At 46.9% G+C, this 70,517-nt stretch overlaps 9 protein-coding genes across 9 annotated transcripts; 6 read left to right on the plus strand and 3 right to left on the minus strand.

Annotated features, from left to right (window-relative positions):
• Nucleotides 1-19,390: 19,390 nt before the first annotated feature.
• BT62DRAFT_921521 (uncharacterized protein) lies at nt 19,391-20,648 on the plus strand (the record flags this gene model as incomplete). The annotated part of the gene is made up of 9 exons (XM_043184311.1): nt 19,391-19,499; nt 19,538-19,564; nt 19,655-19,676; nt 19,715-19,758; nt 19,831-19,956; nt 20,041-20,063; nt 20,113-20,243; nt 20,297-20,358; nt 20,527-20,648. The coding sequence occupies 9 exons, from the start codon at nt 19,391-19,393 to the stop codon at nt 20,646-20,648; spliced, it is 666 nt and encodes a 221-aa protein (XP_043037353.1).
• A 1,016-nt stretch (nt 20,649-21,664) lies between these two features.
• BT62DRAFT_971640 (uncharacterized protein) lies at nt 21,665-22,340 on the minus strand (the record flags this gene model as incomplete). Its single annotated transcript, XM_043189031.1, has 2 exons — nt 21,665-22,076; nt 22,132-22,340. The coding sequence occupies 2 exons, from the start codon at nt 22,338-22,340 to the stop codon at nt 21,665-21,667; spliced, it is 621 nt and encodes a 206-aa protein (XP_043037354.1).
• A 16,209-nt stretch (nt 22,341-38,549) lies between these two features.
• Nucleotides 38,550-39,173, plus strand: BT62DRAFT_934447 (uncharacterized protein). The gene is made up of 2 exons (XM_043186733.1): nt 38,550-38,808; nt 38,875-39,173. The coding sequence occupies exons 1-2, from the start codon at nt 38,696-38,698 to the stop codon at nt 39,077-39,079; spliced, it is 318 nt and encodes a 105-aa protein (XP_043037355.1). The 5' UTR covers nt 38,550-38,695; the 3' UTR covers nt 39,080-39,173.
• On the plus strand, nt 38,936-39,777 carry BT62DRAFT_302796 (uncharacterized protein). The gene has a single exon (XM_043180427.1). It carries the CDS (start codon nt 39,139-39,141, stop codon nt 39,598-39,600), a length of 462 nt encoding a protein of 153 aa, XP_043037356.1. The 5' UTR covers nt 38,936-39,138; the 3' UTR covers nt 39,601-39,777.
• BT62DRAFT_302812 (uncharacterized protein) lies at nt 39,778-41,851 on the plus strand. Its single transcript, XM_043180428.1, has 4 exons — nt 39,778-39,965; nt 40,019-41,218; nt 41,275-41,395; nt 41,451-41,851. The coding sequence occupies exons 1-4, from the start codon at nt 39,954-39,956 to the stop codon at nt 41,807-41,809; spliced, it is 1,692 nt and encodes a 563-aa protein (XP_043037357.1). The 5' UTR covers nt 39,778-39,953; the 3' UTR covers nt 41,810-41,851.
• Nucleotides 41,852-43,787: 1,936 nt separating this feature from the next.
• On the minus strand, nt 43,788-45,712 carry BT62DRAFT_934449 (Six-hairpin glycosidase). Its single transcript, XM_043186734.1, has 5 exons — nt 45,402-45,712; nt 44,943-45,338; nt 44,691-44,884; nt 44,502-44,641; nt 43,788-44,448 (listed from the first exon to the last, which is right to left on the minus strand). The coding sequence occupies exons 1-5, from the start codon at nt 45,524-45,526 to the stop codon at nt 43,960-43,962; spliced, it is 1,344 nt and encodes a 447-aa protein (XP_043037358.1). The 5' UTR covers nt 45,527-45,712; the 3' UTR covers nt 43,788-43,959.
• A 707-nt stretch (nt 45,713-46,419) lies between these two features.
• On the minus strand, nt 46,420-47,730 carry BT62DRAFT_921526 (uncharacterized protein; the record flags this gene model as incomplete). The annotated part of the gene is made up of 3 exons (XM_043184312.1): nt 46,420-46,472; nt 46,582-47,138; nt 47,195-47,730. The coding sequence occupies 3 exons, from the start codon at nt 47,728-47,730 to the stop codon at nt 46,420-46,422; spliced, it is 1,146 nt and encodes a 381-aa protein (XP_043037359.1).
• A 338-nt stretch (nt 47,731-48,068) lies between these two features.
• Nucleotides 48,069-48,886, plus strand: BT62DRAFT_921527 (uncharacterized protein; the record flags this gene model as incomplete). Its single annotated transcript, XM_043184313.1, has 6 exons — nt 48,069-48,164; nt 48,194-48,329; nt 48,447-48,520; nt 48,632-48,695; nt 48,720-48,755; nt 48,834-48,886. The coding sequence occupies 6 exons, from the start codon at nt 48,069-48,071 to the stop codon at nt 48,884-48,886; spliced, it is 459 nt and encodes a 152-aa protein (XP_043037360.1).
• A 941-nt stretch (nt 48,887-49,827) lies between these two features.
• On the plus strand, nt 49,828-51,348 carry BT62DRAFT_302905 (uncharacterized protein). Its single transcript, XM_043180429.1, has 3 exons — nt 49,828-50,165; nt 50,221-50,963; nt 51,021-51,348. The coding sequence occupies exons 1-3, from the start codon at nt 50,041-50,043 to the stop codon at nt 51,035-51,037; spliced, it is 885 nt and encodes a 294-aa protein (XP_043037361.1). The 5' UTR covers nt 49,828-50,040; the 3' UTR covers nt 51,038-51,348.
• The last annotated feature ends 19,169 nt before the right edge of the window (nt 51,349-70,517 follow it).

Genomic DNA, 70,517 nt, shown 5'->3' on the forward strand with positions numbered 1-70,517 from the left:
GGCAGGGGTCTCTCCTGGTTGGGAAAGGCAGGAGCGATATATGGTGAGAGCAGGGTTTTGTTGAAAATATCATGTATTTTCCAGCTGACTGGGAGGCAGAGTTTGTAGGTGCTATTTCCTACTTTTCATATAATGGAAAAGGGGCCAGTGCATTTGTCTGCCAGCTTCCTTTTTGGCTGCAGAAGGTGCAGGTTTGTTATGTCTAGCTACACTTTATTGTTAATGGAGTACATGTGTGCCGGTCAGCGATGTTTATCATATTGGGTCTTCATTGTCATTGCAGCTTTTTTGAGTGCAGTTTTGGTTTCAGCATGAATTTTTGCCATGTCAGCAGTGAAACTCAAAGAGGCAGGGGTTGTTGTTCAGAGGCATGAGGAGTGGGTGACATTGGGGTGTCACCCATAGTTGACAAAGAATGGGGTCTGACTGGTTGCTGAGTGAATGTGGTTGTTGTGTTGGAAGGCAGCTAGTGCCAACCACTCAGCCCAGTCATCTTGTTGATAGTTAATAAACAGGCACAAGTACTTTTCGACTTCTTGGTTTGCCCATTCTGTCTGCCTGTTGGTTTGTGGGTGGTATGCAGTAGATGCATTTCATTTGATATTTAGGAGTTGGTATAGATTGTCGAGGAATTTGGAGACAAATTGTGGTCCTCGGTTGGATATGACTACTTGAGGCATCCCATATTTGGTGTATACCTCATCTCATAGGATTCTTGCCCATTCTTCCAAGGTCAATTCTGTAGAGCATGCAATCAGGATGATCACTTTGGAGAATCGATTGACAATGATGAGGATGGCTGTTAAGCCCAAGCGTCACGTGGACTGATACACGTGATAAACAGATGTTCCTTCGCACTTTGAGGAATCACCTGAGTTCACTTATATGTATATCCAAACAGTGTGACTCAAGGTCAGAAGTAGACTCGAGATAGAATGGTGTGAATAAACTTTAGCTCGAAGCTGGGGTATACCAGTGAGAGCTGCAGTCCTTAAATACTGTACAGTCGTCTGCTAATTATACTACTGCTTATTATGTGTGTCTGTATCCATTGTGCTCGTTGTCCTTGAGCGTCACTATCGTACATAAAAGGCTGATTGTGTCGTCGAGCGCGACCGTCATGGTGTCTCGATGGAAGACTTTTAGTTGTGCTGACTAAGCCTCTCATGGTCTTGTGCCTTCTGACTCAGCATAAATAGGGGTAAAAAGGAAAAGAAAGGAAATAAATCGTAACATTACCCCCCGCTTAAGACCATCGTCCCGATGGTTTAATTAAGGGATAGTTCGTAGTCCCGTATTGCTTGGTCTGCAGACATGTGCTTCTCGTTGACCCATTGATTTGATTCTGGCCCGTAGCCCTTCCAACTGATGAGGTAATCCACGGTGGTCGTCATGCCACCTCCCTTTGCTTTGACTTTTCATAATTTATGGTTGAGTACTTGGTCAACTTCATAATGTTCCTCGTCGTTGACAAGTATAGGAGGTGGTGGTGATGGTTTTTGTTGGTTAGGGAATGCGGGTGCAATGAAGGGTGTCAGGAGGATCTCGTTGAACACATCGTGGATTTTCCATGAATTTGGAAGTTTCAGTTTGTATGCAGAGGCGCCGACTTTGGCAAGGATCAGGAAGGGACCGGTGCGTTTGTCGGCGAGCTTTTGTTTGGGTCGCGGGAGGTGGAGGTTGGTTGTGTCGAGCCATACAAGGTCACTGACGTTGTATGTGTGTGACGGTCTCTTGTGTTTGTCATATTGTTTTTTCATAGTGTTGGCCGCCTTTTCGAGGGCCGCTTTCGTTTTGGAGTGTATTGTTTGCATCGTATTGGCAAAGTCTTTGGAGGCTGGGGTTGAGGATTGGAGTTGTGTTTTCTGGGAAAGATGGGGGTGGCGCCCGTGGTTGATGAAGAAAGGGGTCCTCCCTGTTGCTGAGTGGATGCGATTGTTGTGTTGGAACGCGGCAAGCGCAAGCCACTCGGTCCAGTCATCCTGTCGGTAGTTGATAAAAAGCCGTAGGTATTTCTCGACTTCCTGATTGACCTGTTCTGTCTGTCCATCGGTCTGGGGGTGGTATGCCGTAGACGCGTTTTGGCGGATATTAAGAAGTCGATAGAGGTCGGTCATGAATTTTGAGACGAACTGTGGGCCTCGGTCCGAAATGACAACCTGCGGCATACCATGTTTTGCGTATACCTCGTCACGTAAGATCTTGGCCCATCCTTCTGACGTAAGTTCCGTGGAGCAGGCAATGGGTATGATGGCTTTTGAAAAGCGATCGACAATAACGATGATGGCGTCATACCCCTGACTTTCCGGTAATCCGGTGATCATATCCACTGATATGTGAGTCCACGGGGCACTGGGAACTTCGTTTGGATATAGGGGCGCGGCTCGGGGTTGGTTTGACGACTTTCCCCTTTGGCAGGTTTCGCACGCCTTGACGTAACTGGTGATGTCCTTGTCGAGTTTTGGCCACCAGTACTCCCGCAGTACCAACTCCTTTGTTTTTGTTACCCCTGGATGTCCCGCTGTTGCGTGATCGTGGAACTGTCCGATGATTTCTCCCCGGAGACTGTGTTCTCGAGGTATGTAAATTCGTCCGTCATATCGGATCATCCCTTCCTCCATTACTAGTCCTCGTTCATGGTTTAGGGATGGAGCGATTCGCTGATCCCATTTGTGAGGGTTGCGGGTCGCACTTTTGATCTGCTCATGGATCTCAGCTTCCGTGGGCATGATCATGGCACGGAAGTGCTCTGGTCGAAGGATCAGGACTCCCTCGTTGTCCCCTGCTCCTTGATCATGATCGGCCCTTCAGCTCAGCAGATCTGCCTTTTTATTGGCTACGCCTGGTTTGTGGTGTAGGGTATATTGGTATTGGGTTAACTCCGTAACCCATCGGGCCTGTCGCCGGTTCAATTTCTGTGGTTGGCGGAAATATCGCAGGTTTTGATGATCTGTCCAGATCTCGAAAGTTTCTACAGCCCCGATTAGGTAGTGCCGCCATTCTTCGAGGGCCAGCATGATAGCGAGTAGTTCTTTGTCATAGATTTCATAGTTCCTCTCTGTGACTGATAGCGCTTTGGAGAGGAATGCGACTGGTCGCCATTTTCCTTCTTGTTCCTGAGACAGGACGGCTCCAATGGCTCCCTTGCTGGAGTCCGCCTCTACCTTGAACTTTCCGTCGGTTGTCGGTATCGCGAGTACCACGTCCTCAGCTAGCCGCCGCTTGAGGTCTTCGAAGGTGTTTTGCTGGGACATCCCCCAAGACCAGGGGGCATTGCCGGTTAACTGCGTCATAGGTCGGACTACCTTGCTGTAATCCCATATGAAGCGTCAGTAAAAGTTGGTGAAGCCGAGGAAGGATTGGAGCTCCTTCTTCTTGGTTGGCTCTGGCCATTCTGTTACCCCCCTGACCTTTACAGGGTCCATTCGAATGTTTCCTTCTGCGATGATTACCCCTAGGTATTCGGTTTCTGTTGTTTCGAACTCGCATTTCTCGGCTTTAAGGAAGAGTTTGTGTCGCCTCATTAGCTCGAGTACCCTTCGGACTAGGGCCCGGTGTTCCTCCCTCGTTTTTGACATAATTAGGATGTCGTCGAGATATATAGTGACCTTTCCGGTGGCGATGAGGTCTTTAAATATATCATTCATCATCCATTGGAAGGTTGCGGGGGAGTTAGTGAGGCCAAAGAACATTACCGTGGGCTCGAAGAGTCCGCGATTAGTCCTGAAAGCCGCCTTCCATTCATCTCCTTCCTTGATGCGAACGTTGTTATATCCCCATCGCACGTCCAGTTTGGTGTAGTACTTAGCTCCCCGAAGTTTGTCCATCAACTCAGAGATTAAGGGAAGGGGATAACGATTTTTAATGGTCATTTCGTTGAGCTTTCGGTAGTCCTGGACAGGTCTGAGTTTCCCGTCCTTCTTTTTAACAAAGAAGAACGGTGACGCCATAGGAGATTTGGACGCTCGGATCCGCCCACTGGAGAGGTTCTCGTCGAGAAACTTGTCTAGTTCCTGCTGTTCGGTGTTGCTGAGCGGGTAGGTTTTGCAGTCGAGGTTGGCGTTTGCGTTAGGGATTAGTTCGATGGCATGATCCCATGGCTTTGATTCGGGTAGTTCGTCAAAGTTTTCTTTGGCAAACAGATCTTTGTAGTCCCACGCCCACGGGGGAACCATTTCTTCAAATGTCCTTTCCTCCTTCAACTGATTGGCCCGCGCGGCCAAATCGTTGGCGTGATGCATAGCCCGCAGGTGTACTTCTTGTTGCATGTCCACCGCCAGGATAGTCTCCCCATCCTCCATCTCTTCATCCCAGCGATCGTGGGGATCTTCGTCTGGAAGCTCAAATGGGATTTTTCGGCACCTACACCTGGCGAATGTGATCCGTCCGGTCTTCCAGTTGATAAGTGGGTTGTGCCTTATCAACCAGTCGTGTCCAAGGAAGACTTCTTTGGATCCGAGGTCGGTGACCGCGAGATCAATTCGTTCGGCATGGTCTCCGATGGTCAGCCGGAGTTCGACAAATTCGGTGATGGACCCGGCTTGGTTCTTCGTTCCATCCGCATTAAAGACTGGGATCGGAGCGGCTGTAGCGCGGGTTGGAATGTGGTTCTTTTCTACGAAGGCTCGATTGATCGAGCTTCCGGTGCATCCGCTGTCTACGAGCATGGTTACTTCATGCGAGGTTCGGTTGGTTAGCGTTTCGATCCTGGCTTTAACGATGAGGTCCTGTCCTGAGGTTTTCGTTCGTCGGATGAATCGTCGGGGTCCCCAGAGTTCGTCGAGCCATTCCAAGGCTCGACACCTTTCTGCCTTCCTTATCCCCTCAATTACTTCGTCCACTACTTCTTCGGCTCTGGTCCGATGTATCCAGTTTCTAAGCGCAGCTTTCGCCGTCGCTTCGTCTTTGGCTTCCTTGATGGCCCTCCAGGTCCATTCAGTATCGAACGGTTTGAGCCATGTTTTAGGGCTCGCTGCCCCTGTTCGGCCCATGGGCGTTTGAGTCTGTTCTTGCAATTCTTTGGTGTGCTTGTCAACTGTGGGTATATTCGAATGCGCTTTGTACATAGGAGTAACTACAGAAGTACTATCAGTCCGGCTAGCAGCTGGAATTGGCACACCGTGAACTTGTGCGGCCGACCTAGTGGAATTGCACACTAGTCGGCCCGCTCTTTTACCTCTTCTATCTTGGTTTCCTTGCTGAGTTCTTCATCCTCTTTCTGCAACTCGGCGATTTGCGCTCGTATGTCTTCACGGGTTCGCTTCTTCTTTGGGCAATCTTTGGCCATGTGGCCCTTTAGCCCGCAGTTAAAGCACTTCCCTTCTTTCTTCATGCGATCAATGTCCATTGGCTTCCCGGCACCGGTATAAGTGGTCCCCGTCCCAGTCTTTTGGGTACCGTAGTTCGCGGTCGTGGGAGTTCCTGATGGTTTCCCGACAGTTTGCCCCGACTTGTTCAGGGTTGGCGGTGTCGACTTCTTGCCGTATTCCTGCAAGGTCGATGCCTCCGCTTTCTGCCTTTGCCTCTCCTTGTACATCTCGATGATCCTCTCCTTCCATTCGTCGTAGCCCACAGGCATTAGCATTTTGATGCCCATGGCTGAGATCATCGTAAGGTACGAGGATGGAACTCCCCGCTTGAGGGCTTCTACCATTCTCCCATCGTTCGCGACATCTTCCCTGATCCCCGCGAGTTTGGCGAGCCGTTCCAGCTCGTCGAAGTAATCGGTAGCCGCCTTATCTCCCATCTTGTACTCCTTGATCTTTTGTTTGTGTACTTCTTGAATGGCAGGATCAATAAATTTGTCGTTCAGCATGCGTTTAAAGACCGGCCACGAGGGATATCGGTAGTGGTCCCTGGTGGTGGATCGGAAATTCGGAGAAATAAGGATCCACCATGTTTTGGCCTTGTCTTCTAGATAGGAGGTGGCGAAGGCGACTTTGTTCATGTCGGTTCCGATGTATCCGATGTAGACTTCGAAGTATTGTTCGCAATCTACCAGGAACCGGTCGATGTCGTCAGAGACCTCTTTAAAGGGGCGCGGCTTTCGGAGGAGGTCGGGGTGGCATTGTAAGACGTTGGCATTGTGCGGGAGTGCCCCCATCGGGTTGGGCCACCCGTCGAACGGTGGTTGTTTCCACTCCGCGGGTGGTCCGGGGAAGGAATGCAGGGAATCGTCGTCTGCGATTGGGCTCCCTTTCGGGTCGGTGACCCGAATGATTACCCCGTCTCGTACTGTAAATCCGAGGTGGACCGCCTCGGGGTCGTCCCGAATGGGATCCTTCCCACTTGGTTCTGCCTGATCCGGGGGAGGTTGTCCGCCGAGGAGCCGGCTTCCTCTGCCGGTCCAGGGGTTTCGGCTTTGAGCGGCTTGCCATGCCGGTCGATTCCTTGTTCGGGTGAGTCGTGAAGCCGTGCTTCGGATCGACAGACTGTCGTCGGCCCGACTCCAGATAGGAGGGGCGACGTAGATAGCTCGTCTTGGTGGTACGGGGGGAGTGCGCGGCATTGGTGCCGGCGCTCTTGGTTCGTTGTCGGGCCGATACGGGGGTATTGGCATGAGGGGGTCTTCCGGGTGCCGTCGCCCGTATTCCCTCCATGCATATTCCATCGCAGCATACTGTAAAATTCTCTCTTTTTCAGTGCCTGCTGCATACCTGTACTCAAGTCCTAAGGACGTCACTTGCCAGCGCACGTCCTGCCATAAGTAATTCCTGCCCTGCTCGTACAACTCCTGATATTCCTTGCTCCTGGCTCTCTCAATCTCTTCCCGCAGTGCTTCTTCGTCTGTATCTTCTCCTGCCCGTTCTAGCCGTTGCTGATATGGATCATCACTGTCCTCGTCGTCCTCCTCGTCGCCCTCATCCCCGCTGTCCCCTTCCTCGAGGAGGGAACTGACGGGCTGGTCGTAAATGGACGGTACGGGAGGACGAAGGGTCATCGGGGACCCTCCCGTTGACTTGGGTGCTAGGCCCATCGTCCCCTCGGTCGCTGGTCCTAGCGATGGGGGGGCTCCTGAGTCGACTGTAGCGCGTTCCTCCGCACGCTCTCGTCTCCTCCAGTTCTCGGCTATAGCGGCCGAAGAGTCGCTGGAACTCGGGATTGAGAAATTGTCGAGCGACCCTGCTACCCAGGAATCGCTGGAGAGCCCTGTCGGAGACGTGGGCATTGTCGGGTACTCGGAGCCCGTAGGCTCCGAGGACGGAGTCGGCGTCGGATGAGATGGTATCGGTGCGGGCGGGGTAATCGAGGTCGATGGTCTGGGGTTCTCCTGTTCTTCCTCGTCTGATGGCTTCGTCCCAGCTGACGATACTGGCAGGTCCCGTCCATGGATCGTCCTCTGAGTCGGGCTCCCTGAAAGGGGACCCGGAATCGGTATGGAGCTCATACTCCCTAGGGGAGGCTGAGCCCATTCTCTCGACCTCTTCTCTCCTTCTCTGTGCTCGTCCTTGTCGGTCGTACTCTGCGGCTTCATACCGCTCTTGGGCTTCTTCTCGGACGTAGTCGGCGAGCTCCTCCTGAGTTCGCCTAATTGCCTCTTCTCGCTCTTGGTTCTGCTGCTGCTGCCTGACGGCTTCATCGTAGTCGAAGGGGACGTTGAGGTCCCACTCCGGGAATATCCTCTGTATAATTCTTCTCGTAGCGGCTCTTCCCCTTTCGCTGGCGGTTCCGGTCTCGGGCTCACTTCCCATGTGGAGGTGTCGATACGGATCCCCTGCTGCGGAGATGGCGATGTCTGCGTTGTCGTAGTCGGGATGAATGTCTCTCCCTCACGGATTGTCGACCCCCAGCCTGCTGACGGACAGGCTGGAACCGGAGTTGGGCTCGGTGGGGGTCTCGGGGGGGTTCTGGGCGGGGTCGGGACTTTTGTGGGGTCCCGCAGCCATCCGAGCGGCATTAAGGGAGTCCCGAGCACGGTTTCCAATCCCTGAGGGAATTGGGGAGGCGAGATGCTCGGGGGAGCCGGCTGGAGTGGCGTAGTTGGAGACCTCGGCGGGCTCCTGAGCGACGTTTGTCGTCCACGGGTTCTGGAACCCTGTGAGAGCAGGGTGGCGGTCTCCGATGTGTCGTCGGGGGTGTTCGGGTCCTTCCTCCTCGTGAAGGCTCCTCTGATCCGGGTCGCTATTCCCGGCTTCTGGTACGGGTCCCCCTTGCGGGAAGAAGGACGTTCTGGCGGAGGGGGGGATGTCATGGAAGGGGAGATCGGGGGTTACGTTGCGTAGGATTCGCTGGATGTGTTGAAACGCCTGATAGTGCCTGACTATCCAAGCTGCTACTGACTGTCGTCCACAGCAAAGGGTAATGATGGCTAAGAGACCGAGTAATGTTCCGATAATGGAAGCTATTAACTCGAAGAAGTCGTGATTGAGGTCTGCGGTTGTTACTGGCGGCATTCGGTTTCTCAGCACAATTGGGCTTGAGAAAGGGAAGGTGAAAGCTTCGAGCTAATTGTTAAGCCCAAGCATCACGTGGACTGATACACGTGATAAACAGATGTTCCTTCGCACTTCGAGGAATCACCTGAGTTCACTTATATGTATATCCGAACGGTGTGACTCAAGGTCAGAAGTAGACTCGAGATAGAATGGTGTGAATAAACTTTAGCTCGAAGCTGGGGTATACCAGCGAGAGCTGCAGTCCTTAAATACTGTACAGTCGTCTGCTAATTATACTACTGCTTATTATGTGTGTCTGTATCCATTGTGCTCATTGTCCTTGAGCGTCGCTATCGTACATAAAAGGCTGATTGTGTCGTCGAGCGCGACCGTCATGGTGTCTCAATGGAAGACTTTTAGTTGTGCTGACTAAGCCTCTCATGGTCTTGTGCCTTCTGACTCAGCATAAATAGGGGTAAAAAGGAAAAGAAAGGAAATAAATCGTAACAATGGCATCATATCTGTTACAATCAGGCAGTCCAGTGATCATATCGACTGAGATATGAGTCCATAGGGTTGATGGAATTTCATTTGGATGTAGGGGGGCCATGCATGGTTGCATCGAAGCCTTCCCCCTTTGACAGGTCTCACATGCCTTGATATATGCTGTGATGTCATTTCTCATTTTGGGCCACCAATATTCCTGCAGGATGAGTTCCTTCATTTTAGTGATACCAGGGTGTCCTGCAGTCATGTGGTCATGACAGGTGGTGATGATTTCTCCTTGTAGATCTTGGTCCCTGGGGATGTAGATCCTTCCATTGTAGTGGATCATCCCATCCTTCTTTGTCATTCCCCTTTCATGATTAAGCGATGGGGTGACCCTTTGATCCCACTTGTGGCTGTCCTGGGTTGTGCTTTTGATCCACTCATGAATCTCTTCCTCGGTCAGCATTATCATGGCCCAAAAGTGCTCAGGTCGTAGAAGGGTAATACCCTCATTGTCACTTTCTCTCTGATCATGATCCACATGGTGAGACAGGAGATCAGCCTTCTTGTTTACTGTCCCCACCTTATGATGGAGGGTGTATTGATATTGGGTAAGCTCCGTGACCCATCGTGCCTGCCAGCAGTTCAGTTTCTGGGGTTGTCAGAAGTATCTGAGGTTCTGGTGGTCGGTCCAGATTTCGAAGGTTTGGAAGGCCCTGATCAGGTAATGTCACCATTCCTCTAAGGCAAGCATTATTGCAAGTAATTCCTTGTTGTAAATTTCATAATTTTGTTCTGTTATCGACAGGGCCTTTGAAAGAAATGCGACCAGATGCCACTTCCCATCCTGTTCTTGGGACAACACTGCTCCAATTGCTTCTTTGCTGGAGTCGGCCTCTACTCAGAATTTCCCTTCTTGAGAAGGGATAGCAAGAATGACATCCTCAGCCAGTCATCTCTTTAGGTCGGAGAATGCAATCCACTGGGAATTTCTCCATCCCTATGGAGCATTACCAGTGAGCTGGGTCATCGGCTGAATGACCTTGCTGTAGTCTTGTATGAATCACCAGTAGAAATTGGTGAACCCGAGGAAGGATTGCAGCTCTTTTTTCTTGGTCGGTTCCAGCCATTCAACTACCCCTGCTACCTTGATTGGGTCCATCCAAATACTTTCTTTGCTGATAATTACCCCAAGATATTCTGTTTCCAATACCTCAAACTCGCATTTCTCAGCTTTGAGAAATAATTTGTGCTTCCTCATAAGGGTGAGTACCTGCTGTACCAGGCTCTGATACTCCTCTTTTGTCTGTGACATGATTAAGATGTTGTCAAGGTAGATTGTGATCTTTCCCATGGCGATGAGATCTTTGAATATATCATTCATCATCCACTGGAACATGGCAGGGGAGTTGGTTAACCTGAAAAACATGATGGTGGGTTCAAACAGGCCCCAATTGGTCCAGAAGGTGGCTTTCCATTTGTCTCCTTCCTTAATTTGTATGTTGTTATATCCCCAGCAGATGTCGAGTTTGGTATAGTACTTGGCACCCTGGAGTTTATCCATTAACTCTGAGATCAGTGGCAGGGGATATCGATTCTTGATTGTCATTTCGTTTAGTTTTCAATAGTCCTGAACCAGTCAGAGTTTGCCATTCTTCTTTTTTACAAAGAAGAATGGTGATGCTATTGGGGATTTTGATGGTCGGATCCATCCACTGGACAGATTCTCATCAAGGAACTTGTCAAGTTCCTGTTGCTCCTGATTACCAAGAGGGTAGGTCTTGCAATCTAGGTTGGTGTTGGCATTGGGGAGTAGTTCAATGGTGTGGTCCCAGGGTTTCAGGTCTGGGAGTTCGTCGAAACTCTCTTTTTCAAAGAGGTCTCGATAATCTTGTGCCCATTCCAGGACTAACTCTTTGAATGTTTTTTCTGCCTTCCCCTCATTGGCTTTCGCAGCCAGATTATTGGTGTGGTGAATGGCTTGGATGTGGATCTCCCTCTGTAGGTCTATGGCTAAGATGGTTTCACCATCCTCCATCTCTTCATCCCATCTGTCCTCTGGGTCCTCATCAGGTAACTCGAATGGTATCTTTCGGCAGTGGCATTGGGCAAAGGTGATTCATCCGGTTTTCCAATTGATAAGTGGATTGTGATGTATGAGCCAGTCATGCCTGAGGAATAGTTCTTTTGTTCTGAGATCAGTGACAGCTAGGTCGATTCGTTTGGAATGATCTCCAATTGTAAGTCGGACTTTGATGAACTCGGTGATGGACCCAGCCTGGTTCTTTGTCCCATCAGTGTTATAAACAGGAATAGGGGCTGCAGTCACTCATATGGGAAGTTTGTGTTTGTCAACAAAGGTTTGGTTTATGGAGCTTCCCATACAGCCACTGTTAACTAGGGCTGCTATGGAATATAGGGTCTGTGATGTTAGGGTCTTGATCTGGGCCTTAATTGCTAAGTCCTGCCTGGGGGTTTTGGTGTGATGGATGAACTTTCATGGTCTGTGTAACTCATCAAGCCACTCAAGGGCCTGATGTCATTCAGCTCACCCTATTCCTCCCACTACCTCATCGGTTGCCTCCCTGGTCTGGGTTTGGTGTACCCAGCCTCGTAGTATGGCTACCGCTGCTTCTTTGGTTTTGGCCTCTTTAATGGCCCTCCAAGTCCATTCGGTGTCAAATAGTTTGAGCCAAGTTATGAGGCTCGCTGCTCCTGTTTGGCCCATGGGCGCTTGAGGTTCTTTTTGCAATTCATTGGTGTGTGTGTCAACTGGTCATGGTATATTTGAATGCATATATAGTGGTGACATAGATGTTACTACAGGGATAGTATCAGTCTGACTAGCAGCTGGGGTTGGCACACCATAGAGTCCTTCAGCTGATTCAGTAGAATCACTCACTGATCAGCCCCATCTTTTACTTCCTCAATCTTGGTCTCCTTGCTGAGTTCTTCATCTTCCTTTTGTAGCTCGGCAATCTGCACCCATATGTCTTCACAGGTGCGCTTCTTCTTTGGGCAATCCTTAGCCATGTGTCCTTTCTGTCCACAGTTGAAACACTTGCCTTCCTTCTTCATCCAGTCTATGTCCATTGGTTTTTCTGTACTGGTGTACATAGTCCTGGTGCCTGTCTTCTGACTGCCATAAGTTGTTGCTGTCAAGGATCCCGGTGATTTTCCAGCAGTTTGCCCAGGCTTGTTCTGGGTTGGCAGGGTCGGCTTTTTAGTGTAGTCTTGCAGTGTTGATGATTCCACTTTCTGCCTTTGTCATTCCTTGTACATCTTGATGATTCGCTCTTTCCACTGATCATAGCCAACGGGCATCAAGAGTTTGACACCCATGGCAGAAATCATCATGAGGTATAAAGGGGGAACTCCTCTCTTGAGGGCTTCGACCATTTGGCCATCATTCTCTATGTCATCCCTGATTCCAGCTAGTTTGGCAAGCCTTTCCAGCTCATCGAAGTAATCTGTAGCTGCCTTGTCTCTCATCTTGTATTCCTTGATCTTCTGCTTATGTACTTCTTGTACTGCAGGATCAATGAATTTGTCATTCAGCATTTGCTTGAATACTGGCCATGAGGGATATCGATAGTGTCCCCTTGTGGTTGAGCGGAAATTTGGGGAGATAAGAATCCACCATGTCTTTGCCTTCTCTTCTAAGTAAGAGGTGGCAAAGGTGACCCTGTTCATGTTGGTTCCTAGGTAGCCAATGTAGACTTTGAAATATTGCTTGCAGTCCACCAGGAATCTGTCAATGTCGTCGGATGCCCCTTTGAAGGGGCGGGGTTTACAGAGAAGATCGGGTCAGCATTGGAGGACATTGGCATTTTCTGGTAGGGGGCCCATCGGGTTGGGCCACCTGTCGAATGGCAGTTGCCACCATTCTTCAGGCGGTCCTGGAAATGAATGAAGCGAGTTGTTGTCTGCTACTGGACTGCCCTTTGATTCTTCGATGTGGACAATGACCCCATCCCAGACCATAAACCTGAGGCAGGTGGCTTCAGGATCATTCCATATGGGTTCCTTTCCAGCTCCACTGGTTCTGGCCTGATCAGGAGGTGGTTGACCACCCAATAACCAGCTCCCCTTGCCAAGCCAAGGGTTGTTATACTCTGCCCTCAGCTGTGTTTGGGTGCAGGCTAGTCAGGTTGCTGTTGGTAAGAAGAGTTGGTTGGAGTTTGAAAATGTACTGCAGACCGAGGGGGCCCAGTATACGGCTCTTTGTAGTGTGACAGAGGGGGACCTCAGCATTGGTTGTATGGTGGGCATTATCAGATAAGCCAGTGGTCAGCTTATAGGGTACTCCAGGTGCCATTGGGTATATTGCTGAGCGGTATAGTCTGTTGCTGCCCATCTCAGAATTTCTGTTTATTTATTAGTTTCTGAATGCAAATATAATTGTCCAACTTGCGACACTACCCAAGTAGCATCGTGCCATAGGAAATTTACTCCTTGCAGGTAATACTCCTGGTATTCCCACTCCCTTTCTTCCTGTGCTAACTTCCGTACTTCTTCTTCATCTGTTTCTTCCTGTGAGTCATATGGTGGTCCCTGAGGTGGTTCACTGCTTTCAGTTTCCTCTTCTTCTGCCTCATCCTTGTCATCCTCTTTGAGGAGGGAACTGATAGGCTGGTTGTAAATACTCCCCATGGCCTCTTGCAGTATCATCATCTCGCTCCTCTGGCTGAGTGCTCGGGCCAGTGACTGGGGGGTTTTCGTAGGCAGAGGCTGGTTGACTTCTGATGTCAGAATGATATCTGTTTCCTCCTGTTGCTCATGCCACCTCCACTCACTCATGATAGAGGTGGACATTGTTCCTGTAGTCATTGTTAATAAGCTGCCCAACAACTTGACTTCCGAGAAATCCTCGGAGGGTGCAGGCAGGGATGTGAGCATTCCCAGAGACTCATAGCCCATAATGTCTGAGGACAGACTCATCACTCCCAAAAGCGGAGTCTGCACTGGGGGTTCACGAGGAGGGGGGGTATTCAGAGGTTGGAGGTCTTGGGTATTGTCTGGTCTGGGTGCCGTCTGCCCAGTACTCCAGGAATCCACTGCTCGGGGTGCTGAGCTCTCTGAAGATGGGGGAAGGATGCAGAGGGTCGGCTTGTATGGGTGTGAGGACACTGGTGATCTTGGGATGTAGCCTGTACCAGTTGCCGGCATTGATGGCTGTGAGTCAGGCCCTCTCCACTTCTCGCTGCTTGTTTCTATGTTGCTCATCATACTGCATGGCCTCCTGCCTCTGCTGCTCTTCTGACTCATGATATACTGGCTGTGGCTCATCCCACCACCTATGCTCCTCTTGTCGAATGGCATCATCATAGTTGAAGGGGGCAGTGAGGTCCCAAGTTGGGAAGTACTGGTGAACAGTTTCCTCCCATACTCATCGTCGCTGTTCTTCATCACCTGGGGGAGCCCTCCCCACCCTCGAGCTGGTTTGGGAGGTAAGGCAGGGGCTGTGAGACTGGCTGTGAGGAGGTCAGGAGTCAGATTGTTGAGCTATCCAAGGGGCATCGAGAGAGTCCCTGGCATAGTTAGCAATCCCAGGGGTTGGGGGGGCGGAATTGGGGGAGGGGGACTGATGGAAGAAGTCTTCCAGGATGTCCTTGTCTTCGTGGTTGAGGGGTGGTCCTGGTATGAGTATACCATGCCTTCTTGGGATGCTAGCATCTGTGTTTCTGAGTCAGAGGGAATGTTGTCCTCCCTCTTCTTCTTCACCATCCCTCTGATGCATGCTGCTAGACCCGGCTTCTGGAGGCTGGTAGGTCATTCGTCTGGATTCAGGGATGTCATGTAGGGGGAGATTGGGGGTTACATTTCATAGGATTTCATGAATGCATAGGAACTCATTGTAATGTCTTAGGGTCCAGGCAGTGATAGAATGGCATCCCCAGCACAGCTGGATGATCACCAAAAGTCCTATCAGTGTTCCGATGATGGAGGAAAGGAGTTTGAAGAACTTGTGTTCAAAATTTGGGTTGGTAGAGGTTATAGGGGGCATTCGGTTTCTCAGCACAATTGGGCTTGAGAAAGGGAAGATGAAGCTTCAAGCTAATTGTTAGACCCAAGCATCTCATGACTAGATACATGTGATAAACAAGCATCCCTTCACACTTCGAGGGATCATCTGAGTTCACTTTATTGCATATCTGGATCGGTGGGACTCAAGGTCAGATATAGACTCGAGGTAGAATGGTGAATATAAACTTTAGCTCAAAGCTGGGGTATACCAGCGAGAGCTGTGGGTCTTAAATACTGTACAGATGATGCTAATAATACTACTACTAATTGTGTCTGCCTGTATCTATTGTGCCCATTGTCCTTGAGCATCATTACCACACATAAAAGGTTGTCTGTGCATCATCGAGCATCATTGTTTATGTTAAATGATGGGCAGGCTAATTGTGATGACTAAGCCTTTCCACATCCTTGTGCATTCTGACTAAGCATAAATAGGGGTAAAACTAGGAAAAGAAAGGAAAAATCATAACAGATAAGAGTAGCAATCATATCTTCAAGAATGCACTATATGCAAATAGCAATAGTGCATATATACAATTGAGATCTCTCTAAGTCTCAAAGCTTTTATGTAACAAGAGAGGTGACAAGTGTCACTGGGCCTCAAGGCAATAGTACTGTTTCACAATGCAATACTTCAAAACACTCTCACAAAACCCTCAAAAAGTCCCAAGAACTGCTTAGACCAAACTCAAAAACTTTAATACCTACAAAATATGACTTAAAGCTTTGTGCTCTAAGCAGAAACACTTCAGAAATATTTCCATAAGAGCCACAGGGTTTGAACCTACATGCTCAAGCTTCCAAACCAATTATAGACCCACAGAGTTTAAATCTATTCAATCCAGAGACACAAAACACAATAAAACCCCCATCCACATATTCAAAAGATTTCAACCTCTACCAATCTGTGGAAATAACCAAGAAGTGAGTACTAATCAAGCCAAAGGATTCAAACCTCTGCCATCTGTAGTGCCTCACATCACAAATACCTCAAAAACTCAAAAGAGTGCCCTCCAGACATTACTCTCTTATTCTCAGGCTAAAGCACAATTTAAAACCATTTATTTAATCAGACTAGAGTCTTGCAGGAGCTTTTGACATCTTGTGCAATACTCAAATCACTCATGATGATATCAATATCTGATCTATTCTCTCACCTAAAGTTACAAACTAGTCTCAGAAGCTGGAGTGCAAGACTTTCATGCTTTTACACCACACTAGTGAGGTGAGAAACTTGTATACTACTTGTTATATCATGGTATTTAACTATTCTACATCCACATACTTTAATACAATCTAATATAGTATTATTAATAGGCAGAACTCCTACTCAGAATCCCATGGTATTCATTTCCACTTGAAACTATGCACATGTTCTGCTCTGACTCAGGACTAGGCCCACTGTTTCCAAGTGATCTGACACCAGCTAGCTCAGCTAGTCTGTCTGCTTGCTTCATAACTAGCACCTGTGTGAGAACTGTTTTAAACTGCCAGAATTATCTCTCCTGACCACTATTTTGGTTTAGCCTTATATCTTTCAGCTGATTGTCACAATATTTGGGTTTATATTACTATGCATCATATCTCTGGTCCAGAGTGTGTCTTTAGTTTGCCACATATCTATGCATCATTGATCACTATGGCACAAAGTGCTGATCTTAGCTCTGATCATCATCCTAATCATGTTCTTTCTATTTTTAGTGTGCATCTCCATGCTGACATCAGTGCATTCAGTGCTAAGTGCTGGAACTTCATGCACAGTAGGACCACACTGGTATCACTCTGCTACTAAGTCATACACTCCACCAATTATCACTCAAGCCAGGTATACTGCTGAGTCTCATTTCATTTTGTACTAGTCATAATAGCCTTTGTGCACAAGTCATAGCAGCCTTTGCACACATCATAGACTGGAATACACTTAATGTATTCTCAGATTTTGCAAAATTACATTCATGAATACTTTGATGGCATGTCCCTGGCTATTCCAGAGGTATAGGGTTTGGTTGCAGAGCTCTTCAAGATTTCAGGTGAGTCACAGAAATGTATATATTTTCCACTATTTTATTGATATTTCTCTTGTAGCCTGATGATTCTCTATTGTGTTAAGCCCAAGTGACACATGACCAATAACACATGATAAACAAGTGCTGTATTGAGTTCATACAGTCATGCCTGAGTCCACTATATATGTATAGCAGTCATTATATCTTAAGGCCAATACAAGTTGACTTGAGATAGAATGGTGAAGATAAACTTTAGCTCAAAGCTGGAGGTATACAGCAAGAGCTACACTACTTATATACTGTTTGTCCATAAGATAAATATATTCCTACTAATTGTGTGTCTCTAGGTTATGGTGCTCATTGTCTTTGAGCATTATGACTACCTACAAAAGAGTATTGTCCATCATCAAGGGGTCTCATCATCATTGGAGAACAATAGCAGACTTGGCCTATTATGGTGGCTAAGCCTGTCCCATGATTCTAAGTGCTGGTTTAGATGCTCTGACTAAGCATAAATAGGGGTTAATTGAGAAAGAAAAAAGGAAAAATCATAACACATTGTCATCAGTTAGTGCTCCATATAATGAAGGTCATAATTGGCATTGAAGAGGAATCAATATTCCTTGGTGCAGTGACTAAATTGATGTGAGTGAGTCTTGTTGTTCTCAGAGCTCTTTGACAATGCAGATATGTTCTTCCAAACAGATAAACAAAATATGCCAGACTAAAGTTTCTTACCAAGTATTCAGTGATTGTATTTCTGAGTACACCCAGTTTTATGGACTCTTCAACAATCCATTCTTTGCCAAACATTTTCTATTCTGTCTTTCATTAGAGGCACTATTTTTGCTTCATGTTCAATTGAAAGTCTACCTCAACTTCAACATGAGTCTTCATCCCACCATAAGAAGATGGCTCAGGAAGGCACTGCTGTTGAGCATCAAGAAACCCATGTCTCACCCACCACTTATTTAGTGTTCTCTTGTTTTCTAGTAACTCTTTATATAAGCCAATTGTTGTTGCCCTGATCTTGTACAATTGAGGTTACAATTAACCTAGAAGATGTGGGAGCCATGGTGCAGGGATGGCATGGTTTCTCCAGGCAGATCTGAGAATGGTAAGCTCTTGTGATTTTCAGATACATCCCTTGTATGTGCTTAGCCACTGAAGAAGGCTTATTTCTCAGACTACATAAAAGCTATATCTGGTATTCAGGTTAGTTAGTCCTGTATTCCAGATCATTATACATATCAAGTCTGGTTCATAGAATAGCATACCTTGAGGAATTTATCAAGGGCAATGCAAAAGAAATTGAAGAGGGTTTCAGTCATAAACAATAGTTTTCACTGTGTATTTGCACCAATTTGATTTGTGGGGATTCCAATGCCCAGGCAGATGGCAGAAGCTTCATATCCATCTGAGCTAGAGTCACATCAGCATGACATAATATGCATGCAACAATTTTCCTGCTTTCTTACCATCTACTTGCTGCCATCATTGTCATCATAAAGTGTTCTATATTGTGGCCATTGCAGTGATACAGTGCAAGGCCAATGAGTGCTTTTCTGTGGTCATATAGTACACCAATGGCAATATTACAATTGCTTATCTGAACTTGTTTCTGCTTGGTACATTGTGTCATACACTCCATTTTCAGCTACTCATGTCTTGGTATATTAGATTCAGGAATTAGGATATTTCTGTTGACCAGTGAACCATCAGTAAGTAGGTTGTCTTCAGTGGCCAAAAATGTGTTAGATTTGGAAAGGACATAGACCATGGGGCAGAAACCTTTTGCTAAGGTCATGGTAAATGACTCTGACATGTATTTTCCACAACTCAACCTTTGCCTGAGTCATTGTACAGGAGTACAGCTGTTGCTTTCACGGACTGAAGTTACTGATGTATACCTGTTCATAATTTACTCCAGCATGTAGGTTCGCTCTTTGATTACTCCAATCTATCTTTGATCCACTGGAATCTAGTGTGCTTCTTCAGAGTTTAGGTCTGATAGGCTGATAGCGATGCAAAACCCGTTCCGCTCCTCGGACGCGTCAGGTCATTTCGCATACAATCTGAATAGCCTCCTTCCCTCTTTTCAAAACCCATAACTCAGTTAAATGCTCCGGACTTTTTTTGCACCGTCTTGAACTCTTTTGGATAGCGGCTGCCATTGTGTATGGGTACACTGGTGGCAAGATCGCTGAATGAGATCGTATGCGTCTTAATGCAGCCTCGGACCCGATAGGAAATGATTGTGCGTCGTCGAAGGCGGGTGATTCTTCATATCAGTACCAAACGGGTACCGATTACAGCGACCACACGAAATGATGACCGTTTATATCGACCTGCTTCAAGAAATGTTATTTTGGTTCAGAGACGTGGTGCCATGTTGAAGGTTTCCGTATCTGATGTTAGTTACTTTTCCATTTCTGGGCCTTCCCATGCTGAAATCGACTCGTATTGCAGTCCACTACCCACATTCAACGCCTCATGTGTATCGAGAATGCATTGATGGATGTTGTGTATTCATCACATCAGATTCCTTTTGAGGTTGTCCATGTGGATGCGCGGTGTCAGGGCTACGCCGATCTCTGTCATTGTACTTAACGTGACATTATCTTAATGCCTTCATGCTAGATAGTTATCAATTCTTGATGCAAAACTGTACGTCCCTGTTCGTCTTTAGCATCGAGTTGGTACCAATAACATCGTAGATCATACTGATGAATCACATATGCATCTTTGGTTTCTCAGGTGGGGCGTACACTGCCCGGAGGTATGGAGCATCGATCACTGTTTCGTGTCACAGACCAGGTTTTTGATGCCATGGCCAGTTTCTCACCGGGATGACTCACAAAGTACGTTTACTGCCACCGGATAATTGTAAAACTTCAGTTCAAGACATTGACGATCTATGTCCCCACTTAAAGACCAGGCAGACGAGCACAAGAAAACCGTGTACGTCAGAATCCTCGTGGCTGGTTGGAACGTGACCATCATCCAGGGTGACGATAATGCAGGACATCCGTTCTCCGCTCAATTTTCTAGCCCATATGGTTGAGAATAACCGGGAAAAATAGGATAATTCTCTGACGATCTTGGAACTTCTGATCGGGACTCGAACCCAAATCCTGCAGCAGGTGAATACCATGATACTACCAAGGTAAGCAAGAGTTATCAACTTACCACAAACAATTGGGACCAAAGAACAGGAAGAACTTCAGGATGCATTGTCGGTCATATACGATCAGCTCAAATGTTCGAAATCATGGTGGATTCTTGAGATCATTCCAATGGCATTCCGACAGCAGAAGGAGAATGAGGAGTGGGTGTCCTGGTTTGGGTATGTTCAGGGATTTTATCGCCTACCATTCTGACTGAAAAATGAATTTCTAGGGCGAAATTCGGACCTCGAAAGATTCCGATGCGATCCAGAGTCAAGGTCCATCGCATTGTTCGTATGTCCATGGAGGCATTCTATGAGCATGTCTACCAAAAAAAAGTATAAACCGAAGGCTCATTTCGAAAAGCCAATATGGATAGATGATGATGTATGTACCTTCGCAAGTTGAACAGAAGAACTGAAGTCAACTATTCTTTTCGCTGTGTTGTACTTTCAATCACAGGCCAGTCGCTCATTCCGTTTCAACACAATCATAATGAGACAACTAATGCGTTGCTTGGCTCGGTCATGGTAGTTATCCGGATGGTGGATAAATTGGTCCTAGTAGGGAGGGCGGCGAAGTGAATCGGTTCCTCTTTGAGGCTGGCGCTTCGTTACTATTCGTGGGTAGAATGGAGGATTTTTGTATCGTTATTACTTAATATAACATGGTTCGCTGAATGCTGTAGTTAGGATTGCTGTATTACGATTCTATTAGTACCTAAAATTTACGACTTACTGTAAAGACTTCTCGATCACGAGTCAGACGAGAGTTCATTGTAACAGATAGTGGTTTAAATTTTAAGTTTTCAAATCACAGGGATATGTGCACCGCTTATAGCGACCGTAATTCCAACAACGTTACTATATCCAGAACCAATGATAAGCTCACCTAAGAATCAGTATGATCTGCGGAACTCCCATTTCTACATCCATTACCCTGTTGTAGGAGCATGTCCTCTCACACTTGTAGTAGCCGGAGACTAAAACTGCGAGAGAATTGAACCCGACTGTACGTGTAATTGTAATGCTGTGTTGTGCTTACCTGTGTTTGCGGAGGAGGCGCCTATAGGTGCGCTGCCTGGGATTTACCAGGACGCTGATGGAAGAGAGGGCGATGAGATACTTTGCAGACAATGGATTAGTGTTGACCTTACCCCGAGAAATTCCGGGAAATAAAATCCCACACTTGCGATGGGTTTCTGACCGCATCATTACTAGTCAGGACATTCTATTTTTTCGTGAAGGACAGTACGACTTACCTGGTCAGGTTACTGTTTTGGCTTTAATCTCAAATTGAGTAAAGTAAGATACCAGGCGGGCAGGTGCTTGCTTCTATGAAGAAGACAATTGCAGTTGCTTGATTGCTATAGACAGCCTTAACCCTCAGGGTTGGTTGACTATTGATCTCCAAGCCGATTACGGACAAAGGCGTGGTAATCTCAATGCACATTTCTGCGCATCAGTGGTGCGACATTCGTAAGCCATTCTCCCGATAATTCTAGTACAAAGGAAGACTCAATTTGTGATCCGATAATCGTCTACATCATATTGTGCACAGAAATCACATGCTTGCAGTACATCGTTTCAACGAGTGGTACTTATGCTTCCATCCACACCTTTAACGCATCCGCCTGCGCTTGAAAAGACTCGGCTATATCAGTTCCGAGCAAGTCCTTCACTATGCTTGCCAGCGGCCCGTCGAATGTCTCCCTCGACTCGTAATACGACTTCTCTACTCCATCCTTGTCGATCACCGTGCTCACAGCACTCCACCGAATCGTACTCAATATCTGTTGAGGAGAGACGAGAATCCACGCCACTCGGTAGTTCTCGGCATCAATCACTGTAATTTCTTCGATAGTGATGTGCTGCGTCAGTATATCCGGTGGGGTGGAAGCGTCCACTGCCTGCGGGAGGGGAGGGATCTGGCTCGTTATGATGATTTTGGCCCCTACGAAAGCGGTTTGGTTGTCAAGTGGTATAGCGAATTCGTCCGCTACGATTTGAGAGCTATGAATCATGAGATTTAGAGAGGGGTGGGTGATGACTTTGTTGATAGACTGACCGAACGAAGGGGTTCCAGTCCGGATATGATGAGAAGTTGAGTACCGTATTCCAAACGGCATTCTTTGGCGCATGTATGAGGCTGCTTCCACCAATGTTGACCTTCCCTGTCGTCTCCGGGAGATGGCTAGGAATTGTACAGGTCTGAGATGCCGCAAACAATGAAAGAAGAGAACAGATTAGGAGAGCGAGGAGAGGTGGTGTGAGCATCTTCTTTAGGGGAACATACAACCGACTCATGTCGCATAGATTATATAAATCTCGACAGTTGGGCACTATGGTAATCCATCGCGCGCAAATGATATAACTAATTGGTTTTCAATGGACGCCGCTCTGACCATGCCAACGATGCTTTTTTGGGAATCTTTGATCCCTTGAACAAAGGGCATTCGAACCTTTCATGTAGCTCAAGAGATGGTGAGAATACCCGAGGCGTATCAGATTCGACTCGAAGGAGGAGAGTAAGGAACCGAATAGTGCTGGAGAGAATTATTCTAGTGGCCAATACCTCGACACGTATCCCTATGATTCCTTCAATACAAAGCATCAGCCTCAGAGGCTGTATATACTGGTATTCTTCGGTATAAACGTTTTCTAAGTTCAAACCAAGGCCGTTCAGGCAGAGTAGCTCTTGTTCGTTACAAAGACAATGTAGCCGGTTATGCCTCGTGAGCAAAAGTCAATGGAACGAAGACAGAATGTTCTAAGAGAGGATACATTTGGGAAACTCACGAGACGGCACAAAGTCTGGGCCAAACAAAGACGCAACAGGCGGGAACACGAAAGGTTGCCGCCTGTTACCAGAGATCAGGCGATTACAAGATATATACGCACGATGTGTCATTGAGGAGCCCGTTTGACTAGCGTTTTAGAAAGGAAGCAAAAACAAAAGATCGTAAGACTGAGCACGTGTGGTGAATGGTAAGAAAAGGGTACAGCAAGCGGATGTTCCCGACGATTCCCACGGCCACCATCGAGCAGTAACTCCAGGCTATAATACGCTCTTCACCTGTGGTAAAGCCGTCAATGATCCAGGTGCGCAGGACATTTCCGAGAGCGGATATTGGGAGAGAAAGAAAGAGATGAAAAGTTGCATGCCTTTTTTTGTATTAAACAGACGTTCGACGACGAATATAACACCCAGGGAAAGCAATCACTGCTCGGGAACTGCCTCCTATCACGAAGGATGAAGCCATCAGCAACAGCTTCATCCAGCCATCCATGTGGTCCGGGTTGTTATGGCGCACGGCAGGCATCTGACCGACCAATGGTCCCAGTCCCAGCTGAACTTCTTTCAGCCTCTTCTACGTAACACTCGAAGCGGTACGGCCCATCGTACCCAACGAGAAGATGACGATCTAGTACATCGACACTAGTCAGGAGATCCTAAATTTATGGATTGTACGTGTGTATATTGCTTGTTTATAGAGTAGCTCACGGAAGACGCAGCCCATTCGAATCATTACTCGAGTCATTATTGATATTCATCTGCAGTTCTCATGGATTCGCACACCTTCAATCCGTCTCTGAAAGCAGTTCTCTGTTGACAAGACGGTTATCAAACCCTTAACATATGTTTCGCCGATATTACTAGTGGTATCCTTGGTGACGAACGTGTCGTTTCTCTGTCATGCCGTAATCAATTTAACAGCAAGCGAGTTACGCATATCAATTGGCGCTTCTTTCCCGTGCGGTTTCTGTTTTATTCGGTCTGTGTGGAATGGACTGCAGGCACGCATCTTCTTTCGTTGTCCCATAGATATTCTCTATTTTTCTTGACTTTCACGGCCATGTCGCGTCTTGAGACCGTCGTACATCAGCCGAGGCCCATGCCGATCAGGTCAAATCTATACTCGATATCATGTACGGTTGATGAAAATAACGTTACGGATAATTTTATCGCGGCAAAAAGACGCCTTCTATAGGCAGCTATGAAAAGAACTGATGAACGCAAGAAGAGCCAAAACAATTTCAGGCGACAATCGGCCAAATGAGACATGTGTTCCATCACTGTTTAATTGCATTCCAGAACAAGTATGAGTAGGTACCAAGCTCAATTTTTTTGGATATAAAGACTAAGCTTTCTGCTGGAGGATATCTTTATGTTATACCCTTATCTTACCTTTCAATCATCCCCTTTTTACTTATCATATATACATTACTCCTGTCCTTACTCAATCACCTATATAGACTGGCCATAGATATCTGGATACCTCAGTCATTTCACCTACACTGTGCCTTCCTGAGGTATGTATACTATTACTGTGTTACTACTATATTACTCATATTTGTTCTTAGATCCTCACTCATAGTCTTCTGTTAATAGATTATGTGGACCCATTGCCTATAACTCAGTCAAGAAGAATATGCAGCACTGGTGCACCTGCTGCATGCTTAGGCATGTAATTTTGCGAAGAATGGCAGTACATTGACTGTATCACAGTCTACTATGCACACAATAAAGAATATGGCTGGAGTGCAGTGAAATGGGACTTGTATGACAGCTGGCTTGAGTGACAATAGATGGAGGGCATGGCCTAGGAGTAAGATGATACCAGAGGGGGACATACTGTGCATGAGGTTCCAGCACTTGACACTAATTGCACTAATACAAGTATAGAAGGATCTGCTAAAAATAAGAGCACATGATCAAAATACAATTAGAGCTTTGCACATGACTTTGCATCACATTGATCAATGATGCATAGGCATTAAATTGCTGAGGGACATGTTCTAGAACAGAGCATTGGTGCACAATGAGATAAACCTGAATATCAGAGTGATTGGCTGCAAAATGAGAAGATCTGGTGAAAGAATGACCTGAAATGATCTCAGGAGTCTGGAATGACTCCTGTGCATGGATTAATTGCCCTAGAGAGATAATAAAGCAAAGAGACCTGTGTCTAGGACAGTAACAGAGCTGACAAGTATCAGGTTGCATAGAAACAGAAGGCAGTCCTGATCTGGAGCAGAATATGCATGTCAGACTGTGACATACATGTGAATGATATGCAAGAGACTCTGGGACAGAGTTCCATGTTTTGAAACTACTATATTTGGTGTCTCTTAGTAAGTACAGTAGTAGACTATTTAAGTATCACATTGTAAGAGTAGTAGGCAAGTTTCTGACACCCCACACTTGCAGTGTATTGGGCATGAAGGCTTTGCACTCCAGCTCTGGGTTTGTGTTTGTAACTTTGGGCAAGAGAATAAACCCACTGTTGATATCATTAAGAGAGATCTGAAAACTGTGTGAGGCATTGAAGCTTGCACAGGACTCTAATTTGATTTGATAAGAGGTTTTGAATTGTGCTCTAGTCTGAGAATAAGATAGCAGTGTCTGAAGGGCACTCTTTTGAGTTTTTGAGATGTTTGTGATGTGAGGCACTACAGATGGCAGAGGTTCAAACCATTTGAGTCTGTCAGATGGGGTTTTATTGCATTTTTGTGTCTCTGGATCACATAGGTTTGAATACTGTAGGTCTATGATCAGTTTAGAAACTTGTGCACAGAGGTTTCAACCCTTTGGCACTTGTGGACTTGTTTATAAAGTTTTTCTGCTTAGAGTGTGAAGCTTTGAGTCATGTAGTGTGTGTTTAATGATTGAGAATTGATCTGAGCTGTGCTTGGGACCTTTGAAAGTTTTGTGGCATTGTTTCAATGTATTGTATTGAGCTACAGTACTCTTTTGCCTTGAGGCCCAGCAACATTCATTGCTGCCTCTTGTTTTTATAAACAAAAGTCTTTAAGGCTTAGAGAGATCAGAGACAGTTATACCTGCACTATTGCTATTCATGTGCAGTGGAATCATTTGAGAAGAGAATTGTACTTGCTATAGCTATTCTATTGCATTATAATCCCTGCAATGAACTAAGAAGTATTATGTGTGTGTTGGTATAGGTGTAATCAGTAGATAACACTCTGCTGTATCCATTCTCACCTTGCATGCACACAAAACCTCATCAACATGCAGCAAGAACAAAGTTCCTGGTGTATCAGCAATATTAGTCATGGTGGCTTGGTTTGCACATTGAAGTCAGCTGAAATTAGAGGGAAATTGATCCTCCTTTTCACCACCAGGCCAATACAATACATTGAAACAATGCCACAAAACTTTCAAAGGTCCCAAGCACAGCTCAGATCAATTCTCAATCATTAAACACACACTACATGACTCAAAGCTTCACACTCTAAGCAGAAAAACTTTATAAACAAGTCCACAAGTGCCAAAGGGTTGAAACCTCTGTGCACAAGTTTCTAAACTGATCATAGACCTACAGTATTCAAACCTATGTGATCCAGAGACACAAAAATGCAATAAAACCCCATCTGACAGACTCAAATGGTTTGAACCTCTGCCATCTGTAGTGCCTCACATCACAAACATCTCAAAAACTCAAAAGAGTGCCCTTCAGACACTGCTATCTTATTCTCAGACTAGAGCACAATTCAAAACCTCTTATCAAATCAAATTAGAGTCCTGTGCAAGCTTCAATGCCTCACACAGTTTTCAGATCTCTCTTAATGATATCAACAGTGGGTTTATTCTCTTGCCCAAAGTTACAAACACAAACCCAGAGCTGGAGTGCAAAGCCTTCATGCCCAATACACTGCAAGTGTGGGGTGTCAGAAACTTGCCTACTACTCTTACAATGTGATACTTAAATAGTCTACTACTGTACTTACTAAGAGACACCAAATATAGTAGTTTCAATGTGCAGGATGAAGTGGAGGATGAAACAGATGATGAGATGGCACCCCTGAAGCAGGTTGACTCTGAAAAGGACAGGGATGAAGCCAAAGAGATAGAGCAGTTTATCTGTCAAGCAGACTCTGCTGGAACAGCCTTTGTGACCATCACATTTGAAGGATGTATCCCATCTGTATTGTTGATCTTCATGGAGTCTGGCACTAGTGATTACTTCTTTTGCAACCATGAAGACTTCATTGAATATACACTGGTGTTCCACATGGATTTATCTGCTGTTGAAGAGAAAGAGACCTGTGAGATACTTGGCCAAGAGAATGCAATAAAGATGTTCAGGCTTGATGGAAAGGATATCAAGCTAACCTTCAAGAATGTATTGCACTCACTATCATTGACAGGCAATCTCATCTCTGTGAGTGCCTTAGACAAGGTCAGGCTATCAAGCATGTTCTCTAAAGATCATGCTGTTGTCTCCAAAGGGTCCAGCAGAGAAATTTTTGCAGGATGAAACTCTGATAGCATGTACATTCTGGATGCTGCATCTACACCCCAAGCCATGTCTTCACAATTGTCTCCTACCACACTATGCAACTGGCATCATCATTTTGTTCATATGAGTCCTAAAAAAATTAAAGAGATGACATCCAAAAAACTTCTGGATGGATTAGAAATCACCTCTGGTCCTCTCTATAGCAGATATAAGGATTATGTCCTTACATGACATGCTCAGCATCCATATGATAAACCAACAAACCCTAACATTGACTCTCTAGAGCTGGTAGCATCAGACTTGTGAGAACTATCTCAAATTGCATCTCCTAGTGGAAAGACCTATATGATAATTTTGTGGATAGTGGAATGTCTTTCAAAGCAGGGGAGTTCCTGGTAGACAAAGCAGATGACATGACTGTGGCTGCATTTGATAGATACAGGCATATAGCTGAGACTCAGACTGAATGAAAAATCAAGCAATTATGAGTTGACTAGGCTTTTACAGAGGCAAAGTAGATCCACTACTGTGATGAGCATGGCATCTTGCTTGAATTGATGGCACCCTATTTCTCAGTGCAGAATAGGCTGGCTGAGTGTGCATTGCACACAAAAATGGAAGACACACAGGCCCTCCTGAGTGATTCTGGGCTTGTGGACCATTACAGGGCAGAGGCAGTCTCTATGTCCATCTTTATGTGGAATTTGGCTTCTTCAAGCTGTCACCCCAGAGTGGTACTGGTAGAGGCATTCTTGAAGTGTCATCAGGATATTTTATTTCTTCATGTATTTGAGTCAACCTGCTGAGCAACCCATATCTAGCAGCATTTTTGTGGATGGTAGAAGCAAATTGGATGATTGTTTGAAGAAATGCATATTTTTGGGCTATGCAAGGTCCAACTACTATGTGCTTGATCAATCAGACTGAGTGTTTGTGTCTTGTGATATCATTTTTGATGAGAGTCCTGCTCACTGAACTATAAGTGTGGGGAAGACAGAGGATGAACCTCCACTCAATATTTCAGCCACCTCATCTTTCTCATCTTCTATGACTATTCCACAAACTGAACCCATGCCTACCAACCCTATTGAGCCAACTCTCTGCTGATCAATATGCTTAACATGTCCTAGTGCTGATGTTACTGAATCCCTGTTGTCTGAACAATATGAAGCTAAGGCTCATGTGAGCAGAAATGACTAGGCAACAAACTGTTACAATTTTCCCATTTGATATCTCAAAAAACCCCTATTCAGGCTTAGTCAGAGCATCAAAACCAAGCACTTAAAGCTGTGAGAAGAGCTTAGTCATCATAAACAAGCCAACTTTGTCATAGTTATTTAATGCAACCAATGCCCAACAACAAGCACACAATCAACCTTTTATGTACAGTAGCGATGCTCAAGGACAATGAGCACTTGAGATAGAGAGACACACAATTAGTACAAGTATTAATAGCAAACCATGTACAGTATTTAAGGAGGACAGCTCTCACTGGAAAACCCCAGCTTCAAGCTAAAGTTTATAACTACTATTCTACCTTGAGTCCATCAGTGATCTTGTGACACACTGATATGAATACATGTCAGTGAACTCAGCTGATTCCTCAAAGTGCAAAGGGACACCTGTTTATCATGTGTATTAGTTCATGTGATGCTTAGGCCTAACAATTAGCTCGAAGCTTCCTTCTTCCCTTTCTCAAGCCCAATTGTGCTGAGAAACCGAATGCCCTCCTCTAGCAACAACAACTCTGACTTCAATCACGAGTTCTTTGAACTCCTCACCTTCATCATCAGAACATTGATTGGTTTATTGGTGATTATCCAGCTGTGCCAGGGACACCATTCCATCACTGCCTGGGCCCTCAGACATTATCAAGAATTTCAGAATATCCAGCATATACTATGAAATATAACCTCCAACCTCCCCCTTCATGACATCCCAGAATCCTGAAGAATGACCTACCAGCCCCCAGAAGCTGGGCCTAGCAGCATGCATCAGGAGGATGGTCAAGAAGAAGAGAGAGGACAGCACACCTCTCAACTCAGAAACTGAGACCCTAGCATCTCAAGAAGACAGAGAATCTTTGTACCTGATGCCACCCCTAACCACAAAGATGAGGATCTCCCAGAAGATTTCTTCCATCAGTCCCCCTCCCTCTCTTCCACCTCCCATGCCTGTGGGATTTCTGACCATGCCAGAGACTCTCTCATTGCTTCTCAGATGGCTCGATGATCCCACTCCCCAACTCCTCACAGCCAGCCTCACAGCCTCCAGCCCTCAACCAGAACCAGCTCCAGGATGGAGAGGATCCCCCAGAGTGATGAAGAATGATGATGACAGGTATGGAAAGAAACCATCCACCACTACTTCCCCATCTGGGACTTCACCATCCCTTTCAACTATGATGAAGCTGTCAGACAGGAGAAGCATAGACAGCACAGTGAGCTGCAGCCAGCACATGGTGAACCTGAGAGCTGATATGCAGAAGAGGAGTCACAAAGAAGGGCGGCCACCAAGTATGATGAGCAGAACTGAGACTGCCAGTGAGAGGTGGGAAGGGAGTGACTGGCCAGAGCCAACGTCTCCAACTGGTATGGACTCCATCCAGAGATCACCAGTGTACTCACACCCATACAAGCAAACCCCTCCCTCTCATCCCCCATCTTCAGAGAATCCAGTATGTCATGAAGTGGGACTTCCAAGTACTGGGCTGACAGAACCTGGACCAGGGGAACTCACCATCCCCCAACCCCTCAGTACCCCCCCCCTTGACAAACCCCTAGTGTGGATTCTGCTTTTGGAAGCAATGAGTCCATTCTCAGCCATTACAGACTTTGAACCCCTGGAAACACCCACATCCCCACCTGTGCGCTCCAAGGATTTCTCAGAAGTAGGGTCATCAGACAACTTATCAACAACAACTACTGACAAAACATCTGCCTCTATCATGAGTGAGTGGAAGCAGCATGAGCAACTGGCAGCAACCAGTACAATCCTGAGATCAGCAGTCAGCCCCCTGCCATCTACAACAATACACCAGGTCCTGCAACTGCTGGGCTGAGCACCGAGTCAGGGCAGCACAATGACAATACAGCTGAGAGAGATAGAGAGTTTTTATGATCTGCCTGCTGATTCCCTCCTTAAGGAGGAAGGGGACAATGAGGAAACAGAGGAGGAGGGAACTGAAAGCAGTGAACAGCTGCAACCAGAGGGAGTCCTCGGCTATGGACTACTCGAGTCAACAGATGAAAAAGAACTGGAACTGGAGATAAAGAAGGTGAGAACACAGGAATACCAGGAGTATTACCTGTGCAGGGTAAACTTTCTATGGCACAATGCTACTTGGGTAGCATTGCAGTTAGGATAATTATATCTGAAATCCACAACTGATGAAAGGACAGAAATCCTAAGGCATGCAGTGACTGACTATGCTGCAACCCAGTACAATAGCTGACATCCCAAAGACCAGGTCCAGAGACCACCGGCATACCAAATGCCAATACAGCCCATGCTGCCATTCTCAGCCATAGCCCCAAAGCAAGCCATATATATAGCCCCATCAGTCCAAAGCACTTTTTCATACTCCACCCCCTCATTTCAATCAACAGCAACCCAGCTATCCTGAACACAGCCATTGCTGAGAGAAAGGCCTGTTGGCTACTGAAACCTCTGGACCAGCAAAGGAAGTAGACTTCTTGGAGCACAGCCTCCATCTGATGAAGCCATGGGAAGCAATACTGGGAAGGAACTGATCCAAGATGATCCAGAGGCAGTACAGTTGGGATCCATGATTCAAGATGGGGTAATCGTCCAAAGGGACAAGCTATCTTGCAGGAGTCCTGTCGCCAATGACAACTCCCTCCACTCATTCCTGCAGCCACCATGTGAATGGAACCAACCCCTGTTCTCTGAGTGGCCCAATCTGATGGGCATGTTACTCCATGACACAGCCATCCTCCAATGCCGACCTGACCTCCTACAAAAACCCTGCCCCTTTAAAGGAGCCTCTGATGACATTGACTGCTTTCTTGTTGACTGCAAACAATACTTCGAAGTGTATATTGCATATTTGGGGACCAACATGAACAAAGTAGCCTTCACGGCCTCTTATCTAGAAGAGAAAGCAAAAACATGGTGGATTCTCATCTCCCCTAACTTTTGATCAACCATCCAACAGCATTACTGGTATCCCTCATGGCTGGTATTTAAACAAATGCTGAACAACAAATTTATTGATCCAGCGGTACAAGAAGTACACAAGCAGAAGATCAAGGAATACAAAATGGGAGACAAGGCAGCCACAGACTACTTTGACAAGTTAGAATGGCTTGCCAAACTAGCAGGGATCTGGGAGGACATGGCTAATGATGGCCAAATGGTTGAGGCCCTCAAACAAGGTGTCTCCTCCTCCTACATCATGATGATTTCTGCAATTGGTGTAAAAATGTTGATGCCAGTAGGGTATGACAAGTGGAAAGAAAGAATCATTGAGATGTACAAGGAGCAGCAAAGGCAGAAAGCAGAATCATTGACCTTACAGGATTATGTCAAGAAGTCGACCCCACCAATCCTGAATGAAGGCTCAGGGACAACTGCCAGAAAACCACAGGGAACCTCTACAGCCCCGAATTCCTACAAGACTGGGACAGGAACCACATATACTGGAGCAGGGAAGCCCATGGACATCGACCACATGAAGAAGGAAGGAAAATGTTTCAATTGCAGTCAGCAGAGCCACATGGCCAAGGACTGTCTGAAGAAGAAATGAACCAGAGAAGATATCTGGGCACAAATAGCCAAGCTACAAAAGGAGGATGAGGAACTTGGCAAGAATACGAAGGTAGAGGAGGTAAAAGAGAGGGCTGACCAGTGAGCAATTCCACTGAGCTGGCCAAGGACTTTTATGGTGTGCAATCAGTAGCCACTAGTCAAACTGATAAAGTCTCTGTAGTTACTCCTATGTCTAAGTATTCAAATATACCCCAGACTCTTAAAACACACACCAAAGAATCACCGAAAGAAACTCAAATGCCTTCAGGCTGAAGAAGGGTAGAGGACCCCAATGCTTGGCTCAAACCATTTGACACTGAATGGACATGGAGGGCAATCAAAGATGCCAAGAATGAGGCCATGGCAAAAGCTGTACTCAGGAACTGGGTCCATAAGACTTGAGCAGAAGAAGTGGTCAATGAAGTGATAGAAGGAATGAAAAAGGCTGAACGATTCTGAGCTCTGGAGTGGCTTGACGAGCCATGAGGACCATGAAAGTTCATCCAATGAACTAAGACCACAGGGTGGGACCTCATCACTAAAGCCCAGATTGAGACCCTTTCATCTCAAACAACTTATGCAGTAACCACCCTCATTGACAGCAGATGTACTGGAAGCTCCATTAACCATGCCTTCATCGACAAGCACAAACTTCCAACCCAAGCCACAGCCACCCCAATACCCATTTACAATGCTGATGGAACAAAAAACAAAGCCAGCTCGATAACCAAGTTCATAGAGCTACAGTTAACAATCAGAGATCATTCAGAGCAGATTGATCTAGTGGTCACTGATCTCAGAACAAAAGAAATCTTCCTAGGTCATGACTGGCTGATACATCATAATCCACTAATCAATTGGAAAAATAGACAAATCACATTCATGAGATGTCGATGCAGGAAAATCCCCTTCAAATTGCTGGATGAAGATCTGAGGGACAAGTGGGATGAGGAAATAGAGGATGGGGAGACCATATTGGCCATCAATCTCCAGCATGAAATAAATATCCATGTGATTCACCATGCCAATAACCTGGTGACTAAAGCCAATGAGCAGAAAGAGGAGAGAGCCTTCAAAGAAATGGTACCTGAGTGGGCACAGGACTTCAAAGATCTGTTCGAAAAGGAAAACTTTGATGAACTACCAGAGTCAAAACCATGGGACCATGCAATTGAGCTAATTCCAAACACCAACACCAACCTCAACTGCAAAATGTATCCACTTGGGAATAATGAACAACAAGAGCTCAACAAGTTCTTAGATGAAAACCTGTCCTCTGGATGAATCAGACCCTCCAAATCTCCAATAGCATTGCCATTCTTCTTTGTTAAAAAGAAAGATGGGAAACTTTGACCAGTCTAGGACTATTGAAAACTTAACAAGATGACCATCAAGAACCAGTACCCCCTTCCCCTAATCTCAGAACTGATGGATAAACTCCAGGGAGCCAGATTCTACACCAAACTAGATATCCACTGGGAGTACAACAACATCCACATCAAAGAAGGAGACAAATAGAAGGCAGCATTCAGAACCAATTGAGGGCTGTTTGAACCAACCATCATGTTTTTCAGGCTCACCAACTCCCCCACTACCTTCCAATAGATGATGAATGATGTATTCAAAGACCTCATTGTCACTGGGAAGATCACCATCTACCTGGACGATATCTTAATCATGTCCAAGATGAAGAAGGAGCACAGGGACCTAGTATGACAGGTACTAAGCCTCATGAGGAGGCACAAGTTATTCCTCAAAGCCAAGAAATGCAAATTTGAAGTACTTGAAACAGAGTACCTGGAAGTTATCATATCAGAGGGAAGCATTTGCATAGACTCCATAAAGGTCACTGGTGTCACTGAGTGGCCAGAACCAACCAAAAAGAAGGAACTCCAATCCTTCCTCAGCTTCACTAACTTCTACCAATGTTTATCTGAGACTATAGTAAAATAGTCTGCCCTATGACCCAACTAACCAGTAATGCCTCCTGGAATTGGGGTTCCTCCCAGCAAGCCACCTTCAATGACCTAAAACATCAGTTAGCCAAGAAAGTCATCCTCACCATTCCCATGCAGGAAGGGAAATTCTGAGTAGAAGCCAATTTGAGCGAGGGAGCCATCAGGGCTGTACTATCCCAGGAACAGGACAACAAGTGGAGACCAGTTGCATTTTTATCAAAGGCCCTCACCATCACCAAGTGAAACTATGAGATATATGACAAGGAACTGCTCACAATAATGCTTGCTCTAGAGGAATGGTGACATTACCTGATTGGAGCAGTCAAGACCTTCAAAATCTGGACTGACCATCAGAACCTTCAGTACTTCCAACAACCCCAAAAGCTGAATCGCCGACAGGTGAGATGGGTTACCGAATTAAGTCAGTACCAATACATGCTTCATCACAAGGCAGGGACTGCCAATAAAAAGGCCAACCTGCTTAGTCGAAGGGCAGACCATGATCAAGATGGGGCTGACAATGAAGGAGTAATGATACTATGCCCCAAACACTTCCAGGCCATGATAATGCCAATGGAAGAGAAAATACATGAACATATAAAAAGCACTACCCATGATAGTCATAAATGAGACCAGTGGATAGCACCATCATTGAACCATGAGATGAGGCTGATAAAGGAGGGAGGGTTAATCTGCTAAAATGGACAGATCTACATCCCCAGGGACCAAGGGCTCTGTGGTGAGATCATTGCAACATGCCATGATCATGCCACTGCAGGTCATCCAGGCATCACCAAAACAAAAGAATTAATCCTACAAGAATACTGGTGGCCCAAGATGGAAAATGACATTACCACATATGTCAAAGCATGCAAAACTTGTCAATAGGGAAAATCTTCCACACAACCCTGAACAGCCCCTCTACATCCCAATGAAATCCCATCCACACCATGGACACACATCTCAGTGAACATGATCACTGGACTGCCTGACTGTAATGGCTATGATGCCATTATCATTATAGTCGATCACTTCTCAAAGACAATCATTCCAATCACCTGCTCAACCGAACTCACTTCAGAAGGATGAGCAAAAATCCTATGAGATGAGGTCTACATGAAATATGGCATGCCACAAGTCATCATCTCAGACAGAGGGCCGCAATTTGTTTCCAAATTCCTGGACAACTTATATCGACTCCTCCACATCAAGTGAAACACATCCACTGCATATCACCCACAAACCAATGGGCAAACAGAACATGTTAACCAAGAGATCGAAAAATATCTCTGACTCTTCATTAACTACAGGCAAGATGATTGGACCGAATGGCTGGCCCTCACCACCTTTCAACACAATAACTGAGTACACTTGGCCACAGGAAGAACCCCCTTCTTCATTAATCATGGGTGACACCCAAATGTTACCCAGACCAAACACCACCAAACAACAACCCCTGCCTCTGCCAACTTCACCAACACAATGACCAAGATACATGCTGAAACTCAATCAGCACTAGAAAAAGTGGCCATGTCCATGAAAGTGCAATATGACAAACACCATCATTCTACACATGACTATTCAATCAATGACAAAGTGTGGCTTGATACCACCAATCTTCACCTGCCATGCCCAAAATGAAAACTCACTAACAAATGCACAGGACCCTTCACCGTCCTTAGAAAAGTCAGTGCAGGATTATACAAACTTCGCCTTCCAGTCACTTGGAAAATCCACAATGTCTTTAATAAGACACTATTGACACCTTACATTGCACCAGTGTTTCCTAACCAGAAATGACCTCTACCCCTGCCACCTGACCTGATCAATGATGAAGAACATTATGAAATTGATCAGGTAATAAATCACAAATTACACAAAATCAGGGCAAAAGGGGGTGGCATGATAATGACAGTGGACTACCTTGTTAGCTGGAAGGGATATGGTCTGGAATCAAACCAGTGGGTCAATGAAAAACATATGGATGCAGACAAAGCCATACATGACTATGAACTATCCCTAAATTAAGCCATCAGGATGATAGTCTTAAGAAGGGGGTAATGTTATGATTTTCTCATTCAATACCTCAAAAACCCCTATTCAGGCTTAGTCAGGGCATCAAAACCAAGCACTTAAAGCTGTGAGAAGAGCTTAGTCATCATAAACAAGCCAACTTTGTCATAGTTATTTAATGCAACCAATGCCCAACAACAAGCACACAATCAACCTTTTATATACAGTAGCGATGCTCAAGGACAATGAGCACTTGAGACAGAGAGACACACAATTAGTACAAGTATTAATAGCAAACCATGTACAGTATTTAAGGAGGACAGCTCTCACTGGAAAACCCCAGCTTCAAGCTAAAGTTTATAACTACTATTCTACCTTGAGTCCACCAGTGACCTTGTGACACACTGATATGAATACATGTCAGTGAACTCAGCTGATCCCTCAAAGTGCAAAGGGACACCTGTTTATCATGTGTATTAGTTCATGTGATGCTTGGGCCTAACACAAACAGTAAACAATCATGTGTATCTATGGCCTCTGACAACTTACCCAACTCATACATCTCATAAAACTACCAAAATCCACTACATGTTGATGAAGAACATTGGAAAACAGCAATGGACATAGAATATCAGATGCATATGATGAAACATATGTGGAATCTCATTGACAAGCCAGAGAGAGTTAATGTGATAGATTGCAAGTGAGTTTTTGGCATGAAGTGAGACAGTGATAGTAACTGACTCAGAGACAAGACAAGACTCATTAGAAAGAGGTATACTCAGCAATATGGCTTTGACTACAATGACACCTGGACCACAGTAACTCATCTTGAATCTGTCCAAATGTCTGCTGCTGTTGCTGCAAAGCTTGACCTCATTCTCTGGCAAGTGGATTTTGTCTCAGCTTATCTTAACAGTGAAACCAAGAAGGACATCCACATGCAGCAGCCTCCTGGATATGTTGTCAAGAGACAAGAGGAGAACATGTGCAAAATCATCTATACCATCTATAGAACTATGCAGGGAGGTCATTACTGGTTCAAAACACTTGGAAAAACATACAAGGACCTTGATTACCATGCCTCAAAGGCAGACCCTTATGTCAGGATCATTGACCAGCCTGGTGATGAGTACACTATCATGGATATCTACACTGACAATATATGGAGAGCATCATTGAGTGCACAAGAGGCTAGTCAACACAAGAAGGAACTGAAAGAGAAGTGGGAGCTTATGGATGTGGAGGAGAATCATTAGTTTTTAGGGATGAAGATTGACTAAGACCTCAAGGCTGACCCTATCACCTTCTTGCAGCACCTGTACTGGAAGAATGTCTTTTTGGATTTCAACCTTGGATACTTGCCACCATGATCCATGCCATTACCTATCAGCATAGCACTTAATACCTTGCAGTCACCAACAATGTAGGCAGAGAAAGATGAGATAGAGCATTACTCATATTGACAACTATTGGATTGCATCATATGGAGACAACTGACAATCAGCTAGACTTATGTTTCCCTGTGAACTTACTCATCTGCTTCTAGTCTAACCCTGGGTTAGAACATTGGAAGGCATTGCTACATGTCCTTGGATGTGTCAAGGAAACCATGGATCTCAGTATTGTTTTCTCACATAACCAACCCTTAACTCCTGTTGGATTTGTAGATGCAGACTATGGTGGTTGTCATGACACTGCTTGTTCAACCTTGAGTTACATGTTCACCATAGTGGGCAGACCAATTTGTTGGAGTTCCAAGCATCAAGCCACTGTTGCCCTGTCCACTGTTGAGGCTGAATATGTTTCACTCACTCATGTGGCACAACAGATGATGTTGATCCTGTCATGGATGGATGAAGTCAAGCTTTTCCAGCCCTGACCCAGTGTTTTGTATGGTGACAACCAAGGAGCTGTTGTGCTGACAACCAATATATGATCCCATCAAAAAGTCAAACACATCTGCATCCATGGGCATTTTATTTGGGAACTGGTCAAGGATGGGGAGCTTCAGGTCAATTTTATTCATGGAAATGTCAATCCTGCAGACATGTTCACCAAACCCCTACCTCATGATACCCATCAAGGCTACCTCAATATGCTGAGCATCATCCCAGTGGATTGATATGGATATGGGGAAGTGTTGGAGGATATCCATATGTTATACCCTTATCTTACCTTTCAATCATCCCCTTTTTACTTATCATATATACATTACTCCTGTCCTTACCCAATCACCTATATAGACTGGCTGTAGATATCCAGATACCTCAGTTGTTTCACCTATGCTGTGCCTGACTGAGATCCTCACTCATATTCTTCTGTCAATACTTTCCTCTTCCAAGTTAATGTTGAACCAATAGCAATACAAACTTTTGTTTTCAAGCCAGCTTGCTTGGCAGCCTCTTGTCCAACGTGGCTGTGGTCGGGCCGGAAACACTGAATCACCAGAACCGTTTTCCCGTTCCTGGCCTTGGCACCCACGATGCCAGATGTCTCTCCCAGCACCTGCCCTGACATCACGGCGAAAAAGAAAAAAAGATGGTGATAGAACGATCTCTTGGCCTTCACTGAGCAACACAGATCCTCTTTTCATATCTCTTTCCCATCTACCACCACCACCACCATGCGTTGGGCGTTCGTAGCAGCTACATTCTGGCGGGGAGTTTCGTGTGCCAGCCTCTCGACCGCAGAGGCCTCCGACGTCAAAGCACGCCTCGCAGAAGCCGCGCAGGAAAGGTGCATTGCTCCTATGACCAACGTGCACGGACAGAACTGATTGATTGATAACCATCAACCCGCCAGCTGGCAACTCGGGACACGCGAACAAACCCTCCTCGAGACAGATGCGACCGTCTACTCTGTCTTTTCGGACCAGTCCCTCCCTCCATCGTCGACGGTGCCTGATAATATGACAGACGCCCTCGCGCCTGTGCTCTCCATGGCCAAGGAGAGGATTGACAAATGTTGTAGTGTCATTGGACAGCAGGTAACATGCCGCTTGCTTTAATCTGGACTGGTCATCCTCATAGTCGATTTTCCGTCCCCTTCAAGCTCTGAATCTTTACTATGCAGAGCATATCGGCAGCTACCATACTAGCGTACAAAGGCTCTGTCATTATATTCCGCTATCCTCTGGGAGCATCGACGGTAGACCCACAATTTGCGGAAGATATGGAACACTCCAAGCCAGATCGCAATGCTAAGACGAATGGAAACCGCGAAGAAGCTGAAGAGCTGTGTGAGGTTGGATGTATTGTGGATGAAGAGGAAGACAAGCACAAAAATGTGACCAAAGCTTTGGAGCAGTGCATCATTGCCTTCCTCATTATACATGATGATGATGGCTTTTACTTATGTTCATTGTTAGGAAAGATGAAAGAGCGGATGCTCAACCCGCCCTTAATAATATCGGAAATGATATTTCAGGGCGCTTTCAGATCACGTCTTTCATCCGATCCACGATTATTTTCGAGGATCCGATTAGTTCTGGTTCCAGCTCTTTCCGATCCTTTCTCATTGATCGTATAGCGACATTGTCAAGCAGTATCCATCCATAACTACCAATCCTGTGTAGTATGTCCGACGCGGTTGGTTGCGGAGCAAGAGATGTTGCTTACATCATCCAACATGTGTCCTTCTTTCCCCATTTTCCCCATTGTCCTTCTTTCATTCCCTTTGTTCCCTTTCATCTCGTTGTTTCTTCTATTTTCATAATGTCCTAGCCACTCAGTTCCAATGTCGAGCTGTATAAAAGCTCAATTACTCAGTCCAAGTATCATCACTCTACTGCTTCTTGTCTCTACCTTTCTCGGTTCTATCTCCTAATTCAAAGCCTCGACTCTGAATCTCTATTACTGCTATATCATCGCTTGTACGTCGTCATGCAAAGAAAGGTATGGGGTCGCTATCTTTTCCTTCTATCGTGTTCGGCTTATTCCGTGGATAGAAACAAGCAATGAATGGCTCCGTCTCCGTTTTAGAAAAGATACCCGGCTCTCAGATCTTCCCGGGATACATCGAGGTCTTCGAACGACACCTTTCTCCTAACAAGGTCCCTTTGAATATTAGGAACTCGTTAACCAAACCTTCCACGATCATGGCTATGGCGTGTTTCCGTGCCATCTGCAGGGGTCTCGAATTTCGTCTAGAACCGGCCCGCAAATATCAATACAATCTCGGCGACATACTCAAATTATGGTCTGGGATACGGGCCTGGTGTCTTCACTTCATTTCTATATGCACCTCTAAGAGTCTTTTGGTCTCCAACTCGATGGCTGACTTTGATGTAACGGCTATGATGACTGCAACAGCCATTTGTCTCCGATGTCTCCCGGAAATCCAGACGTCGTACCACACGATCATCTGTACAGATAAATCTCTGCATCCGCCTGTTGTCGAATTATGGCGCGAATCATGCCGCTCCTCCTGCCATGTCGCTGTCCGCAATCTAAGTGACTTGTTGGTTACTGTTTTCGTTTCCCAGGATATGCAATCGGTCGTTATGTCCCAGTTGGAAGTGAACCCAGAGGAGACGGCGAGACTCTGCTTCAATGCAGTTTTGGAAGACGACGCCGGAGGTGCTGGGTATTCCGATCGGAAAAAACCCGACAGTGTTTGTCTGATCCTCATGCTCAGAGTATGTCAATCGCCGACTCTAGCGAACGCGATGATACATGAGCAGAGCGTAAGGTTTACGTGCACTGTTATGGGACGACTCGCTGCCAAAATCATGAAAACCTGTGACCTACCTCCGACCCATAATATTTGGAGCTATTTTATGGTCACAGTATCTTTCGTAAACACCTGTCTCTCACACTCGAATTTCCCTATAGTCTTGGCGTTGGTCGATACCCACGTCTTGGAGATACTTCTGCGTATCTGGCCTTTTATCCCGATTAAATATCTTTATCGTGTGGAGCCTGTCATCCTCGCCTTCATCGACACCATGAGACACTATACCGTTTACAGATCAATCACCCGCTGCGTCGTTCGCTCTCTCGCTTCTTTGGACAAGAAAGGTGTCATTGTCGACCCTGAACAGTATACAGTGGATATAGCTCAGTATTGCAAGCATCTAGTATTGCTTGCTCAATATCGTTCCTCCCTTAAGGAGGAATGTGATAAACTACCTGATGTCTGCTTTACGGCGAGTGTTATATTCCTTTGGGTATTAACAACTTGTTCTCATTGCATTATATCTAGTGCCGACGCACGTATATAGGGAGCATGCCATGCTGTTCCCAGTGTCAAAGCACGCAGTACTGCTCCAGGTCATGTCAACGGACACATTGGAAACAAGGGCACAAGGAACAATGTAAGAAATGTGAGTACGCCCCTTCCAGGTCTAGCACGATTCTAATTGTTGGTACTTATATCAGCCTGCGTCGGCATCCGGGACAGAAAATTCCTCGCATACCTTGGCCAGATCACAGTCATGAAACACGAAAGCCACCTTTCACCTCTGATTTCCATGTACATGAACGACTTCTCCATTAGAGATCGGGCTTCGCTGGTAATCGAAGTTGTCTTGAGCGGGAAAACAGGAGCGCCTCGGCCTGACATTTCGATCAAGAGCGTCGCTGACAATGAGAAGGAAGTGGGGGAGAAAAAACCGTGGTTTTCACACGATTGTGAACGAGGGGGTGGCATTTGTGGGGTGGTACGCGTTTTGGCGCCTGGTGGCATCGATCAGTCTCATGAATGTCCGGTTAGATGGAGTACTATAGGGCGAGGGTAATTGATAATATGTGTGTACATTATAACACAAGGAATATGTACCATTCTTTGGAGCGGGCCTCTCCAATACAAGAATCGATAATTAGGAAATCCGACTTATTTTCAGTGAAGAGAAAACCTTACGAAGGCACCACGGCCGGCTATTGCCTGTCCATCATCAAAACCTTGGTAATAGAATCCTGCGCGACGAGTCAAATTCATAGGTAGGGGTATTAGCGAGTGGATATCGAGCATGTCAAGTAGCACTGGCCTGATGGGTACAATTTCTTCGTATGAAATGCTTCATCGTATCATAATTCTCATAAAAAGGAGGACTAGCCGGAGCTGGTCGCAGGGCTCCATTGAAGTACAAACACATCAAGAATAACATACTTGCATTCCTGACAAATTATCAACATTGTGAATCAACGTGGCGTCCACATCGAAAGACTGGAGAAGAGGCTTAAGGGTACTCCTTGTGAAACCAGCTTGAATCTGGATACATTATGACCCAGGACAATATTTTTTTTCCCACTGAAGTTGATGAAGGGATTCCATTCTGTCGCCGCCGTAAAAGCTTTGCACGAGACTCTAAGAAGCTTAACCACTCGAAACTTTCCAGGATGAATCTCCTGGTGAAGCGTATGAGCTGCCGCGCACAAAACGAAAACTAGTTAGGTCAACAGAGGAAGATACATTGTCAAAGTTTGAGCAAATACAGGGCTTCGAGAACGACGAGACTCATCATGTTTCCCATGTCGACTCAGTCCCTGCACTAAGGGTTATCCATCTCGATGCCGACTGCGACCTCAGTCATAATAGAACCGAACCGAATGACAACGACGAAGAGTTAATAGAATAGAAGAGATGTGTCAATAAACTTATAGGCGATACGATACATACGTTTACGAGACTCACCAGAATGATTAATGAAGTCGCCCACCTCAGTTGCCCACTAAGCGTTATTGACGTCGAGCAAACTCTCTGATAATGAATCTACCTTTGAATATATCATTCCAAAATATGGGATACAGCTTAGACTGCTGCACAATGAATGAGAAAACCCGTTATTGATCCGAAGCGTGTCGACATACAGTTAGGCTCATAAAGTAAAGCTAGCATCCCCCTCTACGAATCGCACGGTCATGCATAATGACGAAGGCAATCATTAGATGTCCGAGCTTCTGACTTCATTCTTCTATTCTGGAGTAGACAGGAATCGAAAAAGGGAACAGTCCAATCGACAGGGTCCCTTTTTACCATAGGTATAGCAGTGATCAACTCGTTATACAAGTCCGAGAGAAAGAAACAGACATCTCCATCTCCGGTTGGTTCCTGCACATGTAGTCAGTTATTCAAAGATAACAGCACGCGGGGACGACATAGTTCAGAATCATCTGAAGCTGTGGATAAATCAATGCCCCATCTGCACTGGCACCCGATGGAAAGCTACAAGTAACATTGAACATGCTATTGTCGTCGCTCCGCAAGCCAAGCTGAAGATTCTGCGTTCGTCGATGGTCCACCGATCATCGGGAAAAGCCAGTTTCAAGACTTTATACTCGTTAGGGTACAAGACTTGAAACATGATGCATGATGTTAGAACGATAGCATTGCCGTCGTACAGGAACCCGGGATCTCGGACAGGTTCATGAAAAATGGTTAGTGGAACTGAACTGAGAGCACTGTGAGTATGCTTGAGGAGAAAACTATATGGTAAACATTCTGTAATGGACGGGCCCGTTCTACTTCCTTTTTCGTAACATAAACCCGGACTTTATTTGAACTATGCTTATCTATGCACTCCACTCTTATCTACGTATAAATACTTGGTCGTGCCTAGAACTACGCCAGTCTTTCTTACCTTTTCCCCCCGAATCGAGGTGTCTTCAACCCGGTCCTTGATTCGTCCTTGTGTGCCGCTACCGACTATCATCGCTAACGTCACACATTCAGAGCTTGAAGGACTATGAGGTCACATGACCGATCCGAATTAAGGGAGGCGACGTCCAAGGAAATACAACATCTATCAATCCCACTAAGTACAACGAAAGCACAATGATACAAAAAGTTATGGTAAGCGTCTAAAGATATGTAAAAGATCTCCATGAAAAATATCCTAAAAACTGGTAATAAGTATACTTCAAACCGGGAAAGGGGGTATCGTATCGTTCACAGCAGTCCCACCACCCCTGCCAGAAGAGCCAATAACACCCCCCAAACCGACACACGCAATTGCAAGGCTCCACTTCCCTGTGATCCGTCTGCAACCCATTCCTCGTACGCCGACTGCATCAACAACACGAATGCCTGAGCCTCCGCACTCTCTGATCCCTCTAGCCCGTACGAATGTGGGTTCACCACAGGCGTCAACCACCCATCTGAAGTGAAATGCTTGTATCCAGACGTCGAGGGCGAAGTCGAAGTCGATGCTGATGCTGACGCTGTACTCGTGGACGTGGAGCTCGCCGATAACGAATACGTCGACGTCACCCCGCTCGCGTACAGAGCCTGCCGACTACGCTCGGCCTGGCGGATATACGACGTATCCCCCGTGACAGTGTACAGCCGGTAGACCGTATACGCCATGAGAGCGGTCGAGGAGCAGTCATAGAACGTACTCTCATTGTCGGCGTAATTTCGGAAGATGTAGGTTTTGTCCTGGCAACAGTCAGCGTGGGCCATAAAAAAAGGAATGGGGAGAGGGGACATACCACAACGTTATACATTGCCTTCTGTATCTCGACAGCCCAAGACGCGAGATCCTGCAGCTCGCTCGAAAACGTGCTCTCGTACTGGGATTTCTGGATCGTCGCGTACACTCTGAGCATCCCTGCAGCGGCCCATCCATTGCCTGTACCAAGATCAGCTAGGGAAAAAAGAATGAGGCGGGCGATACATACCCGTCGACCAGTGCCCAGAATCCGTTCCAGAACCGCCGAGTACAACGTGCTGCCAGAGGTTATTTGCGTTAGTGTCCCGTAGGTTATCTCGATATAGTTTGATCTGGTTGTACGCCTCTGCGACTAGCGTCTCATTCTCAGTAAGCACACCGTAGTACGCAAGGAAGGGCGGGACCATATACACAAAATCGCTCCTAATGGGGGTATCATCAGCCATTTCGACAGAAAGAAAAACCAAAGAAGGATACGCACCACAACTGGGTCTGCGACACCCTATGCGAAATAGCACCATCGCTCGACCTCGACACGTTGTTCAGCAGAAAATCCAACTGGTCCGTCGCTGCACCCGTATAATTCAACCCATCCGCGTCCCCCTGGCCCGTCCACCCCGCAATGAGGACCGCAACGCCATTCGACGCCGGGTCCGCGGCGCTCCCGTCAGCCATCAACGGCTGGGCGCCAGATATATTATGATTGGAGGCACTCCTGTTCGCGACGATTTCCTGGGCCAAGGAGAGCACAGGCGCGAGGGCGTCTGTCATATTATCGGGTACAGTCGACGGTGGAGGGAGGGACTGGTCCGAAAAGACAGAGTAGACGGTCGCATCTGTCTCGAGGAGGGTTTGTTCGCGAGTTCCGAGTTCCCAGCTGGGGACGTTGATCATTATCAATTAGTCCTGTCCGTGCACGTTGGTCATGGGAGCAACGCACCTTTCCTGCGCGGCTTCTGCGAGGCGTGCTTTGACATTGGAGGCCTCTGCGGTCGAGAGGCTGGCACACAAAACTCCCCGCCAGAATGTAGCTGCTACCAACGCTACAAGCCAACTCCAACGCATGATGGTGGTCGTGTTGGTGGTAGTTGTAGATGGAAAGGAGATATAAAACCGCCGTCCAGACGTCGTTCGGTGAAACAGAGAACGAAAGGAGGATCTGTGCTGCTCAGTGAAGGCCAAGAGATCGTTCTATCACCATCTTTTTTTCTTTTTCGCCGTGATGTCAGGGCAGGTGCTGGGAGAGACATTCGGCATCGTGGCCAAGGTCAGGAACAGAAAAACGTTTCCGGTGATTCGGTCTTACCGGCCCGACCACAGCCACGTTGGACAAGAGGCTGCCAAGCAAGCTGGCTTCGAAACGAAAGTTCGTATATTGCTATGGGTTTAACGTTAACTTGGAAGAGGAAAGCTCAGTCTTTATATCCAAAAAAACTGGACTAGGCTTGGCACCTACTCGTACATGTTGCCGAACGCAATTAAATAGTGATGGAACACATGTCTCGTTTGGCCGATTGTCGCCTGAAATTGTTTTGGCTCTTCTCGCGTTCGTGAGTTCTTTTCATAGCTGCCTATAGGAGGCGCCCTTTTACCGCGATAAAATTATCCGTAACGTTATTTTGATCAACCGACCGTACCTGATGCCGAATTTAGATTTTGTCTGATCGACATGGTCCTCGGCTGCTGCACGACGGTCTCAAGACGCGACATGGCCGTGAAAGTCAAGAAAAATAGAGAATATCTATGGGACGACGAGAGAAAACGCGTGACTGCAGTCCATTCCACACAGACCGAATAAAACAGAAACCGCACGGGAAAGAAGCGCCAATTCATGTGCGTAACTCGCTTGATGTTAAATTGATTACGACATGATAGGTTAAAGAAACGACACGTTCATTGCCAAGGATACCACTAGTAATATCGGCGAAACATATGTTCAGGGTTTGATAACCGTCTTGTCAACGGAGAACAGCTTTCAGAGACGGATTGAAGGTGTGCGAATCCATGAGAACTGCAGATGAATATCAATAATGATTCGAAGGATTCTATGGACTGCATCTTCCCATAAAGAAGAAATATAATTAGATCCCTTGATGCATACCAACATCAAACACCCTCACCCCTCCTCCTCCATCCCCAAACAGGGAACACTCCCGGCTCCTCAATCCACCTATCCAAAACCGCACGCTCCCCGCCTCCCCCCACCCTCATCTCCCTCGCCTTCCCCCCCCACAACCTAAACATCTCCACATCCCCCAACGCCCCATAACACACCGCAATCGCATCCACATGCCTCCTCACCTCCAACATCTCCAGCCCCTCCCGTTCCCTGATCTCCAACGCCCGCCGATGCATCCTTATCAAATACCCATCCCACAGCGTCCCGCTCGCACACCACTCCTCAAACGTCACCGCACGCAGGTGCCCCATCAGGCGCGCGAGCTCCTCCCGCGCAAAATCACTCTGGCGCTGCTGCCGGTGGAGCGGGAGCGAGCACGCGGGGCACACACACTCGAAATTGAACCACATCCGGAGCTCCTCTCGGCGCTGCGCGCGGGAGCCGCACACGTCGATGTACTGGATCGTTATCTCTTCGTGGGGCGCGATGGGCCGGACCGCTTCGAGCGTCAGCGAGAACGACGCAGGGTCCCATGTCCAATGAGCGTTCGGCGAGCAGCTACACAACGAGCCACGATCAGTATCATGACGACGACGACAGAAGAGATTCCACACCTGTGATTACACCTACTAAGCTTCAGGAACACCCCCCGATACTCCTCCTCCGCCCCCCCGCCCATCTCAATCCCCACCAAACTATTCGTCCGCACAATCCCCCCCAGCTTCTCCTCCAGCGGAAACGCATTCGCCAAATTCATCAGCTCTGTCTTTCCCTTGGGGTCCACCATCTCCAAGAGGGACGCGATCGCGAACGAGCCACGACGATGCGGCATGACGAGGAGCGGGTGCTCGACGAGGACGGTGCCTCCGGCGGGTATACCTCCACCACTGCTGCGAGCGAACATCCCTAGGCCTGTGCCTTTGGGCCCAGTATGCCGGATTTCAAACGCGTGATATGTACAAGGCTGCTGGTGCTGCTGCTGGTTGAGCGTCGGCGGGAGGACGACATCCTCGCGCAGGAGCGTAGCGCACTTCGAGGTTCCAAACTGGAACGTCCGAGCCACATACCCAGGTTCGATGACGCCAACGTGGTTAGGTGGGAGGTAGAGTGTGTAAGAGGACGACGAACGTCGGTGATGGGTCTTCGCCATGCTTCGAGGTCAATAACGCTCTAGAGGTGCGAATAGATCATATATATATAACAGGTCGGTACAGTGGCATCAATAAAAAAACGCGACAATAGCGGGTGTACGTGCCACCGCAGCGCGCGTGTCCTGGGCCGAATCTTCAGCACAATGGCGTTCTGAGAACAAGAAATACACACATTTTTCGACCTGGACAAAGTTCTCGCACGAGGGAGGGGCGCCATACTCTTCCAAACAAAGGGTCACTCTGGGAGGATCACTGTCCCAGAGCCATTTGAAGCCAACAAGGCCAATTGCTATAGATGCTTCACAATACAAAGCCGCAGTGAGAGCATTGACTCGTCATGCACAAGGGCCATTGGCAGCAGACCTATATTAACACGGCCGGTCACCATATATCCTTCACAATGAGAGAGCGTCTTACACCAAGGAGGGTTGAGGTACGCAGCACAGAGTTCCTTTTTGGTAGGAAAAGAAGAAACTTTCAAAATCTGTGCATGTAATCAAATCACGAGCACCTCCGGCCCGGTGTCCGGGCCCAACCAACATCAACGCGGATGTTACAGCCAAGTGTAAACTCCCGACGGGCGCACCGGTGAATATGGGTCTGTCGCAAGATTCGACCTGCACCTGAACGCCCTGTTTCGTGCGAGAAAGAGCCTTCATGATGGCTGATAACGGTCGTGTCTTGGCCCCATTTACATCTACAATGCTTGCTTCAGTTGCAAGATCCACCCGAGGTGGCGCTGTCGACGATGATGGACGTAAATGCGGGAATCTTAGCTCCTTTTTTCAGGTTCGTCGTCAATCAGCACACGGTCCGAGTAATTCTTCCTAGAAAAAAAGATAAGAAACTAGTCAACGTCGTGGTCAGATGACTCCTGCTCACCCATATTACTCCTTGTAGTACGACGGCGCATTGAACGTGTCAATTGGCGACGAGGTCCATGAGGCAGTGGTAACCGTCAACAGTTAACAATTTCGCTCCTTTGCAGTCGATCACCAGAAGGACGATGGTAACCGTTCGCAAAGTATGCCCTTGTCTCTTCCTTGACTCTTTCAGGATCTCGTCAGTCCCCAGTTTGTTGACCTGTAAATTCTCTTTATAGATCCCGAGTTCAAGGATTGTTTAATCCTACATAAGTCAGATTTTCGGCTTTGATCGTGATCGCTCGTTATAAAGTTCTCGTTTGCAAGAGCTTTCCATCTAGCAATGATGAGTCGCATTTCGACGGAGTCTGTGCCATCATAAAAATGTGACGTGTCAACCTCCTCAAGTAAGTAGAGTGCTCCTCTGATGGGTCCTCGCACTTGAATCATAGGGAAGGTTAGTCGTAACTGTTACGCCTTGATATTATAGATGCAGCCAGGCTTCTCCATCGTTCACTTCAATTGCAAACAAGCCTGACTCATCGGCCATTTTCCCAGTGTCGACAAATGTCCTGTTGGGAGAATGTGGGAAAGACTATATATACATGCATACCGGACGATGATCAGTGACTGGAATGTAGTCCTGCAGAGTACTGGCTGCAGATCGACCATCTACCATCGGCAAGGCACGATGGGACGCGCAAGACGGTATCAGAAAATTTGGTCAAGAGTTCGTCTTCAGAGTTTAAATGTTTATGTTTAAGCTTTGATGACTAAGAAACCCAGAGAGGTTCAGGTGAGCACAGCAGCCATCAGATTCAGATTAAACCACAGACCATGCACACCGTATGAAATAGCACAAATCTACCGGTTACGGATGCGCCTCAGGACCCAAAGCGCTCTTTCATTTGGGAAAATGTACTGGTGAACTTGTTTGCCAGTCCAGTGTTTGATACATAGCGCGAGTGTTTCTATAGATCGATTTCGATCTTGACGTTCCGGAGTTCCGGCTCCGGATTCCCGCTCTGACCCAGCTTCTCCTTCCACGTTTCTGCGGTTAAATCCATCGGGTACCTTACCTCTCCGGTCGATATGTTTTCCTAACTAAGCCACGCCAGATCTTGTAACTGATCGTCTCTCCAGGACTTTTCCCAGCATACGCAGGAACTTTGCAGCGTATACGCTTCCCGGCCAAGACAAATGTCACTCGAACTGTTTAATTTCCTGATATTTCCAATTCAGGTCCGTATGGACCATTTCCGAAATCGATCCTCTGCATCTACCTCCACGGAGTCCGCGCAGAACGTCGCGTATCACTAACCGCACAAATATGATGTCAAATAACCATGACACAACCATACATGTTCCACGAATACTAATAGCAACCAAAACGGGTCTGGCGCTCCTTTACAGTACGCCAGCAAGCGCTTTCTGCGTAGAGCGGGGATGACGAGCACAGAGGAGCCAAAACTCCCACTGGACATCCTCCGGGAACTCTTCGAATACGCCGCTAGGGCAGACAGACACGTCGCGTTAAACCTAGCCCGGGTATCAACCTGGGCTCGAGAATGGTGAGTACCAACGAACAATCTATCCACAACACAACAGCTGACGCGACCCCTACAGGGTTGACCCAATCCTCTACCACGCCATCAGCCTCCACCGCGAAAGCACCATCCGCAACTTCCTCCGCACCACCAAAGAGAAGAAGCACGACTTCTTCCTCGACCACGTCAAGTCGCTCTACCTATCCGTCGACATCCACTCCGAGACGGACCGCATCGTCAAGATCCTGACCGCCTGCGCGCGCGTAACGCACCTAACGATATTCTTCGTGCCGACCTCCCAACACCAGTGCCATCCAAGCTGCCACTCGCCCGAACGGCTCGGGACAGCCGTCTCGAACCTCCGCCCCACGCACCTCTCCGTCTCGTTCCCCACCATCCTCCATGGGTTCTACCCCGAGCTCAAGCTGCCCTTCTATTCCCGGCTGACGCACCTTTCCGTCGTGAACGACTCGACGGACTGGACCGCCTGGTCGGGGTTCAACTCGCTCCGCACTCTCACGCATCTCGCACTGGACGTCCGGCAGCCCGTAGACGCGTCCAAGGCCGCGCGGATATGCACCTTCGTAGCGTCCATCCTACAACACTGCACGCAATTACGTATCTGCGTGCTATTACTCTTATTCACGGATGATCCCCGCGACACCCGGGAACAGTTGCTCACTGCGGCTGAGGACCGTCGGGTCGTCTTTCTGAGAGAGACAGAACCGTTCAGGGATCGTGACGCGAGAGAGGAGCGGGTTCTCTGGGAAAAGGCCGAGTGGACGATGGCTACTACGTGCGAAGAGGACGAGTCGAGATCTTGTGCGTTTCTGGAATTCCTTTGCGGTTTGATGGATCGATCGCTTACATGCGTTTGAGACCAGTGGCTATGGTAATCGATTTATAGATATCGTCTGCGGCAGGAGGGGGGGGGGGGTTAGTCCGCGGAGAACGAGGACTATGAGATCCCCGTTGCGTGCACTTGTGAAGATCAGCTTCCAGCGTTTGTCAGACCTTTAGATCCCGTCATAAACACGTTTATGAAATGTCAAAACAAAAAAGCGCGCGTTCTTTCTTTCCACTTCCCGCGGAGATAGTGAATTGGCTGACTTGGCAGTCTGAATCGGCACCGACCTTTTGGGATTGTTATAGGCATAACCTCTGGGAGCTTTATCGAACCAGGGGCGAGTTAAGAACAATAACAACAACAACCATCAACGATCCCATTCCTCCCCAGTCCTAAGACTCCACTCATATTTATAACCTCTATTCTCTAATCAACCACATCTACTCATGCCTATTGTTATCAAACAAACCAACCGAAAATCGACCATGGTCAATTCCGGCCCAACTTTACTCGCTAGGCTCAATCAAGCTCAACGACATTCAGCAGGGAATTACAGGGCGCTTCGCATCATTGAAGAGGGACCTACGCCAGGTGACGGACGGAACCTTTCGCCCAATTGAAACTGACTCTTCGAAACACACAGATGGCTTGCACCGAAGAGGGCATCTCGCCGACCTGAGGTCCTCACTCTACCGCTAGTATGACCGACCACCGCACCAACTGCTGGACGGAACGGCGGATTCAGATGAAGATGGTATGCTCGCGTAGCCGAATTGGATGAACCCAGTGAATAAGATTGATCAAGTCGACGAAACTGACACGACCACTACTGTCCTTTTATTGTTTGCTACTAGTCCCAAGTCTAGCGCCATAACCTATATATATCAGTTCAAAAGTCCCCCCCAGTTATCCATCACTTCATTAGGTCTGATGCTCTTACTATCTTACTATGTCCATGTCCGTTCGCTGCAATCACAGCACCGGTCTACCCTTCCTCTGCTCCGTCCATCTCCGCCCTCAATACAAACTGAACGCACCATGCTCTCAAGATTGTACACGTAAATAGTGCAATTACATATCGAAATCCCTCTATTTTCGTCATCTCCGAATTGAAATCATCATCTACGGTGACTGGCCTGGCTGAATCACAGCTGGAAACTACAACATCTTTGAGGAGCACTCACAGCCTACCACCAGACCATGGAAGTGTGGTGTCCTCCTAGGTATGAAAGGATACTCAGATTTGTTACGATTTTACCTTTTTCCTTTCTTTTTTCGCCTATGTATGCTTAGTCAGAGCCCAGAAAGGACGAACCATCAAGAGAGTGGGAAAGGCTTAGTCATCACAAGCCATCCACCCGCTCATTGCTCGATGACACACAATTACTTTTATGTATGGTCGTGATGACCAAGGACAAAGAGCACAACAGCCAGAGGAGTACACAATTAGCCAGCATTATTATTAGTTCAGTCTGTACAGTATTTAAGGAGCTCGCTCTCACTGGTTGCAACCCAGCTTTGAGCTAAAGTTTATACACACTCATCCTACTCTCAAGCTATATCTATAAAGCCTTGAAACACTACAGCTGCTACACAAGTGGACTCTGATGGAAGGCTCAAATACAAAGCCATGTTAGTTTATCATGTGCTAGCTAATCATGTGTTGCTTGAGCCTAACAATTAGCTCGAAGCTTCTAGCTTCCCTTTCTCAAGCCCAATTGTGCTAAGAAACTGAATGCCCCCTGCAACCTCTACTGACCTGAATTTTGACCATGAGTTCTTCAAACTCCTCTCCTCCATCATCAGAACATTGATAGGATTATTGGTGATCATCCAGCTGTGCCGGAGATGCCATTCAATCACTGCCTGAGCCCTCAGACATTACTATGAGTTTCAACACATCCAGACCATACTACAAAATGTAACCCCCAACCTCCCACTTCATGACATCCCCAAATCAAGAAGAACGACCCACCAGTCCCCAGAAGCTGGGCCTAGCAGCCCTTATCCAAGGGATGGTCAGGAAGAAACGAGAGGACAGCAATCCCCTCGACCTGGAAACCAGCATGCTAGCATCCCAGGAAGGCAGAGGATCTTTGTACCAGATGCTGTCCTTCACAGAGAAGACCAGGACCTGTCTGAGGACTTCTTCGAGCAGTCCTCTTCCCCTGACCCTTCTTCTGCCCTCCATACCCATGGGATTGCCAACCATGCCTGGGACTCTCTCAATGCCCCTAGGATGGCTCGAGGATCCCAACCCACAACACCTGCTGAGAAGCCTCACAGCACCCCTGCTTCCAGCCAGCACAGCAGCCAGATGGGAGGTAACCAAACTGAGGAAGACCAATGACGAGTGTGGGAGGAGACCGTCCACTGATACTTCCCCATCTGGGACTTCACTGTCCCTTTCAACTATGACACAGCCATCTGACAAGAAGAACGAAGGCAGTGGAATGAGCCGCAGCCAGTACATGGTGAGTGTGAGGACCTGCAGGCAGCAGAGGATTGACAGAGGAGGGAGGCTGCTGAGTATGATGAGCGAAACCAAGACCAGCAGTGAGAAACAGAGAGGAGGTGGTTGGCCTGTGCTGATGTCTCCAACTGGTATGGACTATGGCCCGAAGTCGCCAGCATACTCACCCTGGTACAAACCACTCCCTTCTGCTCATCCCCCATCTTCAGAGAACCAAGCTCTGGAATCAGTGTCTGGAGTGAGCGCTGCTACAGAGAGGAAACCTGCGCAGCTGAAGGAAGCACTGCAGAATCCTCCCCATGGCCCCCGACCCTCTAATATCCCCCTTCCTGAAGAACACCCAGTGCCGACACCAGGTTTGACAGTGATGAGTCCATCCTCAGACATTACAGGCTTCGAGTCTCTGGAAATGCCCATGTCCCCACTCAAGCACTCCAGAGATTCCTTAGGAGCAGAGTGGTCAGACAACTTGTCAACAACAATGACTACCAGTGAAACATCCACCTCTATCGTGAGCAAGTGGAGGCAGTGAGAGCAATGGGTGAGAACCGCTACAACTCCAATATCAGCAGCCAGCCAGCTCCCACCTACAACTATCCACCAGGTCCTCCAGCTGCTGGACCGAGCACCCAGCCAGGGCAGCATGATGACAGTATGGCAAGAAGAGGTCAAGAGTTCTTATGGCCAGCCCATTGGTTCCCCCCTTGAGGAGGTCAACAAGGATGAGGAAGAAGAAATGGAGAGCAGTGAGCCACCTAGGGGCCTGCCCTATGACTTGCAGGAAGACACTGATGAAGAAGAGGTGAACCAGTTGGCACAGGAAGAGCAGATGCAGGAATACCAGGAGTATTCCCTGCATGGGGTAAATTTCTTATAGTGAGATGCTGATTGGGTAGCATCACCAATGGGACAAATATATTTGCATTCAGCTACTAATGAACGAACAGAAGTTCTGAAATGGAAGGTGATGGAATACACCATCCAGCAATACAATCAACGACACTCTGAGTACCTGATCAGCTGGCTGCCAGCTTATCAGGCACCACTCATTGTATGACCAATGCTGCAGACTCCTCCCATTACACCAAGATGAGCCATATATCAGGCCCCATCGGTCTGAAGTACCCTTTCAAGCTCCAACTATTTGGTATAGACCACAGCAACCTGGCTAGTTCGCTTCCAAATCAGGCCAACAATACCCCCGAATCCTTGGACCAGCAGAGGAAGCCATCTTTTAGGGGGACAACCACCACTAGACCAGGCCAAAACAAGCGGAACAGGGAAGGAACCAATGTGGGATGATTCTGAGGCCATTCACCTCAGATTCACAGTACAAGATGGGGTAATCATCTGAGTCGAGGAACCAAAAGGGAGCCCAATTGCCAACGACCAATCTCTACACTCTTTCCCTGGACCACCAGAGGAATGGCATCAACCGCCATTTGATGGATGACCCAACCCAATGGGCACCCTACCTGACAATGCCAATGTCTTTCAGTGTCACCCCGACCTCCTCCAAAAGCCCTGTCCCTTCAAGGGAGCCTCAGATGACATTGACAGATTCCTGGTAGACTGTGAACAGTACTTCAAAGTCTACATCAGATACCTAGGAACTGACATGAACAAGGTCGCCTTCACTACCTTCTATTTAGAAGACAAGGCTAAAACATGGTGGATCCTTATCTCCCTGAACTTCCAATCAACCATGAGGAGCCACTACCATTATCCCTCTTGGCCAGTCTTTAAATGCATGCTAAACGACAAATTTATTGATCTGGTGGTACAAGAAGTATACAAGCAGAAGATCAAGGAGTATAAGATGGGAGATAAGATGGTGACAGATTACTTCAACGAGTTGGAAAGACTCGCCAAGTTGGCCAGAATACAGGATGATGTCGTGAATGATGGCAGGATGGTTGAGGCACTCAAACGAGGAGTCTCCTTCTCATACCTCATGATGATTTCAGTGATGGGTGTCAAACTCTTGATGCTGGTTGGATACGATGAATGGAAAGAACAAATCATTGAGATGTATAAGGAGCAACAAAGGCAGAAAGCGGAATTGTTGATGTTGCAGGATTACACCAAGAAATCGATCCCGCCAACCCCAAACAAGTCAGGGCAAACTGCTGGGAGATCATCAGGACCCTCTACCACCCCCGCCTATGGAAGCCAGAAGACAGGGACCGGAACAACATACACTGGAGCAGGAAAGCCAATGGACATTGACCGAATGAAGAAGGAGAGAAAGTGCTTCAACTGCAGACAAAAGGGACACATGGCCAAGGACTGCCTGAAGAAGAAGCACACCAGAGAGGACATCCACACCCAGATCACCGAGCTACAGAAGGAAGAAGAAGAGCTTGGCATGGAAATAAAGGTTGAGGAAGTAAAAGACTTGGCCAGTCAGTGAGCAATTCTGCTGAGCTGGCCAAAGGACCAATAGGTGTGCTCCCCATAGCAGCTAGTCGGACTTATGGTACCTCTGTAGTTACAAATATGACACCGATATGTATGCATTTGAATATACCCCACCTAGTTACTCCACACACCCATGAATCGCAAGAAAAGATTCAATTGCCTATGGGCCGAACAGGGGCAGAGAGCCCCACAACTTGGCTCAAACCCTTCAAAACCAAGTGGAACTGGAGAGCTATCAGAGAAGCCAGGACAAAGGAAGCTGCAAAGGCCATATTAAAAGCCTGGGTCCATCGGACCCAAACAGAGGAGGCAGACAATGAAGCAGTAGAAAGAATGAAAAGAGTAGAGTGACACCAAGCTCTGGAATGGCTCGATGAGTTACATGCACCCCAAAAATTCATCTGTCACTCCAAGACTCCTGGCCAGGATCTGACCACAAAAGCCCAAATTGAAACCCTAACATCATGGGCCCTATACTCAGTCAATGCCTTGATTGACAGCAGCTGCACTGAGAGCTCCATAAACTGAGCCTTTGTCAATAAACACCAGCTTCCAACTCAGGCAACCACAGCCCCCATTCCAGTATACAATGCCGATGGGACAAAGAACCAAGCAAGGTCGATCACTGAGTTCATCAAGATCCATCTCACTATTGGAGATCATTCCAAATGAATCGACCTAGCCATAACAGACCTGGGAACCAAGAAAGTCTTCCTAGGCCACGATTGGCTCATACAACATAACCCACTGGTAAACTGGAAGACCAGATGAATTACTTTTGCCTGGTGTTGATGCTGAAAGATCCCCTTCGAACTGCCTGATGAAGATCCAGAGGACTGCTGGGATGAGGAGATGGAGGATGGAGAGACAATTCTCGCAATCGACCTACAAAGAGAAATACACATTTGGACCATCCATCATGCCAATGACTTGGCAGCTAAAGCCAGGGAAGGAAAAGAGGAGAAAACCTTTGAAGAGATGGTACCAGAGTGGGCACAGGACTATCAAGATCTTTTTGAAAAGGAAAGATTTGATGAACTCCCTGCCCCAAAACCCTGGGATCATGCTATTGAGCTAATCCCAAATGCGAATGCCAACCTTGATTGCAAAACCTATCCCCTTGGCAATCAGGAACAACAAGAACTCGACCAGTTCTTGGACGAGAACCTTTCCAGTGGAAGGATATGGCCATCAAAATCCCTGATGGCATCACCATTCTTCTTTATCAAAAAGAAAGATGGGAAACTCTGACCAGTCCAGGACTACCAGAAGTTAAACAAAATGATGATCAAAAACCGGTATCCCCTTCCCCTGATCTCGGAGTTAATGGACAAGCTCTGAGGCACCAAGTACTACACCAAGTTGGACGTCTGCTGGGGGTACAATAACATTCGGATAAAGGAGGGGGATGAGTGGAAGGCTGCCTTCTGAACAAATCAGGGGTTGTTCAAACTGACCATAATGTTTTTTGGCCTCACCAACTCTCCTGCAACCTTCCAGTGGATGATGAACAACATATTCAAGGACCTCATTGCCACTGGGAAGGTTACAATTTACCTTGATGACATCCTCATCATGTCGCAAACAAAGGAGGAACACAGGAAGCTTATATGACAAGTGCTGGCCCTTATGAGAAAGCACAAACTATTCCTTAAGGCTGAGAAGTGCGAGTTTGAGGTACTAGAAACGGAGTACCTCAGGGTGATCATCAGTGAGGGAAGTATCAGAATGGATCTGATCAAAGTCACAGGAGTGGTTGAATGGCCCAAACCAACCAAGAAAAAGGAATTATAGTCCTTTTTGGGCTTCACCAACTTCTATCAAAGATTCATCCACAACTACAGTAAGGTCATATGACCTATGACCCAGCTCACTGGCAATGCCCCCTGGACTTGGGGGGTTTTCCAACAGTCCACCTTCACCGACCTGAAGAAATGATTAGCTGAGGATGTAGTCCTTGCTATTCCATCCCAGCATGGAAAATTCTGGGTAGAAGTGGACTCTAGTGAGGGAGCTATTGGTGTGGTACTATCCCAAGAGCAGGAAGGGAGGTGGCGACCAGTCACTTTCCTTTCCAAAGCCCTTACTGTCATGGAGCAAAATTATGAAATATACAACAAGGAATTGCTTGCTATAATGCTTGCCCTTGAAGAGTGGCAGCATTACCTGATTGGGGCAACCGAGGTCTTCGAGATCTGGACAGACCATCAGAATCTTTGGTACTTCTGACAACCACAAAAGCTAAACCAGCAACAAGCTTGATGGGTGATGGAACTCAGTCAATACCAATACACACTCCACCAGAAAGCAGATACCACCAACAAAAAAGCTGACCTCCTGAGTCGATGGGCAGACCACAACCAAGAAGGGTCTGACAACAAAGGAGTTGTACTGCTGCACCCTGAACATTTCAGGGCCATGATAATGCTGACAGAGGAAGAGATCCATGAATAGATCAAAAGTGCAACAAGGGACAGCCACAAGTGGGATCAGCAGATTGTGCTGTTGCTCAACCATGAATGAGAGATAACAATGGAAGGAGGAATGATCTGCTATGATGAGCGGATCTACATTCCAAGGGATCTGAAATTATGTGGGGAAATCATGGCCACCTGCTATGACCATGCCACTGCTAGACATCCAGGCATTGCAAAAACCAAAGAACTAGTGCTGTGGGAATACTGGTGGCCAAAACTCAGGATGGATGTCACCACATACATCAAGGCTTGTGAAGTGTGCCAGAGGGGAAAAGCCTCCACTCGACTGTGGGCCACACCACTCCATCCAAATAAGGTACCATCAACACCATGGATCCACATTTCAGTGGATATGATCACCAGACTGCCAGACTGCAACAGGTATGATGCCATCCTCATCATTGTTGATCACTTCTTGAAAGTGATCATTCCTGTCGCATGCTCCACTGAACTTACCTCTGAAGGATGGGCAAAAATCCTATGAGATGAAGTCTACACAAAGTATGGAATGCCACAAGTGGTCATTTCAGACTGAGGACCACAGTTCATATCGAAATTCTTAGACGACCTCTACCACCTATTACATATTCAGCAGAATGCCTCTACAGCATACTATCCTCAAACTGATGGGCAGACAGAACAGGCAAACCAAGAGGTGGAGAAATACCTCTGCCTCTTCATCAATTATCGACAAGATGACTGGGTGGAATGGCTGGCCCTCACTGCCTTCCAACATAATAACCAAGTACACTCAGCAATGAGAAAAACACTGTTCTTCATCAACCATGGATGACACCTCTACATTGCTCAAACTAGCTGGTCTCGCATGTCCATGCTGGTCTCCACTGACTTCACTGCTGAAATGACAAAAATTCACAGTGAAACAAAGACAGCATTAGAAAAGGCCACCTCAATGATGAAAGCACAATACGACAAACACCAATGACCAGCCCACTCCTATTTAATACATGATAAAGTATGGCTGGACACAACAAACCTGCACCTCTCCAGACCCAAACAAAAACTTGCTGACAAGTGCACAGGCCCATTCCCAATCCTGGCAAAAATTGGGAACAGCACCTACAAGCTACAATTACCCACAACATGGAAAATCCATGACATCTTCAATGAAACACTCCTATCACCATACATCGCCCTCACTTTCCCTAACCAGAAAAGACCCCCCCCACTGCCCCTAGAGCTGATCGACGATGAAGAACATTATGAAGTCAATCAAATCTTAAACCACAAACTATGAAAAGTCAAAGTGCAAAGAGGGAGGATGATGACCATGGTAGATTATCTCATCAGCTGGAAGGGGTACAGACCCAAATCAAACCAGTGGGTAAACAAGAAGAATATGAACACAGACACCACCATATGCGACTATGAACTATCCCTAAATTAAGCCATCAGGATGATGGTCTTAAGGAGGGGATAATGTTATGATTTTTCTTTTTTCCTTTCTTTTTTTGCCTATGTATGCTTAGTCAGAGCCCAGAAAGGATGAACCATCAAGAGAGTGGGAAAGGCTTAGTCATCACAAGCCATCCACCTGCTTGTTGCTTGATGATGCACAATTACTTTTATGTATGGTTGTGACGACCAAGGACAAAGAGCACAACAACCAGAGGAGTACACAATTAGCCAGCATTATTATTAGTTCAGTCTGTACAGTATTTAAGGAGCTTGCTCTCACTGGTTGCAACCCAGCTTTGAGCTAAAGTTTATACACACTCATCCTACTCTCAAGCTATATCTATAAAGCCTTGAAACACTACAGCTGCTACACAAGTGGACTCTGATGGAAGGCTCAAATACAAAGCCATGTTAGTTTATCATGTGCTAGCTAATCATGTGTTGCTTGAGCCTAACAAGATTGTCCAATGACTGACAGTAACTGACAAATGGAAGGTAATTGCTGTGGACATAATCAGACCTCTCCCAGAGTCCAAGGAGGACATGATGCCATTCTAGCAGTGATAGACCAATTTTCCAAGGAACTCATTCCTATTCCACTAAATATGAATCTGAACATGGAAAGCTGGGCTCACCTTTTCTGAGACCACATATATGCTCATCACAGCCTTTTGGGAATAACAGAAAAATCCATCTATAGCATATCACCCACAGGCCAGTAGGCAAACTGAGAGGCTCAACAAGGAGATAGAAACATATCTCAGAATATTTAACAACCACCACAAACAGAATAATTGGGTGGAGTGGCTCCTCATGATGGGGCTGGATTCACTCACCTACAACAACTGCCAGAACTCTGCAACAGGATTCTTCTCACACCAGAACACAGCACAACAGAATCAATGAAGGAACAATATAACAAAAAGAGGGCACAATTGCAGGAATATCAGTCAGATGATATAATAATGAAGAATGTTGGAATCTGTGAGAGAATTTGAGTAATCTGGCATTCTGGCATGCTGAGTAAGGAAAGAATCCAAGAGAAATTGAAGGAATTAGGTAGAAACTACTAGAAAAGATGCAGTCTAGTATAAATATGAGAAGTCAATGGGTAAACTCCTTAGAAGTTTGTAACCCAAAGACTAAAGGTCTTACAAGCATGTACTCTGGATACAGTCCAAATTTCAACAAAGAAACTGAATGACAAATATAGAGGTCCCTTCAGGGTTGAAAAGAAAGTAGGTGGTAGAGCCTGCCAATGAGTTAGCCATATCCAAGACTTGGAAAATTCATTCAGTCTTTAATGAGAACCTACTTGAGCCATTCAAACAAGCTGAGTTTCTGAACTAAGAAGCACTTCTCTTTCTCTCTCTCCCACCAGAACCAGTGGTCACAGACAATGAAGACTGTTAGACTGAGCACCTGTACCAATGAATATGAATGAGTATACTCCTCAGGCCTTAGGCAAATAATGAGAATGACTGATAATTACCTGTAATAATGAATAGGTATACTATAGATGCAGTAAATATGAAGTCCAGAATGAAGATAATATGATGAAGAGGCTCTGTACATACCAAGAAAAAAGTGCTCTAGTGCAATACCATGAACTCACACTTACACTCACTATGATACCACACAAACCCTCAGACAGTTCAGAGAGATGAGTACAATGGTAATATTTCAATAGTCTCTAAGAATATATATCATATATGATACAGTATATGTAGCATGCAAGCATCCAAATATTATTTCTCTAGGTCCAAATGCTTTCAACATAAAGTAAGCAATGACATGCTCAGCTTCAAGGCAATAAAATGAGAAAGGTCACAATCAAACAGATACATTCACTGCAATATAACACAAGGACTAAAACCCTCAAATAAATACAATAGTATGCAGCACACTGATGCTCATAACACCCAGAAAATCTTTCATAGATTCACATAGTTGAACTTGTATGATCTAGAGACATAGATTGATCAAGCTCAAGGATTCAAACCTCAGTGCCTGCAACCACTCAGTACATATGAAAGTATCTCAGAGCACACTGGTGCTTATTCACAAGATCACAAAATATGTTTTTCTAGTAGAGCACAATTAATATTAAACTTGTATCAAATAATCCAAGTAATGTGCAAGCTATGTGAGCCCTATAAGCATCTCAAATCACTCAAAATAATGTCTAAGTCCAATATATTCTTGTTATGATTTTCTTTCTTTTTCTTGACCTAACTCCTATTTATGCTTAGTCAGAGCACTAGAACAAGTGCTTAAGACCATGGGACAAAGCTTAGTCATCACAACTAGCCAAGTCCATCATTGTCTTTTGATGCAACAGTGTTGCCTGACAATGTCCAATCAGCCTTTTATATATGGTAATAATGCTCTAGGACAATAGGCCCAATGGACTCAGAAACACACAATTAGCTGTAATATTATTAGCAAACCTTGTATAGTATTTAAGACCACTCACTCTTGCTGGTGATCTCCAGCTTTGAGCTAAAGTTTATTCCATCTCATTCTACCCTCGAGCTGATTCTTCAGGCCTTGTGACACACCATTCTAATTATGCATCAGTGGACTTGATCACTTTACCTGAAGTGCAAGGTAGTGGTCACTTATCACATGTAATTAGTTCATGTGACACTTGAGTCTAACAATTAGTTTGAAGCTGTACCTTCCCTTTCCTCATGCACTATAGTGCAGAGGAAACTAAATGCTCTCAGTCACACCATCAGATCCAAACTTTGATCAAGAGTTCTTCAAACTCCTTTCTTCCATCATCAGAATGTTATTAGGTTTATTAGTGATCATTCAGCTGTGCAGAGGATGTCACTCAATTACCATCTGGGCAATCCAACACTACAACAAGTTTCAACACATCTGACAGATCCTACAAAATATAACCCCTGACCTCCCCCTCCATGACATTCCTGACTCCAGATGAATGTCCCACCAGCCCACAGTCAGCCTCCCACCAGAAGCCAGGCCTAGCAGCCCACATCAAGAGCATGATCAAGAAGAAGAAGGATACCAATACCCCCTCTGACCAACTAGCAGAGACTGCAATGATCATCTCTCAGGGTTCAGGAACCCTTGGCAGTGAACTCCTGCCCCCAACCATGAGGATGAGGACATTCCAGAGGACTTCTTTCAGCAGTCTCTCTCCTCTGACTATTCCAGGACCTCTCAAACCCCTGGGATTGGTAACCATGCCAGAAATTCCCTCAGTCCCTCTAGGATGGCTGCAGGACCCCACCATGCACCATCTCAAAGCCAGTCTCACAGCCCTGCCCCCTCTAACCACCACTTGGTTGGAACCAGTGGTGGGCTAAGGAGGTCACCCTTAGACTGGCTCAACAATGAGCACCAGATCCAGGAAAGTCAAAATGAAATCATCCACCAGCTCTTCCCTGCATAGAACCTTGACATCCCTTTCAACTACAATGAGGCTCTCCAACAAGAAGAGCAGAGACAGCAGAGCATTCCTCAGCCACCCTGAAGTGAGCTTGAGGAGTGCTTCATCCTCAAGGGCCAGGCAAGGAGGGCCACCAAGCATGACAGAGAGCATAGAGAAGAACAGCAAGCCATCAAAAGGGCTCAACTGGAGAGGGCTAATGTCTCCAACTGGTATGGAATCCAGCCTGAGGTTGCATCTGTACTTGTGCCAGTCCATGCTGACTGATCCCTCTCAACCCCTGTATTCTGAGAACCCAGCACTAAGTCCAACCCCTGGGATGAAGCCTGCTGGAGAAACAAAACTCTTGCAGCCAGTGGGAGAATCAGTGAGTCTCCTCTGTGCTCCCCAACCCCACAATATCCTCCTCCCCAAAGAACCCCTAGCACTGACACCATGTTTGAAAACAATAAGTTTATCCTCAGACACTATGGGTTACAAGTCTCTGGCACCACCCACATCCCTGCTCAAGCTCTCTAAGGGTTTCTTGAGAGTCAGGTGGTCAGACAGCTCCTTGATGATGAGTACCAAAGAAACATCCAGCTCTATCATGAGTGAGTGGAGGTGGTGAGAGTGACAGGAGGCAATCAGTATGACTATAATATTGGAAGTCAGCCCACTGCCATCTACCATGATGCCTCAGACTTTTTGGGCCCCATGGCTGGACCTAGTACCCAGCCAGGACAGTGGATTGATGGCATGACCACAAGAGGATGTGGAGAGTTTTTATAACCTGCCCACTGCTTTCCTCCTCAGAGAAGGAGGTGCTGAGGGTGAGGACAACAAGAAAACTGAAAGCAGCAACCCCCTTCATACTGGTGGAGAACTAGCATACACATTCCAGGAAGATACTGATGAAGAAGAATTAGAGCATACAATACAGGAGGCAAGGGTACAGGAGTACCAAGAGTTCTATTTGCAGGGAGTCAACTTTTTATGGTGTGATGCTACCTGGGTAGCATCACAACTAGGACAATTATATCTTCATTCTGCTCCTAATAAAAGAACAAAAATTCTGAGACATGCAGCTACTGACTATGCAGCCATGTAATACAACAAAAAACATCCTGAGGACCAGATTCAAAGGCTGCTGGCATACCAGATGCTGGAGCCCATCCAACCAATACCACAGTCACCACCCATTACCCCAAGATGAGCTGCATATATGGCCCTGTCCATCCAAAGTATGTTCTCATACTCTGCCCCCTCATCCCAATCAATGGCAATCTGGCTGTCACAATCCTGACCATAACCCAAGGAGGTGCCAACCTCTTACCAAAACCCTTGGACCAGCAAGAGGAGCCAAATACTAGAGGCTCAACCTCCATCTGATGAAGCAAGTGGAAGCAGAGCTGAAAAAGAGCCAATCAGGAATGACCCCAAAGCCATATGGCTAGGATTCATCATCCAAGATGGGGTCATAGTCTGGAAGGAAGAACTTCCATGTGGAAGCCCAATTGCAGATGATGGCTCACTCCATTCATTCCCTGGGCTGCCAACTGAATGGCAATGCCCCCCATTCTCTGAATGGCTCAATCCAATGAGTGTGCTGCTTCACAATGCTACAATCCTGCAATGTCACCCAGACCTCCTACAGAAGCCCTGCCCATTCAAAGGGGCATCCAACAATATCAACCAATTCCTTGTGAACTGCAAACAGTATTTTGAAGTCTACATAGGGTATCTAGGGAGTGACATGAACAAGGTAGTCTTTGCTGCCTCCTATCTTGAAGAGAAGGCAAAAACATGGTGGATTCTCATCTCTCTGAACTTCTGATCAACAACTCAGAAGCATTACTGATACCCCTTGTGGCCCATCTTTAAACAAATGCTCTATGACAAATTGATTGATCTAGTAGTACAGAAAGTACACAAACAGAAGATCAAGGAGTACAAGATGGGCAACAAGGTGGCCACTGACTATTTCGATGAGCTAAAATGCCTAGCCAAGCTCACTGGGATATGGGATGACACTGCAAGCAACAGAAGAATGGTCAAGACCCTCAAGTGAGGAGTTCCCTCTTCATACATTACAATGGTATCCATGATCAGCATTAGAGCCTTCATGCTGAACAATTATGACAAGTGGAAAGAACAGATCATTGAAATGTACAAGGAGCAACAAAGGCAGAAAGCAGAATCCACAACACTGCAAGATTACATGAAGAAGTTGACACCACCAACCCTGAACAAATCATCAGAGACAACTGTCAGATCATCATCAAAACCCTCTACAGCCTCTGCCTATGGCACACAGAAAACTGGAACCAGAATGACTTACACTGGAACAGGAAAGCTGATAGATATAGATTGGATGAAGAAAGAGGGCAAATGTTTCAACTGCAGCTAAAAGGGCCACATGGTGAAAGATTGCCTGAGAAAGAAGAAGATATGAGAAGATATCAGAGCCCAAATCGCCAACTTACAAAAGGAAGAAGAAGAGCTCAGTGTGGAGACCAAAGTAGAGGAGGTAAAAGATGGGGCCAGCCAGTGAGTGATTCCACTGGGCTGGCCAAAGGACCTTGCAGTGTGCAACCCCCAGCCACTGAGTGGACTGACAGTATTTCTGTAGTAACTCCTATGTCTATCATGCATTCGAATATACTCCAGATTTCCATCTCACACACCAAAAAATCACAAAAGAAGGAAGCTCAAATGCTTCAGGGCCAAACAGGAGCAGAGAGCCCCATTATTTGGCTCAAACTATTCAACACCAAATGGACATAGAGGGCCATCAAGGACACCAAAGATGAAGCTGTGGCAAAAGCTGTACTTCAAAACTGGGTACACAAGAAAAGGACTGAAGAAGTTGTAGATGAGGTCATTCAGAGACTAAAAGAAGCAGAGAGACACTGAGCCTTGGAATGGCTCAACAAACTATGAGGACCATGAAAGTTCATCTGATGGTCCAAAACACCTGGATGGGACCTACTCGCCAAGGCCCAGATTGAGACCCTTACATCTCAAACAATCCATACTGTAACTGCTCTGATTGATAGTGGCTGCACTGGAAGTTCCATCAACTGAGCTTTTGTCAACAAGCACAAACTCCCAACCCAAGGAATAGTGGCACTAATCCCAGTCTACAATGCTGACAGAACAAAAAACCAGGCCAGTTCAATCACTGAATTTGTTGAGCTCAGGCTTATGATTGGTGACCATTCCAAATGAATCAACCTGGCCATAACTGACCTTGGGACCAAGGAGATCTTCCTTGGTTATGACTGATTGATACATCATAACCTGATGATCAACTGGAAGACCAGAAGGATTATGTTTGCATGATGCCAATGCCAAAAGATTCTATTTGAGTTACCAGATGAAGACCCAAAGGATTGATGGGATGAAGAAATAGAGGATGGAGAAACCATCCTTGCTATTGATCTTCAATGAGAAATGCACATCCAGGCAATCCATCATGCCAATAATCTTGCCACCTGAGCCACTGAACAAAAAGAGGAGAAAACCTTTGAAGAAATGGTGCCCAAATGGGCACAGGACTTCAGAGACCTCTTTGAGAAGGAGAGCTTTGATGAACTGCCAAAACCAAAACCATGGGATCATGCAATCGAGCTGATCCTGAATGCCAATGCCAATCTGGACTGCAAGACCTATCCTCTTAGCAATAATGAACAACAAGAACTCAACAAGTTCTTGGAGAAAAACCTGTCCAGTGGATGAATCCAACCATCCAAATCTCTGATGGCCTCCCTGTTCTTCTTCATCAAAAAGAAGGATGGCAAACTCTGATCTGTCTAGGACTACTGAAAGCTTAACAAGATGACAATCAAAAACCATTATCCCCTTCCATTAATCTCAGAACTGATGGACAAACTCCAAGGTGCCAAATACTACACTAAGCTTGATGTGCAGTGGAGGTACAACAACATCTGAATCAAGGAGGGAGATGAATGGAAGGCAGCCTTCTGAACCAACCAGAGACTCTTTGAACCAACAGTAATGTTCTTCAGACTCACTAATTGTTACGATTTATTCCCTTTTTCTCTTCTTTCACCCCTATTTATGCTGAGTCAGAAGCACGAGACCGTGGAAGCTTAGTCAACACAACTAAAACCTTCCAACAAAGACACTGTGACGGTTGTGCCTGGCAACATACAATCGGCCTTTTATGTACGATAGCGACGCTCAAGGACAACGAGCACAATGGACACAGACACACATAATAAGCAGTAGTATAATTAGCAAATAACTGTACAGTATTTAAGGACTACAGCTCTCGCTGGTATACCCCAGCTTCGAGCTAAAGTTTATTCACACCATTCTACCTCGAGTCTACTTCTGACCTTGAGTCACACCGTTCGGATATACATATAAGTGAACTCAGGTGATTCCTCGAAGTGCGAAGGAACATCTGTTTATCACGTGTATCAGTCCACGTGACGCTTGGGCTTAACAATTAGCTCGAAGCTTTCACCTTCCCTTTCTCAAGCCCAATTGTGCTGAGAAACCGAATGCCGCCAGTAACAACCGCAGACCTGAATCACGACTTCTTCGAGTTAATAGCTTCCATCATCGGAACATTACTCGGTCTCTTAGCCATCATCACCCTTTGCCGTGGACGACAGTCAGTAGCAGCTTGGATAGTCAGGCACTATCAGGCGTTCCAACACATCCAGCAAATTCTACGAAACGTAACCCCCGATCTCCCCTTCCATGACATCCTCTCCTCCACCAGAACGTCCTTCTTCCCGCAAGGGGGACCCGTACCAGAAGCCGGGAATAGCGACCCGGATCAGAGGAGCCTTCACGAGGAGGAAGGACCTGAACACCCCCGACGACACATCGGAGACTGCCACCCTGCTCTCACAGGGTTCCGGAACCCGTGGATGACGAACGTCGCTCAGGAGCCCGCCGAGGTCTCCAACTACGTCACTCCAGCAAACTCCCCCAAGCATCCCGCCTCCCCAATTCCCTCAGGGATTGGAAACCATGCTCGGGACTCCCTTGATGCCGCTCGGATGGCTGCGGGACCCCGTGAAAGTCCCGACCCCGCCCAGAACCCCCCCGAAACCCCCACCGAGCCAAATTCTGGCTCCAGCCCGTCCGTCAGCAGGCTGGGGGTCGACAACCCATGAGGAAGGGACATCCATCCCGACTACGACAATGCAGACATCGCCATCTCCACAGCAGGGGATCCATATCGACACCTCCACGTGGGGAGCGAGCCTGAGGATGGGACCGCCAGCGAAAGGGGAAGGGCTGCCACGAGGAGAATTATACAAAGGATATTCCCGGAGTGGGACCTCAACGTCCCCTTCGACTACGATGAAGCAGTCAGACAGCAGCAGCAGAACCAAGAGCGAGAAAGAGAAATCAGGCGAACTCAGGAAGAGCTCGCCGACTACGTCCGGGAAGAAGCCCGAGAGCAGTACGAAGCTGCAGAGTATGACCGACAAGGGCGAGCACAGAGAAGGAGAGAAGAGATCGAGAGAATGGGGTCAGCTTCCCCTAGGGAGTATGAGCTCCGAACCGATTCAGGATCCCCTTTCAGGGAGCCCGACTCAGAAGACGATCCGTGGACAGGACCCGCCAGCATCGTCAGCTGGGACGAAGCTATCAGACGTGGAAGAACAGGGGAACCTCAGACCGTCGACCTCGAATACCCCGCCCACACCGACACCATCTCGTCAGACGCCGACTCCGTCCTCGGAGCCTATGGGCTCCGAGTACCTGACAATGCCCACGTCTCCGACCGGGCTCTCCAGCGATTCCTGGGTAGCAGGGTCGCTCGACAATTCCTTAACCCCGAGTTCCAGCGACTCTTCAGCCGCTATAGCCGAGAACTGGAGGAGACAAGAGCGTGTGGAGGGATGCGCTACAGTCAGCTTAGGAGCCCTCCCATCGCCTGAACAAGTGACCGAGGGGACAGCGGGCCCAGCACCCAGGTCAATGGAAGGGTCCCCGATGACCCTTCGTCCTCTCGTACCGTCCATCTACGACCAGCCCGTCAGTTCCCTCCTCGAGGAAGGGGACAGCAGGGACGAGGAGGACGAGGAGGACAGTGACGATCCATATCGGCAACGGCTAGAACGAGCAGGAGAAGATACAGATGAAGAAGCACTGCGAGAAGAGATTGAGAGGGCCAGGGGCAAGGAATATCAGGAGTTGTACGAGCAGGGAAGGAATTACCTATGGCAGGACGCACGCTGGCAAGCGACGTCCTTAGGACTTGAGTATAAGTATGCGATGGGCACTGAAAAGGAAAAAATTCTACAGTATGCCGCGACAGAATATGCATGGAGGGAATATGGGCGACGACACCCAGAAGACCCCCTCATGCCGATACCCCCATATCGGCCCAACAACAAGCCGAGGGCACCGGCACCAATGCCGCGTACCCCCCCCGTTCCACCAAGACGAGCCATTTACGTCGCCCCTTCTATTCGGAGCTGGGCCGACGACAACCCATCAATCCGAAGCACGGCTTCGCGGCTCATCCGGACAAGAAATCGACTGGCATGGCAAGCCGCTCAAACCTGAAACCCTTGGACTGGCAAGGGAAGCCGGCTCCTCGGCGGACAACCTCCCCCGGATCAAGCAGAGTCAAGCGGGAAGGACTCCATTCGGGACGACCCCGAGGCGGTCCGCCTCGGATTCACAGTACGGGATGGGGTAATCGTCTGGGTAACCGACCCGAAGGGAAGCCCCATCGCGGACGACAATTCCCTGCACTCTTTCCCTGACCCACCCATGGAATGGAAACAACCACCATTCAACGGGTGGCCCAACCTGATGGGAGCACTCCCGCACAACGCCAACGTCTTACAATGCCACCCCGACCTCCTTCGAAAACCGCGCCCCTTCAAGGGGGTCTCTGATGACATTGACCGATTCCTGGTAGACTGCGAACAGTACTTCGAAGTCTATGTCGGGTACATCGGGACCGACATGAACAAGGTCGCCTTCGCCACTTCCTACCTGGAAGACAAGGCCAAGACATGGTGGATCCTCATTTCCCCGAACTTCCAATCTACCACCAGGGAACACTATCGGTATCCCTCGTGGCCGGTCTTTAAACGCATGCTGAACGACAAATTTATCGACCCTGCCGTTCAAGAAGTGCATAAACAGAAGATCAAAGAATACAAGATGGGAGATAAAGCGGCCACCGATTACTTCGACGAGCTAGAGCGGCTCGCTAAACTCGCAGGGATCCGGGAAGACATCGCGAATGACGGGAGAATGGTAGAAGCCCTCAAGCAGGGAGTCCCATCCTCGTACCTTATGATGATCTCCGCCATGGGCATCAAAATGTTGA

Source organism: Guyanagaster necrorhizus (genome assembly GCF_019112545.1).
Source record: "Guyanagaster necrorhizus MCA 3950 unplaced genomic scaffold BT62scaffold_20, whole genome shotgun sequence".
Taxonomy (NCBI): domain Eukaryota; kingdom Fungi; phylum Basidiomycota; class Agaricomycetes; order Agaricales; family Physalacriaceae; genus Guyanagaster; species Guyanagaster necrorhizus.

Excerpts from the sequence above, each read along its gene's own strand:
- BT62DRAFT_934447 (XM_043186733.1), top strand. The coding sequence starts at position 38,696 with ATGCGTTGGGCGTTCGTAGCAGCTACATTCTGGCGGGGAGTTTCGTGT. Across the intron at positions 38,809-38,874 it reads GCAGAAGCCGCGCAGGAAAG|CTGGCAACTCGGGACACGCG; the intron begins GTGCATTGCTCC and ends TCAACCCGCCAG.
- BT62DRAFT_302796 (XM_043180427.1), top strand. The coding sequence starts at position 39,139 with ATGCAGAGCATATCGGCAGCTACCATACTAGCGTACAAAGGCTCTGTC.
- BT62DRAFT_302812 (XM_043180428.1), top strand. Across the intron at positions 41,219-41,274 it reads TACCTGATGTCTGCTTTACG|TGCCGACGCACGTATATAGG; the intron begins GCGAGTGTTATA and ends CATTATATCTAG. Across the intron at positions 41,396-41,450 it reads CAAGGAACAATGTAAGAAAT|CCTGCGTCGGCATCCGGGAC; the intron begins GTGAGTACGCCC and ends TACTTATATCAG.
- BT62DRAFT_934449 (XM_043186734.1), bottom strand. The coding sequence starts at position 45,526 with ATGCGTTGGAGTTGGCTTGTAGCGTTGGTAGCAGCTACATTCTGGCGG. Across the intron at positions 44,642-44,690 it reads TTCTGGGCACTGGTCGACGG|GCAATGGATGGGCCGCTGCA; the intron begins GTATGTATCGCC and ends ATCTTGGTACAG. Across the intron at positions 44,449-44,501 it reads AGGCAATGTATAACGTTGTG|GACAAAACCTACATCTTCCG; the intron begins GTATGTCCCCTC and ends GACTGTTGCCAG.
- BT62DRAFT_302905 (XM_043180429.1), top strand. The coding sequence starts at position 50,041 with ATGACGAGCACAGAGGAGCCAAAACTCCCACTGGACATCCTCCGGGAA. Across the intron at positions 50,166-50,220 it reads TCAACCTGGGCTCGAGAATG|GGTTGACCCAATCCTCTACC; the intron begins GTGAGTACCAAC and ends CGACCCCTACAG.